Here is a 72,089-nt window from a genome sequence, read left to right on the forward strand (position 1 = left end):
CTGCCTTGTGCTCGTGCACTACGCCCTTGCTCATTGCATTCGTGCCGCACGGGCGACGAGCTCCCTTGCTCGTCGTCGCATGCCCGCATTATACAACACCCCTTAAGGGTAACACGAAGCGTCCATTGCTTCGTGCGTGCAAGTTTTATGAACGAATCGCATAAAATTTAAAATTTATATTTAAAATTAATGACAAATTAATAAATAATATTAATTTCATAATTTTAGGGCGAAAAATCGAAAATTTATTATCCAATTGATTTCCGATTGATATGGATTCAAGTCTAGGTCATAAAAATTTAAAATTTATCGTAAATTTACAATTTTTATGGTGGTTTTTAATCATAGGTTTCTAATTAAATTACAATTAATTATGAAAATCAAATTAATTCTAAATTATTCTAATTTTCAACAAATTAATCATAATTAATAATTAGATTGCATAATTAACAAGACTAGGCATTCAAACTTGTTAAACATATGCAGTAGGTCAATCAAAAATCAAGATTTATCAACAAGAATCGCAAATATTTAATTTAACATCTTAAATTTACGAAATTTTGCATTCGAAAAACTAAAACCTTCGAAAAGTCATAGTTAGGCTTCGAATTTGAGAATTCTGGGTTCGGCAGAAAAATACTATTTTTGTCAAAATTTTTAGAATGCCTTTTACATGCGGAATTGACACAAAAATCACTCAATTCGGATGAGTAACGAAGAAACTGCCGAAAAACTGCGTACGTATAATTAAATAAACGCAATTTGCAATTAATTAACAATTACGAAAATTAATCACCCCTTTTAATTCTTGCAAATTTATAATATTTAACCATGTTCATGCAATTTAGATTATGAAAATAATAAGGGGCTCGTGATACCACTGTTAGGTTATGATACATATGACAATTCATAAATCATGCGGAAAAACCATAAACCCAGGAATACATATTATTTACACATAATCATTTAGCATAGAATAGATGCATACTCTTTGTTGCGTGCCTTCCCTAGCTGCGCCCGAACCGAACAAGAACAAGTCTTTAGGACTCCAAGTGTCGTCCCTCCGTAGATAGTCCACAGCACGTCCGGATCCGCCTTAAGATTGACCAACTAGAATCGCCCTTAAGGTACTATTATTTTCGGCACTTTATAGGCAAATGTGTGACTGAATTTTTCTCTCAAAAACTCACTTTGAATACTTTGAAACTTGTGTTATAAATTGTGAGCCCTAGCCTCATATTTATAGCGGTATGGAAAGGGAATCGAAATCCTATTCAGATACAAATTAATCAAACCTAGAATCCTACAAGAACTCTAATTTAATTAATTTATCAAATAGAATTAGGAATTTAATCATTAACCGAACTCTGCATGTTTTAGGAAACGTGCACGAACACAAACACTTGCACACACACGCACGACAGCCACGATGGGCCTCATGCGTGCGCGCGAGCAGCAGCCCACTCAGCGCCCGCGCGCGCTGCGCGCTGTGCGCGCTGTGCGCGCTGCGCGCTGCGCGCAGCCTGCTGGGCCTGGCCTTGCTGTTTGTGCGGCGCGCTTGGCTTGCTGGGCGATGGCCTGGCTTCGTGCTGGGCCTCGTCCGGCAGGCCTCGTCCGATGCTTATTCGTACGATGCGCTTCCGATTAAATTTTCCGATTCCGGAATTCATTTCCGATACGAACAATATTTAATATTTCCGATTCCGGAATTAATTTCCGTTTCGAACAAATATTTAATATTTCCGTTTCCGGAATTATTTTCCGATTCCGGTAATATTTCCGATTCTGACAATATTTCCGTTTCCGGCAATATTTCCGATTCTGGCAATATTTCCATTTCCGATAATATTTTCCGATACGTACCATGTTTCCGTTTCCGGCAACATCTACGACTTGGATAATATTTATATTTCCGATACGATCCATATTTCCGTTTCCGGCAATATCATCGTTTCCGGAGTATTCATTTCTTGCCTGTGACGATCTTAGCTCCCACTGAAACCAAGATCCGTCGGTTCCGAATATTCATAGATAGAGTATCTAATGCCATTAGATACTTGATCCGTTTACGTACTATTTGTGTGACCCTACGGGTTCAGTCAAGAGTAAGCTGTGGATTAATATCATTAATTCCACTTGAACTGAAGCGGCCTCTAGCTAGGCATTCAGCTCACTTGATCTCACTGAATTATTAACTTGTCAATTAATACTGAACCGCATTTATTAGACTTAACATAGAATGCATACTTGGACCAAGGGCATTATTTCCTTCAATCCCTACTTACGCCATGCAATGCTTCAAAATACCGGAAGGGGTGATTAACACCATGAACGCGACCTGCCGTAGCTTCTGGTGGGGTCAACGTGGTAGTGAGAAAAAATTGGCACTGGTGAGCTTGAAGAGAATGTGTATGTCCAAAGAGGAAGGGGGTGTGGGCATGCGAGACCTAAGTGCATTTAATGATGCCCTTCTTGGAAAACAAGGGTGGAGGTTAGTATCTAACCCAAACTCTCTTGCTGCAACTGTACTCAAAGGTAAGTATTTCAGCCGCACGTCTTTCTGGGAAGCTAAAGTACCGCCTAATGCGAGCTATACGTGGAAATCGATCTTGTCAGCTCGCGAGCTATTACTACAGGGATCAAGGTGGGTAATTGGGGATGGCCGCTCAGTTAGATTCTGGAAGGACAAGTGGGTGCCTGGACTGCCTGGGGGTCGACTCATTACCCAACCACCAACCACTGAAATGGAGGAGAGTAAGGTCCGGGATTGGAGGTCTGATGATGGTAATACTTGGAGGCAAGAGGAACTGAGTCTAGCTATTTCCGAGGAGGAATGGAGGGCTGTTTTAGGAGTTAAAGTGGAGGAGATGGGACAACCTGATATGTTGACTTGGGAACTTACAAAAAATGGTGAGTACACAGTGAGAAGTGCCTACTACCTGGAGATGCAAAGGCGTACTGGCAGCGTGGGGGGGTCAATCCCTAACCCCAATACAGGATTGTGGAAGAAGCTTTGGAAAGCCAATGTACCGCAAAAGGTCAAGAACTTAGTGTGGAGAGCTGTGAGCAATGGTCTCCCTACCATGCTTGCACTAGCTAAAAGAGGCATTAATGTGGACCCGAGGTGTCCGAGATGTGGAGAGGAAGTGGAAATAATGAACCACCTTTTTTTACAGTGTAATGAAAGTAATTTCCTCTGGAAACTTTCCCCCGTTAGGAGAAGTGTAGAAGCGCAGGAGGAGGGGACGTTCAATGAGTGGTGTAGGGAGATGGCAAGACAATGCACTATGACTCGCTCGTGGGAAGTAGTGATGATGTTCATTTGGCAAGTCTGGAATGCCCGAAATCTGTGGACGTACGAAAAGAAGCGAATAGACCCACTATTGGCATACAACAGAACAATGAAGCTGCTAGGTGAGTATGAAGCAGCCATGACCCGCGAGCAACCTCCTGATAATCATGTGCTACTGGTGCAAACAAGCTGGCAGCCCCCCTCAGTCACACCGTTTAAGCTGAATACCGATGCAGCGATAAGGGACAACAAGATTGGCTTGGGAATGGTAGTTCGGGATAATGTTGGTGATGTACTTATGTCTGCAGGAATGTGTGCGACGAACCAGTGTGATGCATTACAAGCTGAGGCGGAAGCGACAAGGTTTGGCATAAAGTATGCATATGACGCAGGCATGCGTAGCCTAGAAGTGGAGTCAGATTGTGCCAATCTGGTGCAGATGCTGCAGGCAAAAACGAGAGAGAGAAACCGTGCACAGATGATAGTTGATGACATTCATGTTTTGGCCCGTAAGCTGGACAAGTGTGTTTTTAATTTTGCAAAAAGAACTTGTAATAAGGTGGCCCATGCTATAGCCAAATCCTCCTTGCTTCTCAATGAGGTGAAGGTATGGATGGAAGATCACCCTAGAGATGTTTTACCCCTTGTCATCAGTGACAAGGCTTTCCTTTGCAATTAATATACAAGCTCGTGTTTTCCCGTCAAAAAAAAAAAAAACAAGTTGGATTATTATCTCCTTTGTACTTTGGTTTTTAGTTTATTTGATTTTTGTTGGTGTTGTGTATCATTTTAAATGGACCGTCTTCTTATTAACCGAGTATGCAATTTGGATGGCTAAATTACTAGATTCTTATAAACAAATAAATTATGCCTTCTGTTTTTTTGATTTCCATACTTTTGTAGTTTCCATACATCAGGAATTTCCAGACTTCTTTTTTCTGTAAATTCAAAACTTCACTAATTTCCAGACTCTGTTTTATGTAATTTCCAGATTTCCATTTCCGAACTTCAGTAATTTTACATATTAGTATGTGTTGTTCTCATCTTCCTTCATTCAAGGCGTCTTAGGCTCCCGACAGTAATATACAGGGAGATATAAAGCCTTCAAATATACCATTAGATGACATTTTTGTGTGCAAGTTTGGTGATTTTGGTATATGTTGTGTAATTTCACATTGTAAAACCACACTAGAGAACTAAGCCCAAAGTTTGAAATATATTCTCGATTCTTGAAGGATTATATTCTAAAGGAAAATAGTGAGGGATTTTATCTACTAAGGAGTAAGGAGAACACTTGTGCTGGTATGATTAATTTGTTTTTATTCAATTAAATATATGAGTTTTGTTTTCTGCATTTGAGTTTTATGAGCCACTTTTTTATTATTTGATCTGCTTCAATTGGATCGATTTTTCATGTTCTATTGGCAGTTTGTTCATTTTCATAATTCTAAAATTAATTATGAAATGTTTCTTGCAACTGGTTTTAAAAATAACATTTGGATTTGTTCTAAAGAACAGTTTATCTAATTGCTATTTTTTCTTAACGACTCCAATTCTTTTTTTAAATGTTTTGTTACTGATATATCATTTTAATCTCGAAGTCAATAGAATTTTTATAATATACTCTACTAAAACCAACAATAATGAATAATTTGGCTGACATGGAGGTTGAATTTGCATCCAAGCACAGAAATGCACAATCATGTCCAAACAAGGTATTAGGGCGAGAATGCCAGTCTGGTATGGATATGGAGGAGATATATAAACCAAAAAGAAGACGCCAGTCTTTTAAAACGGTTCAGTAATGCAGCTTACCAAAACTAAGGGAGAGGAAATGCTGTAATATATTCCTTCCTGTCTGAGTTCTGAAGTCGCAACCGAAGTATGTCAGCAGCTCAGAAACCTATAGCAGAGCAAAAGGAAAAAGACAACATATGAAAATTTCATTACTCTTATCCAGGTCCAAAGTCCACAAATGAAGGGGTCAATGCGAGTTAACTTGGTTCTAATTTCTAAAATCCAGATCAAGGAACAGGCCATTGCTGATCTTGCCACAACATCAAAGGCAGTTTTGTTCAACAATTCTCGCCAGATTACAACTAATAAGCATCTACAGAAAATTCCCACCACTAAAATTTATATTACTCCGTATTTATAGATATCATTTATAGGTTTATACTTTATAGTAATTTCCTTTCTAACATAAGTGTAGAAATTCAAAACTAGTTAATTAAAATAACCCATAACATTCAAATAATCTAAAATAAGAGTATAATTAAATCTAAAAATATAAACAACTTACTAAAATACATGGATATATGCTTAAAGTATCAAGATACCCACATTTTATTTAATTAAAAAAAATACATTCTAAAATAATCTTAAAGTAATTATAAAAGCTTCATTCTAAAATATATTTAAATATTAACATTGATTATGTTTCAATAAAACAACATATTAATTTCAAGATATTCATAATTCAAAGTAAATAAGAACAATGAACTTTAAGTATTTCAATAGAATTCTATCACAGTTGAAATCAATAACTACTCATAATTCTAGACTTTGATTTCCAATTCAACTAATTAAAGTTAGATTATAAACTTTGAAACTAGGAAAAATCAGAAAATATAAATCCAATTGAATAGTTAGGGTTTGATGTTTAGGCAATTTACAATCATAATCTACCCAGAAAAAGGGAAAGGGGTTGCCGCCACCACCACCACCGGCGACCTGACGCCGCCGACAGCATCGATGGCCGCGCGACAGAATAGCAACAGTGGTTCTTTTTCTTTTCTTTTTTGTATTGAATTAAATAGAAAAGGGGAGAGAAAGAAGAGAGGAGGGGGCGGCTACCTGCAGCGGCGTGATGGCGGCGGTGAGTTAGCGACAGTGGGCCGGCGCGGCGGTAGAGTGAGGAAGAGAGGGAGGAGATCGAGTGAGAGAAGGAGGTGAGGAAGAGGGTCTCAGATACAGTGAGGAAGGTTCACTGAGTGGCGTGGGAGAAGAATCAACTGCCCCCGGCTGCTATCCAAGAAGAATCGGTAGAGGACATGTGGGACAAGAATTCTGGGTGGAAATATGAATTTTTCGTTGACTTCTAACCAGCTCATACACAAGAAATCGCAGTGCATGAGTTGTTGGAAGACGAGGAGGCAGTAGATGAATTCTTCTGGAACGATAGTCCCTCATATGGTTTCTCAATTGCTTTGGCTTTGAATATTATGAGGGATACGAATGATGCTAGTGTGCTGATGAGTAAGGGGTGGAAAGCTATTTGGGGGGCTGAAGTACCGCAACGGATTAGGATGTTTCTTGTGGTTGGCTGCATAAGATAGACTAATGACGAATGTTAATCGTTTCATTAGGAAAATCACCAATTAATGATCCTAGGTGTTTAGCTTGTGGGGATGGTGAGGAGACGGTAGAGCATATCTTACGGTTTTGTCCAGCTGCAAGAATGGTGTAGTGTAGGCTAGGTTGGGCTGATGCTGATATTGGACGTGGGTGTGAGCTGAGGGACTGGTTGATGTATACTGTTGATAAATATAATATGACCAGGGGTGATGATTGGGCTAGAATGTTCGCGGTTACGTGTTGGTGGTTGTAGAGGTGGAGGAATGCTCGTTGCTTTGACCGGGACGCTCAAATTCCGGTGGACCAAGTTGCATTTTTGTTTACTTGGGATGGAGAGATAACAAGGGCAATCTAGGGGCGCTCCCTCATTAATGGTGGAGGTAAGAGAGAGAGAGAGAGAGAGAGAGAGAGAGAGAGAGAGAGGGGTTCATTAGATTGGAATACCCACATGAAGGATGGGTTCGGTTGAATGTGGACAGAGCTTCCAAAAGGAATCTGGGGGCAGCAGACGCAAGAGGTCTGATACGGGGTTATATGGGAGAATTACATGAAGTTTTTTCTGTGAACTGCGGGGTCTTTACGTGTACAAAGGCAGATCTTCTAGGAGTTCTTCGTGGTTTGGCTATAGCTTGGAACGGTGGTCATCGACGAGTCCAATTCATTGTGGATTCGGAAGTGATAGTGCGTATGTTGGTGGAGGAAACGCCGCCTCATTCGCCTTATATTCATATTTTGCGCAAATGTAAGTCCCATTGCCGCCGCAAAGAATGGGAGGTGACTATTACTCACATCTACAGAGAAGCCAACAGAGCGGTCGATTGGCTGGCCAATTTCGGAGTTTTATATACGAGCGAAAATTGGTAGTTTTTTTGGGGCGGTCCCAATTGACCTTCAAACCATTTTATTGGAGGATCTAGGGGGATTGGCGAAGTCCAGGTTAGTGCATGTGGGAAGGTCTGCTGCTCGGTGAAGTTTGAGCTGGGTGTATAGCCAGAAAGTGGGATGCCGTAATTTAGTTTCTATTTCTTCTATTGGTTATGTTTTTATTTCTTTACAATACTGCTTTTATCTTTGTTAGGGCCTAGGCCCTCTCTTTCACCCAAAAAAATATAGTTGGGCCAACTGATCTGAATTTAAAACCCACTGTCTTAATAGATTCTTTTGAGGCCCATGTTTCACCCCAGTCCAATTGGATTAACGGTGGTAACAGTAGCAGCAACACTAGCTCAGAATATTGTTGCTTGTTTGATGGACCATGGGCTCCAACTTCTGTGGAACGGTTGTAGTTGGGCCAAATAATATGCATTTAAAGCTCAATGTGTTAACGAATACTTGTGAGACCCATGTTTTATCAGGGTCGGGTTTATCTGCGGATTTGGATCTTAATTGGGAGCAAGTTGATGAGTTTTTGTGGGAGATGACACAAAACAATGGGTATAGTATATTGTTCTGGACATGATCATGGGTAGGGTCCGTCGTAGCCCGAAAAATTCATGCCCGAAAATAGCGTACTTTCATGCTTTTTTGGTTTTGGACAAATTTTGGACTTGGCCAACAAAATACGAAAGGAATTAGACCAAATCGAAGCGAGTCCAAAATTCTGCTCAAATCAAAGATTTTTCATGGATACTCCAACTAAGGCTTGCACAATTGTGTTTTGCAACTGCTCTACATAGGAACTTGTTCAAAATTAACATTATTGTGTAATTATATTACGTAGAAATTGTTCAAAATAACACCACTTGTATAACTATATTAAGTATTTCGTACAAATGCAACGTGATTTACCTATTATTCCGGTGTTAAAACAATGGGATTCGTATGAAGGCCCTTTCTGTTTGTGTTGAAGATCTTGCTTGCTTGAATGAGTCATGTCCGAATTTACCTGCACAATGACAAAGTCACGGACTATACACCCCCTAGCCCAGCCTCTGGCTTAGCGGCATAGCCTCAGGGGTGTTTCCGAGAAAATCCCCTCCGATGCCTAAGTAAGAACGATGTTCGGATTCTAGAGAGAGTTCTCTAGAGAGTAGTCTTAAGGCAATAAATTGGGCGTACCTTGAGGTGTGAGCCTTGACGGCCTATTTATAGTGTTTGCATAATAAATGCCCATAGGTCTTTTATTGTAATTGGGCCTTGGGCCTTTGTTGGTGGCTGAAAAGCCATGTAGGTTATAAAGGGGATGGATGATGTTGTATTGAGTCATTGGGCTTTGAACTTAGCGGCCCAATTAATGTCTAATTGGGAGCCCAAACAACATGCCCCCCAGACCCGGTCCATTTAGAAATAAATGGGTGGGTTTCCAAGTTTCAGGAGTCCAAAAGTTCCCTCTCTTTTTTCAAAAAGGAGCATTTGAATCCGTGTCTTTGTGGGACAAGTGTCGAAAAAGGTTCTCGGAAGTGCCTTTGATCGAGTGGGTTGGAATAAAGTGGAAGTTGGGCGGTTTTTAGATCGTGGCCTATAAATACCGGACCCATTTCTCCGTTTCAAACTTTATTTGCTCAAATCTCTCAAAGTTTTCAAAGAGTTTCGGCGAATTTCTTGTGAGTTTTCTTCAGATCTTTGTAAACTCACTGAGAATCTGCTTCGGGATCTTACTCCATTCATTTCATCGGCGTTTTCTGCTTCAGGAAAGGTAATTTGTTTTCCGTTTTCGATTTCTTTTCTTGTTGCCTATTTTCGAGTTCTTCGGCGCTCTAGATTTTGGAGCTTTTCCATGGTTGGGGGAAGATGGAAAAAGAAATCCGGCGTGGTGTCTTCTTCTAGTGATGAGGAAGAAAATAGGGTTTCCTTGGGGAGGCCGAGGGAAGCTTCTCCCGAGGTTGATGCTGAAGAGCGCTCGGGGAAGGAGGCTCGTGCTGAATCTCGCTGAGGGGCTGGTGTTACTGGCCGTTTTCCGGTTCGACCTCTCTTTCCGAGGTAATGGGAGGAAGCTGGTCTAAATACGGAGGGAATAAGGCTCCGTTTGGTAAGGCGTAAAACGTTTTCATTGTAAAATGATTTTCCATGGAACACATTTTTCAAGGGAAAACACAATTCTAAACTAGTTTTCCTTTGTTTGGTACCTTAAAGGGAAATGGGAGAAGATGGTGAAGATTGAAGGGAAGAAATGAGAGGGAGGTAAGGAGGAAAGGAGGAAAGAAGGAAAAGTGGTTTCCCTCCCTTTCAAATGGAAAATGGTTTTCCACCTTTGAGGGAGTCATGGAAAATTGTTTTTCATCCCTTATCCAACCAAACAACGTAAAATGATTAAAATGGGGAAAATCATTTTCCATGAAAACGTTTTACGCCCTACCAAACAGAGCCTAAGTCAAACAAACAAACAAACAAAAATTAATACGAACATCATGTCAAACCAGTCAACAACGTGATAGCAAAACATCCAATTGTAAACATCATGGCCTACTCTTCACATGGAGTGATACACAATTAGGAATCCATCTCAAGTGTTGTGACAAGATGGTGGCCTTAATCTTTGTAGCGAAGTGCCTTACATCAACTTCCTTGCTACAATTACGTTTTCTAGAAGGAAAGATTTGTTCTACAATATATTCATAATTTTATTTCCCTAAAACTTTGAATTAATTTGATGAAGTAATTAATGGTAGGGGTGCAAATGAGCTAGGACGTTCGTGAACAACTCGCGAACAAGCTCGGTCAAAGCTCGGTCAAAGCTCGTTCATTAAGCAATTGAACGAGCTCGAGCAAATATTTAAGGCTCGTTTGTTAAACGAGCTTTACTCGAACAACATCCCGTTCGGCTCGTTATTGTTCACGAACAGCCCGTTTATATCTCTTTTGTAACTCGTTAGTAGCCCGTTTATAACTCCGTTATAGCTTGTAAAATATTTTAATAGAATAATACAAATTTAAATATAGAATATGTATTATTTTGTATAATGGTAAAGTCTAAATTTAATATGGTAAAAAGTAAACAAATTTTAGGAATTATATATCTAGAAACTCAATAGTCAATGCATATTTGCTTGAATTTTGTCAATTATACATTCATATTTCCTGCTTCCTCTTTTAGTCTTCTCAATCACGACAATCAACAAGAATTTTGCTGGACTTCCAAATTAGCTACTTCTTCATATTTCGTCAATCTTTATGGCCACTATAAGTACCCTTGAATTGAATAGGTTTTCGATCATTTACTAAAACCCGTTTAAAGCTCGTTAAGATTTGAGCTCGAGCTCGAAATACAAACGAGCAAGCTCAAGCCGAGCCCGAGAAAGTATTTTATTAAACGAGCCTGGCTCGAACAAAAAAAATTAAAGCTCGTTCAAGCTCGAGCCTGCTCGAATACCAATGTTCCTTAACAAGCTTAGCTCGATAAGGTTATTACTCGACTCGGCTCGGCTCATTTGCAGCCCTAATTAATGGTATAACAATCTTCCATTAAAACAAACACTTAGTGTCGTTTAATACAAACTTTTACATAAGACGGTCTTACACAAAAGACCATCTTGATATCATATAAGTTAAGCAATAAAATCAATTAATTAAGCACTTGAACTAATTAGTTAAACACTAAAAATAATTAGTTATGCAATGAAAATAATTAGTTAAAAACTAAAACTAATTAGTTAAAAAATTAAACTGATCTTTCCGATAAAGCAATCTTACAGAAAAGTTGCCGGTTATGTAAAGGTAAACATAAGAAATGAACCTATAAACATCCCTTGAAGAACAATCTTTGGTTGACAAACAATTTAATTTCGGATATTTCATAAAATACCCCCGGGGTTTAAGTTAATTCACCAGGTACCCTCGTTGTTTCAGTAATCTACCAGGTACCCCTCAGGTTTCATTTTCTCGCATGACTTAACCCCGCCGTTAAGTGGCCGTTAGAAACTTTTTTTCACCAGGTACCCTCGTAATTTATTTCACCAGGTACCCCTGAGGTTTTTTAGATTTTCACCAGGTGCCCTTGTGCTTTATGGTAATTTCACCAGATACCCCTGCTCACCAACGGCTAGTTTCCCCAGGTTTTGTTCTGTAACAGTTGCTGGGGGAGGGGAATATGAAGTGAAAGAGGGGGCTGTCAAATACCCTATTAAGTTTGATGCAAGGACTTGTGGTTGTGGAGTATGGCAAATATCTGGCATACCTTGCAGACATGGCCTTAGGGTTATTTACCACCAAAGACTTGAGGCTACTGATTTTGTGTCTCACTACTTCAAAGGGCAAGCATACAAGTTAACTTACTCAGAGCACATACACCCCGTGCCTGACCCAACCCAATGGCCTTCTTTTGACCTTCCTATTATCCTCCCACCACCCATGAAGAGAGCATCAGGTAGACCCCCCAAACTGAGAAAAAGAGGTAAACATGATCCAAAAAGGGGAAAGAGAAATAGCACTGTGAGGTGTGGTAAGTGCAAGGAGGTGGGACACAATGCAAGGACATGCAGAGGTGGGGCCACTGCAAAGCAAAAGAAGGATGTTGTTGCTGCTGCTGCTGCTGCTGGTGGTGCTTCTGGTTCTGCTGGTGCAGCTGGTGCAGCTGGTTCTGGTGCAGCTGGTTCACAGCAAGGGGGAGATCAAGGTGCTTCCAGTTCACAGCAACAACGTAATGCATCAAGTAAGGGAAAAAGGAAGCGTACTTGATTTTGTGATTTATGCATAACTTTTTGCTAAACTTATCATGTATATCTTTTGCCAATGGGAGCAAGTTTTTGTAGAGCTACACTTAAAGTTTTTGCGTGTCGGGGGCACACTTTTGTAAAGCTACTTAATTCGGAAATGAAATATCATATTATTGATGAAATGTCATCATTCACTTTCTCATTACAAATACTAGAATAAAAAACATTACAATGCCAATATTGATAGTTCCATGCATTAATTTCTTTTGCTGCTTGAGTTTCTTCTTCATTTGGTGAATTTCTTCATCCAAGCTTCTGTTTTCTTCAATTTCTCCTTCCTTTGTGCTACCTCTGTTGTTTCTGATTGGCAGTGGTTGCTCAATGCTTCCCTTGCACCACTTGAAGTTGTCACATAAGTCACACTTGTAATATAGTCTTTGAGGAGTTTTCATTGTTTCAGAACTTCTTATTGCAAATTTTTTCCCACATATGTTGCATGTTTTGTTTGGAACTACAACGTATGAGGATTCATACGTTGTAGAATAAGATTGGGATTGAGAATATGAGCTCATTTGAAGGTGAGTTGGGAATTAGGGAAAATATGAGTTGGTTAAGGGGAAGAACAGAAATTTGTAGTGAAGAGTTGCAGCGGCTCCCCCTTTAAATAGAGAAGGCTTACCAACGGCTAGTTTTTTTAAAAAAAACTAGCCGTTGGTGAGCAGGGGTATCTGGTGAAATTACCATAAAGCACAAGGGCACCTGGTGAAAATCTAAAAAACCTCAGGGGTACCTGGTGAAATAAATTACGAGGGTACCGGGTGAAAAAAAGTTTCTAACGGCCACTTAACGGCAGGGTTAAGTCATGCGAGAAAATGAAACCTGAGGGGTACCTGGTAGATTACTGAAACAACGAGGGTACCTGGTGAATTAACTTAAACCTCGGGGGTATTTCATGAAATATCCGATTTAATTTCTCTTGATAGATTCTCTGTAAAGCTAGCGTGTGCAATGAAATAAAAATCTAAAGCAAAGTTGACCTTTATTATGATCTATGCATGAAAGAGACTAAGAACAAATCAATTGTAATATAATAATATTCCTCTAATTTAATGGTTTAAGTTGTTAAATACGTCTTTTGTTAATATGTTTGATGATCATGTTTTTGGGAGGCCAACAAAGCCACAGTACTGATGTACGTGATACACTTTGAGTCCTTTACATTGACTTTAGAGAATGTGAACCAGTCGTGTTTTTGTGACCACAATCTCTATCTCATACAAGTATTTACTTTGTGGGTTGATTAATAACTTAGTTCATAAAGTTTGGTTTATAATTAGGCAAATTTGCTAAAAATGATCTTTTATTAACTCAAATTTTGCGAGAAATGACTTTATATAATTTTTTTTGTGAACCTCAATGTAAATTTTTTTTGCGAAAAAGGACCTTATATAATTTTTTTTTGTGAAACCACACCTTAATGTATATTTTTTTTTGCGAAAAACAACCAAAAGTAAGTTTCCGGCATTGACTTGCACGTGTGGCTTTATTTTGCTAACCACACTCAATTTTCCTCCAAAATTCTAAGCTTTAAAACCTAAAGTTGAAAAAAAAATCGAAAAAAAATCAAGTTTGAAAATTCAAGACTCGGAATAATCGGTGTCTTTAGCCAACTTAAGCCACACATGCTGCTCACGTGCAAGTCAATGGCTGGAAAAGCTCAGTCAATGCCGGAAACTTCCCTTAGGTTCTTTCTCGCAAAAAAAAATTTACATTAAGCTGTTATTTCACAAAAAAAAAATTATATAAAATCATTTATCGCAAAATTTGAGTTATAAAATGTCTTATTTGACGATTTTGCATTATAGTTATATCATTTTTTGGAAGGACAAGTTTATACCATTTGATTTTATCAAAAAATAATACGAAATCAATCCTCGGGTTTCACTACAAAAAAAGAGATCACAGAGGGCGGATATATTTGCACAACGAGGGTGAATCTAATTTTGCCTTTGTAGAAATAATCAAATAGGGCGAAAGCAAATCGTCCTATTAGTTCCAGCCAAATAGGGCGAGAAGGAAATTTCGCCGTCTTTGATACAAATAAGATGACGACTATTCTAAATTGTCTTCTTTGAACATAACCAAAACAATAAACCCCAAAATCCCTCATTTATTTTCGCCCTCTTTGATCTTATGTGTTGTAGTGTTTGCTCAAATAAAGCACAAAAAAAAGTTTCATTTGGCCCTCCATGGATCAATTATGACCCTTCGTGTGCCTTTATGATCAAAGATACTTGACCCGATTATCGAGGCAATAATTGAAAGGATGGAAATGGATATTATTTGAAGAAACACACTACCAAATTGTACGTAGTAATAATTTTATGTACACTTAATTAATAATGAATGGATAGATAGAGAAATGGAAGGAAAAGGAAGGGAAATAATTCAATAACATTCTCTTCTGTATATCAATTGCTTTCACAAGTGAACGCTTGACACAAAACTCCATTGGTTACAAGAAGTATGTGAAAATGACAACAATTAATTTAAAGCTTAAACTAATATAGAAGTATAATGGATAAGCTAATATTTTAAGATTTTTTGGAGCTTGATTTGCAATTATACTCCTACTTAACAAGTTATCCCAAAAAGTACTATGTGTTGCTGTAATCATACCCCCTCTCATCATCAATTATTTAAAAAATTTACGTTCAAATGTTATACGAAGTATATAACGGTACACTAAAGATATACGGAGTATTAATACTCCGTATACCTTTTGTCGATTATCTTTTATATCATCTTATACGGAGTGCTTTTCATCTTTTGGGTTGTTCTTAAATAAACAATTTTTTATTTAGTAAAACACATTTTTTAAACACTCTCCATCATATCATATCAACATTTTCTCTCTCTCTTATCATACTCATTTGGTTATCAATATTTAAGATGATGCACCAAGTATATAATAAATTTATTGTGAATCGGGTAATTTTTACTTAATTTTTAAAAACGTTTAACATATTTTAATTAACTTTTTATATTATGAAATAATTTTTGATGGATAATTATTTTTTTAAAAGGTTACATATTTACCTTTAACATTATGTGTAACTTTGAAATAATAGTATTTTTTTATTATTAAAAATAAATAATTTTTATATTTTACCAAGATAACTTTTTACGCAATTTATGGTAGCTTTACCTCCGCCGTACAAAATTTATTATACAATGAATGTCATTGAAAAATCCATCAACGAAAAAAAAAATCCTAAAATAGTATGGGCAGAAAGAGCCAAGAGGTTTGTGGCTATCTAAACATTATCATTGCTTACTATACTCGTTGAAGACTTAGCCTTCTAGAATAGAGGCACGTAATCATATGTAATAAAATAATTATTAGAATAATTAGTTATTGACTTAACAATATTAATCCAATAATTAAGTTAACAACTAGGGATTTTATAGTATAAAAAAGACTATAGTATAGAGAATATACGTACGAATGAAGTATAGTGGAGTCTTATGTTTTTTACGTAGTACGAAGTACAAGTGCACAACTTAACCATCTCATAAACACTTGGTTCAGATTATTAATTAAAATGCTTTCCTTTCCGTGTAAGGTTGCTCAAACTTTGACAACTCCCTTTCTAACCTAGAAATAGTATTGGATTATCTTAATTTTATAACTAACTAGTGTGTAGCCCGGGCGATGCCCCGATTGCTACTTTGAATAATTAAAATTCGATTTTTTTTTCAACTCAATATTTGACTAAGATGCATGTAGACCATAAAAGTGAAAAGATTCATTAAGTTCATCAACTACACATGTACATTACCTTCATCATGCAAAGTAATTTTTCTAATATTTTAATTGTTTAATTCACGGCTTTCCTAATATTGTAACTATTCTTTTTATTCTAATATAGTCCATACGAAATAAGAAGTAACATAAAAATTCAGTTGTTTTAGACTTCATGTTAACATGTATTATAAATTAACGTGCATGGATAAACAACAATTAGTGGTTGGTTAAGATGGTAATGAAACTTAACTTCTACACATGAGGTCTTGTGTTCAAATCTCATTGCATTAGTTTTGGTTGTCTATGACATGGCATAACACTTGGTGAGTGGATGATGTGGCGTAAAGGGGAGAGTGCTATGTGGCACATATACATTTTTCACAACGCCTTTTAATATATTATATAGATTGTTGTATTAATTAATACTTTCGTATAAATTAAAATTAATTAGACCTGTAGTATTCTCTTATCCAATTCGACCATAAAACGAAGACATTATATTACATTAACGGTCGAAACTGGGAATAAGTTTAGTACAATAGGGGCCGCTATACCAAAAAATCATCACCTCTTATCCAATCCGGTTTATTAAGAAGACACACACTTCATGTAGAATAAATGTATATGTAAACATTTTAATTATCAGTAGGGATCCATGAATTTGTCTTATGCATAAGACTACTAATGTCATCATTAAAAAAAACATAAACTTATGATGACAAAATATAATTATTAAAATAAATCAAAATTATAACTATATATTTGATTGGAAATGTAGTTAATAGAACATAACTATTTAATCTCAATATGTAACTATTTAATTTAAAAGTACAACTATTTGGTAATAAGTGGGTCTTATAATGTGTATTTTTCAATACCTAATTAATTGTGGTGTTCTAGTCTAAGTAATTTTAATTAGGTCTCAAATATTTCAATACCTAATTAAAAATTTAAAATTTATTTAGGGTGGGATTAAAGTTTAAAAGTAGAACGTTATAAAGAGAGTAAATTTAACGTAGAAGTGACGGAAGAAGCTTCCATTAATCAGTTTGTTATTTACGCCAAAAAGAAATTGTCATGTTCATCTCTCATGACTCATCATTTATTATTTATAGCATGATGCATGCCACATAATATGCGTGTGTACTTCCTTCTTAAGTACTCGTCCTTATTTGCAATTAATAACCAAAAAGTGAATGTTACATTATAAATTCATGAATATAAGAAGACAGTTAATTAGAATAGGAAATTACTGGTTGTAATTAAGATCGTCTCTAAGAAAAGTATGTTTCTTATGAAATCGTCATATGCGTAAGTTGTAAAACCGGCGGACGGCCAAATATTAACATTAAGAACAATAATTATTTAACTAGAAATTATAACTATTTGATTAGAAAGTACAATTATTTAATTGCAGAGTACGTATAACTATTTTAATATTTGATCATATTGAGTAAATATTTAATTAAAAAGTATAACTATTTGATAAAAAGTTGGTTTATACATAATATCGTCTTATATAAATTTTGAAAGTCCAAACTAACTAGACGAGTTGGCCCGGTAAAATTGACAATACTAGTAGTACGTTATCCAAACAATGATTTTTTTTGCCGTAACATGAATTTTAAATTTAATTTATAAAAATATTTATCATCATAATAGAAATACAGTTTCCCTTCAAATGTTATCCAAACAATTCAATCACTTTGATTTCCTCGTCTCACCTTTATCTATCCCTTCCTAGTTCCTACCAATAGCAAAATGGCAAGGTGCTCGATAATGAGAAATCACTATCAAACTAGCACTATCAAATTTTAACATCTTGGCCAAAAACATTGGAAAATTCATCCACAAATTAATAGAAATTAATTATGTAGAATTGGTTGTAGCTTGATCATGGTATCGCGTACAAACACTAATTTAAGGTCTATGTATGTACTTGTATCTTATTAGCACATAAGTTAAATAGTAGTCTTAGTTGTACCTTGAAAGATGAACCGATTAAGATGCTCTAAATTTGATGAATTTAACGGGCTCATTTTTGCGCTCGAGCTCGATAAACTTGAACCGTACGTGTCGGTGAATTGGAATTATATTATTAGGTTAATAAGATGATTGAGCTTGAACTCGAGTTGAATGCTAGATTTGTCGAGTGATCGAGTTCGGCTTAGTGTACAATTACTTGATCCGAACTAGAACTTTGAGCATACAAGATAAAATTTTAAAATAAGTACATGAATTAATGTAGGTAATATCAACAAAAATCAATAACATAATTGTTGAAACAATACGTGTGAAAGTCCCACATTGATAATAGAGTAGAGCTTTAATCACTTAATAAGGCCAAGGGGCTACTCCCCTTGTTGCCATATGGTTTTAAGGTGGAACCTTCTACGGTCTTATTAAGTGGGCTCTCTCTTGATGACGGGTGTGGCCCAGACCCGTATTTAACATGGTACCTAGAGTCTAGGAGATCCTAAGGACGGTCATGAACGAAATCGATTCTTTTTGAGATATCAAAATCGAAATCGGATAGGAATGTTTCATTTTTTGGTGAGAATCTAGACAGGGAACATTTGTGAGCTCCAAGTCTAAGAGCCTCTCCGGATTTCCGATGAAATCCATGGAGCAATTCTTAGATAGCAAGCACTATGAAGAAATGAAAATACAACAATTGCAGAAATACACAAAAAATATAATTTTATTGTGAATATAGCATTTCAATTCTCTCTAAGGCCATGTTCTGTTCACCTTATTTTCACTTATTTTTATTGTGAATATAGCATTTCAATTCTCTCTAAGGCCATGTTCTGTTCAGCTTATTTTCACTTATTTCAGGAAAAATAAGTTCAGATAAGTTCAGTTAAGTTCAGATAAGATAAGTTCAGGAAAAATAAGGGTTGGCCAAGTACAATTTATAACTAAAATAAATTTTGATAAGTTCAGATAAGTTCAGTTAAATTCAGTTAAGTTCAGATAAAATAAGTTCAAGAAAAATAAGTGTAAATCAGGTGAATAGAACGCAGCCTCATAGTTTTTCTTGTACATAGAGAATAGTCAGAATACGATATAGTCATATAAGAAGCTACCATTTGGCAAGACTGAATTAAATAAACAAGGAAAAGTTAGTCGATTGAAAACGACATGGATAAGTAACCAAAAATATGTTCCCGTCATAAGAAGAAGAAGAAAAGAGCAAGATTAACTAAAGGATCATACTTCGTATATATATTCATAGGCCATGTGATCAGATTCTGGGCTTATCTTTAAGAGCACATCCACGTACACACTACACACACACATATAAACTGTATGAATATCATTAATAAGATACAGTGAATCGTCTGTTTTAATTCCCAACTTCACATCTCATAATTGTACATGCTACAAACAAAATTTAATAATTATCTTCTTCACCACACGTGTCATGTAGATAGAGGCCAGTATTCTATAGCCTAAGCTCATCACTTAATTCAATCACCCAATTACTTACTTACATGTGGCAATAAATATCTGAATATGCACTAGCTAAGGCCTTGTTCTGTTAGTTTAGATAAGTTCAGATAAAATAAGTTCAGGAAAAAAAAGGGTTGACCTTATAACTAAAATAAGTTTAGATAAGTTCAGTTAAGTCCAGGTAAGTTCAGATAAGATAAGATCATAAAAAATAAGTGAAAATCAGGTGAATAGAACGCATTATGAGTTAGTAAGTCTTTAGATGGTACGTGGCAGAGGGATGTCAGTGGGGCGGGTTTTGCGGAAGACCCGCCCCGCATCCGCCCCAAGTAGGCGGGGATGGAGGTAGGTTTGACGGGTGATGGGGCGGGGATGAGTATAAAAATCGTACCCGTCATGGGTGATGGGTGGGTGTGGATTTTGTGTTGAACTCGCCCCATCCCCACTCGCCCCACCCCATCCCCACTCGCCCCACTTTATATCCGCCATGAGTGATGGGGTGAGTTTGAATTTATTTGCATCTTTAGGTGATAATATGAATTTAGGTGAGATTTTTAAGTTTTTTGTTTGGAATTTTTTGTTATGACGGGTATTATTTTCGATTATATATGTTACTTTAGTCATAAGGTATTTATTTTCAATAGTTAACTTTTATTACTCCGTATATATGGAAAATGTTTGCTAAATAAGAAAAAATAGGCGGGTATTAGCGCGTGTATGAAGCGGGGATAAGATAGGGATGGATACCCAGTTGGGTGGTGGGGATAGATTTTAGCTTACACCCGTTGTGGCGGGGATGGGGTTGAATTTTGTACCCACCGTGAGTGATGGAGCGGGGATAGGGATGAAAAGTTTAAGTGGGAATGGGGATGGATGAACCTACATCCGCATCTACCCCGCCTCATTGACATCCCTACGTGGTACTCAACATGAGATTGAATCTCGTCTATTTAGTGTCTTGCCCTTAAAATTTTCTCTACGTGCACACACTGACAAAAAAAATGTATATTTATATATTAAACCTTAAATGAATAGATGATGACTTCATACACTTATCCCTTTAATTTTGTGTTGTATAATTTCGTATCCTAAATTTAAATACCTGCACTTCATCAATTTTTGAACACTTGATCTTGATGTATGTTTTGGTTTGTTGCAAGAAGAATAAACCAATTGAACGAAGTACAAAGTATGTACAGAGTATAATTCAAAATACTAGATCACTTTTCATTAATCATGTAAGAATCAACTGTTGGAAGTTCTTGTTAGGAAATACAAAAGAAAAGAGTGTAAAAATGTGAATGTTGTTTTTGTCCCACATTGAAACTATAACTCATTTCCTCTTTGTTTATATATTGGGTTGAAGGTGTAACTCTTGTTTGAGAAAGTGTGAGAGTGGTATGGGTGGACACATAGCACACTCACGTGCGCGCGTGTCGGCTGGCCGGGTTGGGTCAGGCCATGGGCCTTGGGCTCTTGGGAATGTGATGCGCGGGCGTGGGGTGGGTTTTGTGGGCCTTACATATTCTTTTCGTACCGGGTTGTTTCGGTTAAAACATTGTTACGGGAATCTATATTGATTACGTAACCGTTGGTTTAATTAGCCTTAATGGCGGCCGTTACAATCTTTATTATTCTAGCCGTTTTTGGTCTCTTGCTTTTCCTAAAGTTTGATTATTTAATCAAACTTTGTACCTTCCAAAAAAGATATACGTAATACACAATTCCAGAAAAACCAAACACATGCTTTCTCTCCCAAATTGCTCTTGGTTTTGGGCATATGTTCTGACTCCATTCGGGTTTGTGCGTGCACACAAATTCGGAGTTGTGTTAATCCTGGAGGGCGACCGCTTTTGTTCTACTGCACCAGGAGGTAGTGCGGAATCGTCTTTTAGGACAGTGGTATCCCACGGCACAGCAATTGTTTGTTATATGTTTATCCGATTATTCGTATCTACCAGATAAGTATATTCTATCTACATTCTTATAGCAACATTATTATTATTATATTGTGCTAATTTGCAACAATCTAAAAGACGATTGATCAATGTTGCGTATGTTTTTTATGGTGTTGGTATAAATGTTGATTTCCTTAATTGGTCGGACCTTTAAGACGATCTGAAAATATACGAAATCGGAAATGACGAAAATGTTGTTGGTATTGCTTGGCCTTGCATCAGAGTGCTATTACTAAGGGAGTTTTCTAATTTCTACTCATATTAATGACACCGCATAATCTGTTGTTGGTATATGTGAAAGGAATTCGGTAATTAATTCGATCAAGTTTATTCTTGTTCCATTTTTTGGCATTTCGGAAACTGTGTTATGGAGCTTTTATGCATTTGTTATAAAATTGTTGTGCCTGGTTATGTATGATTCGTTATTGGATCTTTAATACGGAGTATTACGCATGTTAGTATTTTTTCGTTATTGCTACTAGAGCTGGCAATGGGTTGGGTTGGGTCGAAATCAGGTCGACCCATTTATAAACGGGTTGAGATTTTCCCAACCCAACCCGACCTGTTTAATTAAACGGGTTGAGATTTTCAACCCAACCCAACCCAACTATAAACGGGTTGACCTGAAGTTGACCCGTTTAATTTTTTTCCCACTTTTAATTGTAAATTGATTTGACTATAGAATTGCGAGGTGATTTTGTTATTGCATATCTCATTGCAAAAAGTAATTTTTCAATATGTATTTGACATGAATCAAAACGTCAAATAATTATTCAATGTTGAAGGGAAAATGAGAAATAAAATCTTTCAAATCACATTATACATATATATATTACATACTTGCTTGCACTTAAACGGGTTAGACGGGTTGTTTTCGGGTTGAAAATTTCAACCTGACCTAACCCATTTAATTAAACGGGTTGGGTTGGGTTGACCCATTTAATTAAACGGGTTGAAAATCTTGACCCGACCCTTTATTATTGGGTTGGGTTCGGGTTGGGTTGGTGGGTTGGGTCAATTTTTGCCAGCTCTAATTGCTACGGAGTATTGCTTCACTATTGTGGATTATTTATTTAGCATAAATGGGCTATATTAGAATTGTTTATAGTCTGTTTGTGGCCTTTGGAAATCACTTGGAATGTAAACCTGTCTGAACCAAATGTCACAACCTTGGATCGGGAGCTTTTTTTTTTCCGACTGAGATCATGTGATCAATATCATCAGAGCAATGCAATTTTACAATGATACGGTATACTCCGTATATGGTTATGCAAAGCGGTTCTCAGCATCTTGATAAGTCATACGTTTTGTATACTGCATTTATTTTCAGCCGGTTTGGTTTTTTGTTTGACTGGCATTTGGTTTTTATTAAGTTACCATTAATTTGGTCAATCATATATGATATATCGTGGTAGTCGTACATTGTGATTAGCTAAGTTTTAGCCTCAAATTACGTTAGTGTCTTTGTACATAAATGGTTCAAGGATCTTTTAATTTCTCATAACTCTTCGTGAATTATGCCGCCTTAATTACATTGGTTCTCCGTGAAACTCAAAGGACTTGTGTGTTGTGTTTATGGTGTTTTATGTAATTCTTGAGATAAGACGCCAAACAAGAGGAGTTTTATTTATTGCGGTTAGAGAAGTGTTCTCTGAATTCTTTCTCCTCGGACAAATAAATGTTGTTGTAATACTCATATAGTACTACCAGTATGTCCTACTCTTTCTGGTTCTTTGTCTAATGTAATACGAAGTAGGAGTACTTGTAGGAGTCATCCCCTTTTCTATTAAGTAGTCTTGATAGTTGGTTTTTTTTTTTTTTTTTTGTGTGTTCCTTGTTGGGGCATGAACTCCTCATCCCTCGAGATGGTTATCCTTCTTTATGGGCATAGCAATTAGCGACTCATATTGGGAGGCAGCAGCATGGATTAGACTTGTTGATGTTGTATGAGTTTTTTCAAATGCGTTATAAACTTATAATGTTACGGTCAACTAAATTTTTATTGTTGATTATTAATTTAGTTTTTCTTGTTTGACCTTTGTAACTATTTAATTCATTTTCCTCATACTTTTCTAAGTTAGAACTTGGGGGTAAGGATTGTTATTGTTATGGAATTAAAAGACAAACTTGACCAGCTAATGGAGTTCTTTGGTCTGGTTTTAAGAATCAGATGTCGTACTAATTACCTTTACTTTGGAGGTTTCGAAACGGTCGAGTGAATTTTTATTTATTGAGTGATATAGTTATTTCTCAATTTATTATCATTTTATAACTTATTTACATATTTTAGTTTATGTACCCTCTCATAGGCTCATGTTGGGTACTTTTTTGTTTTTTTTTTTTTAACTCTCTATCAGCTAGACTATGTGGGGGTTGGAGTTAAAATTTGAGCCCTAACGAGTAAGTAAGTTATGGTGCGAAATTGGTCGCTAGTAAGATTATAAGTGTGCTAAATGTACTCACAGTTGTCATGACTACTTTCCTGCGATGCTATCAATACTAATGAGGTTACTCATATTCTACTCGGCGAACAGGTGCAGTGATGGTAGCACACCCATCGAGCACGTTAGTAAGGAGGTCTTTAATCGCTTTCTAATATATGAATATTATTATATGTTTTACTTGTACCCCGTTTATGCATAATATTTATTTTGGTAAATAGTTTTGCAATGTGGGGGTAAGCTAGTATTTGAGACTAACTAATAAGTTAGTTGCAAACCTAGTTATGTTGAGTATGTTTGTAAACCTACGAAAGAATCGTTGCAACCACCTAAATACAAAAGTCATATGAGAAGTTTTATTCTTTTCTTGGGTTATAACGTTTGGGATTTATTGCATGTGTGTAGCCTAAATTTTAGCTTTGAGTGTGCCAATATGGATTGAGGTAATCATGTTGTTGGCTCTCACACGCTATAATGATGTTGGTGAGACTAATGTTTTTAATGTCTTAAGCCAAGATGAAGGTTCGCGGTAAATTATATGATACTTGATGGCTTGGTAAGGCAAATGAGTTGGTACATGTACATTTAATCTTATTCTCACCTCATGGAAAGTGTTTGGTAATCGTCAATTACCTAATGTACACTCGTTGTAGTTCTAGCATATTATTGTTAAATTTTGAGAAAGAACCCTCAAAATATTATGCTAAGATTGTTAGTAGTATTATGTTTCGTATGAACTACACTACGCTTGACATTGATTATTATGTGAGTGGTTTGAGCAGGTACAATCATAGCCCAAGTAATGATTATTGGGATGCTATAAGGTGATTGCTTCGGTACCATGTAGGTACCATGGATTGGAGTTTGCACTACTCCAAATTTCCAGGAGTGATTGGAGGGATCATGTGATTTCTATTTGGTATCTGTTAATTATAAAGTCCACTCCAATAGTCGTTGTTCTTCACCCTAGGGGGTGGAGCTGTATCTTGGAAATCTTGCAAGCAATCTTGTATAGACTGTTATGACTAATATGGAATATGAATTTATTGCTATTGATCGAATTGGCAGGTTATGAGGCAAAATGGTTGAGGAATGTGCTTGCAGATATTCCAGTGTGGGGGAAGCCAGCTCCTTGGCAATTGTTGTTGCAAAGAACCATGCCTATAATGGAAGATAGACACATTCGTTTGAGGTATAAAGCCGTCAAAGATATGTTGTCTATTGAGTAAATCTTTACTGTGTAAAGTCTGAAATGAATAAAGCGGATCCGTAAACGAAAAGGCCTATAATGAAAACTAGTTCTGGAAACATTGGAAGGGATGGACTTGAGGCCCATTGAATGAATTGTAAAATAATGAACTCCTACTCACAGAGTTCAAAGGACGACATTATGTTATAATTCGGAAGCACAAAATTTTATTTTTTGTCCATCCCCTAAATGTTATAATGTGCTTGCTACAATCGGAAAGAGGTTGAGCATACGGCTCTTAATGAACCCATACCATATGTTTGGTGGTGTGAATGTAGCTCACACTTGATGGGATTCACCTACGTAGGTGTGGAAGTGTGGCCGCTTCCTATGAGAATTGCGATATGGGCTATTCTCTAGAGCACCTATGAGCATATCCAGGTCGGACGTATGGCCAGTATAAGGCGTCACTTTATTCGCGGAGTTAGAATATCATACATATTCAGTTGTGTGCTTTGAGTGACGGGTTTCTAACCCCCTATCAAGTTCAATACGAAAGTCACTTGGTAGGAAAGACATCATAGCTCAAATGTCACTAAGTGTTAATTCAAGTCGAAAGACATTGGCACCTATTCAATTGGTATGTTTTGTCCAAAACCAATTCATTCTTTTCTTTCTTTTTCTCATCTTCGAACCTGTGGGGGATTGTTGGAAGTTCTTGTTAGGAAATACAAAAGAAAAGAGTGTAAAAATGTGAATGTTGTTTTTGTCCCACATTGAAACTATAACTCATTTCCTCTTTGTTTATATATTGGGTTGAAGGTGTAACTCTTGTTTGAGAAAGTGTGAGAGTGGTATGGGTGGACACATAGCACACTCACGTGCGCGCGTGTCGGCTGGCCGGGTTGGGTCAGGCCATGGGCCTTGGGCTCTTGGGAATGTGATGCGCGGGCGTGGGGTGGGTTTTGTGGGCCTTACATATTCTTTTCGTACCGGGTTGTTTCGGTTAAAACATTGTTACGGGAATCTATATTGATTACGTAACCGTTGGTTTAATTAGCCTTAATGGCGGCCGTTACAATCTTTATTATTCTAGCCGTTTTTGGTCTCTTGCTTTTCCTAAAGTTTGATTATTTAATCAAACTTTGTACCTTCCAAAAAAGATATACGTAATACACAATTCCAGAAAAACCAAACACATGCTTTCTCTCCCAAATTGCTCTTGGTTTTGGGCATATGTTCTGACTCCATTCGGGTTTGTGCGTGCACACAAATTCGGAGTTGTGTTAATCCTGGAGGGCGACCGCTTTTGTTCTACTGCACCAGGAGGTAGTGCGGAATCGTCTTTTAGGACAGTGGTATCCCACGGCACAGCAATTGTTTGTTATATGTTTATCCGATTATTCGCATCTACCAGATAAGTATATTCTATCTACATTCTTATAGCAACATTATTATTATTATATTGTGCTAATTTGCAACATCAACCATTAATCATTAAAATTCATAACCAATCAACTGTATTGATAACTATTGGTTTTCTGAAAAAAGATCTTTGTTTGCCTCTTCGATGTTGTAAAGGAGTTAAAGGTTATATTATCGTTTAGGCTATGTTCTATTTACCTTATTCCACTTATTTCAGGAAAAATAAGTTCAGTTAAGTTCAGATAACATAATCGAAAAAATAAGTGTTGACCAAGTATAATTTATAACTAAAATAAATTTTGATAAGTTCGGATAAGTTCAGGAAAAATAAGTAAAAATCAGGTGAATAGAAGGCACCCTTAACCATAATATAGGACGACGTAATTAACACTATGGTGTGTCAAAGTTGAGAAGAAATTAGGAAATTTACATGATGATTTGAAAATGATCTTGGCCAAAGCTATCCTAAAAGACAACATCTAGTAATTTAGGGTGACGTTTAGCCATTCATTTTTTCTCACTTTTTTTTTTTTGTATAATTGTACTATTATGATATGACAATATGACATCTAGTAAAGAGACATGACCCGTGAGATATCGATTCGAATCCTCAATCTGTCTATCCTATAATTGCATCTCATCTCCTATCCTATGCAATTAGAGTCGGGCTAACATGTGGGCTGCTCGAGCCCGACACGAAATTGACTCGACGCGGCATGAGGGGCACGATGATGGTCCATGGTCGTGCATGTAATTATTTTATAAACTTGGCACGAGTCCCACACGAGAATGACGGGTAGGTCTGCACATCGGCATGTTTGTTTTTTAAGAAATTAAAAAGAAATCTTAAAGTTAATAAAAGAGTCTGCTAGCATGGTACAACTCGACCAGGCACAACACATGGGATGGACCGTGCATGAGACTTATTTATGAAAAGAGGCACGAGCATGACACAATACGTCATGACTTTTCCTTGACACGTTCTAGGCATAGCTAGTTAGGATACGAAGCAGCGGAGCCAACATGTGGGCTCAAACTGTCGAACATGTGCCAAACTCTAGACGCAATTCACAACACGACTTTTTCTTAATCTGTTCTAAGCATAACCATTAGATGATGAAACACGTGGGGCTAATACGTGTGCAACACAACCAGACACATGCCCAACTCTAAAATCTAGATGTAATTATGTGCCAAGGAATCTTGACGCATGCAATCCACAACGTGACTTTTTCTTACCCCATTCTAGGCATAACCATTAGAATACGAGGCATGCAGGGCTGTTACGTGCGTCAACACAACCAGACACATGCCCAACTCTAGACGGTAAATATGGGCCAAAGGACTTATACTAGTACGACATGGAATAGATATATAGAATTATAGAACTATGGTGATTCAACATTTGAAATATTATTTAACCCTTGAGCAATAATTGTCTTTTTTTTTAAACAATAAATCACGTCAATCCGTTACTCAAAAACCCATCAAAATCTGACAAAACTGCCCGATATTTAAATTAGGTATTCTATATATTTCTATGGTCGCACCACAAATTCCTAGATATAGTCATATTTATTTGTCACCACCGCCTTTTTTACATCATCCATCTTCTTCTTTTTATTTCCTTCTAGAAACCTTTGCCCCCTCCTGTTCTTATCATCTTTTTTCTAGAATCTTTCTATCTATCCATCTATAAAAATACAAATCAAAATATCCCAATCATACCCATTAAATTAAATTCAAATTTTAAATTTATATTCTCCTATTCTTATATAAATACCACTAAAAATAGCTACTTCTATCTCACAAAACTTCTCTCAAAAGATTGTTATTAAGAAGAAAAAGAAAAAAAGGATATGGATTCAATAATTCCGGGTTTGATTGATGATTTGGGTCGGGAGTGTTTGATTCGGGTACCTTTTAATGAACTCCCGACTGTAGCCTCTGTTTGCAGGAATTGGAGTTATGAAATCAGTGTGCCGGAGTTTTTCCGCCACCGGAAGGCGGCCGGAGTTTCGCGGCCGATTATTGTGATAGCTCAAGCTCAAGTTGAAGCTCAGTCTGAGGTTCCAATTGAAAATTCGGACCCGGACCCGGTTGTTAAGGAGCATCCAGCAAGGCCGGCATACCGGCTTACAGTATCGGAACCGAAAGCCGGTATATGGGCACATCTGCCCCCGATTCCCGGGCTACCCGAAGGGTTACCCATGTTTTGCGGTTTGGTTGGGTCCGGGTCGGATCTTGTGGTCGTGGGCGGGTGGGATCCGGTTACGTGGAAGGCGTCACAAGCTGTGTATATTTACAGTTTTTTATACGGGAAGTGGCGAGAGGGCGCCGATATGCCAGGTGTACGGAGGTCCTTTTTCGGATGCGCCGCGTCCGATATTGATCGGACGGTTGTGGTTGCTGGGGGACATGATGAGGACAAGAACGCCTTGAGTTCAGCGATGATGTATTACGTGGAAGAAGATAAGTGGGTCACACTGCCCGACATGTGCAAGCCACGTGACGAGTGCAAAGTCGTTTTCCACCGTGGCAGGTTCCATGTCATCAGTGGTTACCCAACTGATATGCAAGGGTGCTTCGAGAGGACGGTGGAGGCGTTTGATTCGTCCACGTGGCAGTGGGGCCCTGTTGTCGAGGAGTTTCTAGAAGTCGGTTCGGGTCCGGGGTCGTGCGTGGTGGGTCCCGACGGGCGGATGTACTCGTGTATAGGAAGGCGGAGCAGTGACGTGGCGGTCCGGCAAGGTGACAAGTGGTTGGTGGTGGCCGAGGTTCCGGCCGACGTGCGAAGCTCCCATTGGACGGTTACTTATGGGGATAAACTAGTGGTGATTGGGTCTTCAAAATTGGGGGAACCTCATAGTGGTTATATGTTGGATTTGAAGAACTTTAAGTGGACTAAGTTAGAATTGCCTACTAAGTTTAATGGACATGTTCAATGTGGCTTTGTTTTAGAGATTTAAGGGTTGTAATTGTAATATATGGTACTTGTATTTGTTGCAAGTTTTAAATAGGGTTTAGTGTATGTGAATATGTAGTTAAAACAAAAAAAAAAATCGGAGAAACTAGTGTACATTTTGAGTGGTTAAGTTTATGTAATTCCACGTCATATATGTATGAAATTTTGGACACATTGTACAATATAATGCAATGAGTAAATATATGATCTCATAGCCATAGCTTGTTATATGTTTCTACTCCGTACAATACAATCTAATTGAGCCAACTTTGGCATTTTGTTCAGGAGCATTCAGTTCAGTTCAGGAGCATTCAGTTCAGTTCAGGAGCATTCAGTTCAGTTCAGCTCTAAAGAATAGGGCCTTAGTAGAAGTACTTAGTACTAGTAGTAGACTAGTAGTTAATTTTATAATATACTTACTCCGCTTCTTTTTAGTTGCAACACTTTACTATTCACGTTTGTCAATGCGTATCTTAAACAATTAATATATTTAATTACTGATAAGTAAAAATTATAAAATAAATATAATTTTCGCAAAAATTATAAAAAAAAACAAACAAAATAGATTATGTAAATAGTGCAAAAAATGAAAGTGTTGCAACTATTTTGAAACGAAGGAAGTATATTTTTCCGAAATTTTCCAGTCTCTAAAAGAGGGAACTTTTCGCAATGTTATACTCCCTCCGTTCCTAAATACGTGTCCAGTTCCCATTTATAGCGTTCCCTTTTATGTGTCCACTTTCCGTTTTTGGACATACACATTTCCCACTTTTCTATACACTTTTCCCACTTTTCCATACACTTTTCCCACTTTTGTATACATCATTATTACTTTTTCTTACACATTCTACACTTATCCCACTTTTCAATCACCACCTCCACTTTTATTTATACTTTATCAATAAACAATTATCTAGTTTTTCCTTTCCCAAAAAAAAAATCTCAATCATTACCTCTTACACACCATTCAATTATTTTAATTACCGTGTACATGTCCAAAGTAGACACGTATTTAGGAACGGAGGGAGTAATATTGATTATAAAAAGTTCTATTAGTGTATCAAATTATCAATTATATGCAGGGAATCGGAATCACAATCGTCCTAGATATTGTGTTTGTGATAAGTCATTCTTGAATCTTGACTAGCAGGGAAAAGTGGTAATTTATTGTGGAATAATCAAGTAAAGAAAAGTGGTTAAAGTTGCTTAGTTGCACACAAAAGTCATTGTTATACTTTGCCTGATTCCTTCGCATAGTTATACGAGTACTAGCCTTCTGTTTGACAAAGTTGCTTAGTTATCTCCAAGAATTACTAAGTGTCGCCGTCAAACTACCAATTTTTAAGGGTCTCCATCTTATCCGTCGGTGAAATTTTTTACCCTTGCACATCCTATTTCTTTGGGTGAGTTTATCCATAGTGCGGAGAGGAGTGTGGAAGTAGAGATAGTCGTGGGCTGGGTTAGATTTCGGGCCCATATATTGAGCCCACACTAGGCCCATTCTTTATCGTATCGGGTTGGGTCAAAAAGTTCAAGACAAGGCCCAGGCTCACGGGCCGTCGTGTCTAAGCCTAGTTTTATTAAATTTAGTGTGCTTTGTCATGCTGGGTCGAGTCGTGACATGACTTATCGTGCTTTCTCCAAAAAAAAAAGATGCAGCCCACGACCCACGACTTCGTGCTTATATTGGGCCGTGCTTTTTTCATGCTCGTGGCAGAAATTTTCTTGTCGGATCGGGCCTCGGCCCGGCCCGATCCACATCCATCTTTATGTGGAAGGGAGCCTGGAGCCGGATTCTTAAAATATTGTTGTAGAAAACTACAACAATTTTGGAGGTAAATTTGAAAATTCAAAACTGCACCTTTTATCTCCAACCAAATCAAATCATGTTACATTATCAAACTTTATCCTACTTAATTATCATTTTTTAGAGTTCAGGTGAGTCTGAATATTGAAATTGAGTCTAAGGAATAACTCTGCAAACTACACATGATTGAGTTAGTTAGCGGAGAAGGGGAAGGTCGGAGAGTATAAACTCAGTAAGTCAGTAACGACCTTACAATTAACACTCCGTAACATCTATTAGGAACTAAGAACAAGTTGTAAACTATATTTTTCCACATAAAACTATACAAGTAGTATCAAGTTGCAAAGTTAAACTATATTTTCCATATAAAACTATACAAGTAGTATAAAATTGCAAATGAAGTGTTTGGCTTGATTAAATTAAGTAGAATTGATAAGATCGAAGTTGGAATATTTGGCCGTAAAGTTTGGTCCAAGAGTTTAAGATAGACATTTAATTGTACAGCTCAGTCTATCACATTTACGTAAAACATGCAATTTATGGGAAAATGTATCTTATCCAGATTCCCATAACCCCAAGAACAAGAACAAGGCTATCAACAAAAACAAAACCAAGTTTCATAAGTAATCTACGAGTATTTAATGATTTTAGGCCCATGCTTACATATTCCACGTGTTATCGACTAAGTCGTCAGCTTCATCATTCAACCAATTCTACTCATCTACGTTCTGTTCTTATCATGGTGGTCCTGGATTCTTTACTCCATTATTTCTATGTTTAAGTAATGTTATGTTCCCTTCTCTTAGATCAGACCAGAAAAACAAAAACCACTCATAAAAAACACACAGATCAAACTAAAAATTAGAAAAATTAGCACCAATTCTTAAATAAATTTGGTCCACAATAAACATGCCTTAAAATAAAATCAACAACTTATTCCTAATTTATTTTGGCATTTTATTAGGATTATTATGAAAAAAATATCAAATTAGTATCGTTGATACATGTTGTGCTTGAATAATGTGATTTTAAGTCACAATTCGCTTGTAAAAAACATAAGGTTACTATACTTCAAAAAATAGTTATTATGTCTAAGAATTTTGGTGTTTAATTTATTATAGTTACTATATGAACAATAAATGTCACTATGAGTGGAAAAAAAGCGCTAGAGAAAACTATTAATTTTGGGTCTACACTAATATTATTGTAAACCAGGTCCACGCAAGAATAACCCAGATAAGACCAGGTGAAAGAGAACAAAGCCTAAGGGTATAAAACACACTAAACTAACAATAGAATCAAATCCCCAACCTCTTTATTAATTGGGAACGACCCACTAAAAAGAGGTTTTCATGTCGTTCCTATAACCCTACTGTATTATACTAGGAAAAAAACAAAAAACATTAAGACCAGACTAGGAAAAATCAGAACAGACTAAAAAAAATCCAAAAAGACAAGACCTAATCACACCAGAAACTAGAAAAATCGGACAAAACCAGGTGATTAAAACAATTAGGTCGTGATTTCTGTACAAGCAAACTCAAATGATCTAACATATGTAGTATTATACCATAGAGATCTTTTGGAGTATACAAAAATAGGATCTTTCCCAGTACAAGTGATTCTCTGATGATTTCCAAGCAATGGCATGATTATTATTTCTGATATTAACTGTAAAAACTCTAATTCATCAACAATATATAGCCAAAAAACATCCAATATCAAAATTTCTATTTGATTCTCATGCATTTGAATAAGACTTCGAAGAACAACTTGTACATGTGCCGCTTCAAGTACATCCTCTCTACCTTTTCCCTACCTCTTAATCCCATTTCCTGTCTAATTGACGGGTTTTTCAGTAAATACCTGAGATTTTCAGCTAGCACTTTCGTCCCCGGACGTCCCACGGGATGAAGAAGACCGGTTACATTTTGCTCAACTATTTCTTTTGTACCACCTGCATCTGTTCCAAGTACCTAATCCAAGAATTAAAGAATAATAACTCATCAATTCATCATACTCCATTCCAAGTAAATCAATTAGGGCAAAGGAAAAGACCTTACAGTGTGTTTGATAGATGGTTATGGTAATAGATTAATCCCTTGTTTTAAAACATAAGTTTCATGTCAATTATTGATCCATGGTAAAAATGCAACTCCATTTTCAAACAAATAAACATGTGTTGAAAAAAAATCACCACCACTCAATAGCCCTCTAAAATGGTACTCTACAACTCCCTCCGTTCCTAAATAAGTGTCATATTTCTATTTATAGCGTTCCCTAATAAGTGTCCACTTTCCATTTTTGGACATATACTTTTCCCCCTCTTTCATAAATTTTCCAACTTTTCCATTCCCACATCCACTTTTATTCGTACTTTAACCCGAAAAGGCTACATATACCCTTGGCCCCTGGTTGTGATTGGTCTAAAATTTCAAATTCAAATACCGTTTGATATTTTAGATTTAAATTTTAATCTCATGTGGAGTTGCTTATGTGAAAACAACCAATGAAAACCCAGGGTATGTTACTATTTGGTACCCTGAGGGCTGAGGGTACATGTAGGCATGTAACAGCTTCCACTTTATCCTTCCCCGAAAAAACAATCGCAATCATTGTTTTTCTTATACACTTTTAATTTTTCTTAATCCCCACGCATTCTTCCAAATAGGACACTTATTTAGGAACGGAGGGAGTAATGAATAGTTGAGAAATTTTAAGAAGGAATAAAATATACTTGTGAGGTGGACAAATTTACATATAAACTCATCATTGTTACTGTCATTTTATCACAGATTACCAAACGAGCTGTTATTACTTTGACAAGACCAAGTCTCATATAAGCTCATGACACTTATTAGAACAGTATCTCCAATTCGTAGACTTACGGCAACAAGGGGGATTCTAATAACAAGAGAATATACAATGAAAAACAAGATGACAATTTGAAAATGCATTCTAGAAGGTTAAAAATCAACTAATCACAAAAGAGGAAAAGATAAAATAAAGAATAAGAAACCAAATAAACAAGAAGTCAGTCAGAACTTACAGGCAGACCAAATCCCATAGCTTCAATTGTCACTCTTCCAAATGTCTCCCCGAGCCCCTGATGAAAGATACAGATTAGTATACTCCAAGAACAATAATCCCAGAAACACAAAAGTTTCATTTTTAGAAATAATAACTCATATCCTGTCACCAAAAGAACAGAAAAGAAAAGAAAGAACAGAAAAAAGGGGTTCAGCATGAACGCCATGAGTCTCGTGACGTATTAGACAACCAATGAATCTATGATCCCCCCTCAAAAATGACAGCTATGTCCTGCATCTGGTATTGCCAAGTAAAAGTAGACCCTCTGGTCAATCTTATGACAGTTGAGAAAGTTCCTGATTCTACATATGACATGATTGGTGGTCTTGACCAACAAATCACAAGATTAAAGAGGTTTTTCTTCTGTTTATTTTCAATGAATCATTACTCGTACTATTTAGGGATACGCTGTTTGTCTCGTTGAAATATCACACATGTTTTGTTCATAAATTGTTCAGGTGATTGAGCTACCAATAAAACATCCAGAATAGTTTGAGAGTCTTGGAATTGCTCAACCAAAGGTATCGTAGAATGTTATATGCACTGTGCTTATTGTATAAGTTATGATCTTTAAAGTGCATTAGTGTAAGGTCACTCAAACTAAGGCTACATTTCTCTTTTATAATGTTATGCTCCTACAGAAACACAAAACCCTCTTCATTTACAACTGCTCACTGCCCAGAATATAGCTAGTTGATATCAGAGTTAGATAGATAAAATCTTGGGAAGCTAAAAGTAATAAGTCAAAACAACTCAATGGAGTTACATGAATATCTAAAGGAGTACCAACCATGGAAGATGGCATCAGATTAGCCTCAGGGAATACTGATATAAAGATGCCATACCAAATTACTAATAGTAATATGAATTCATCAATGTCAACTTTTACATATCAGCTATATTATGATGCAGGGTCAATAACGATAGAATCAAGAAGTACCTGGACGTTTAAGAAATTATTTACCTGGGAATTAGTGACATATACATCTGCAGCGGAATAAAGTGAAGCAACACGTGTTGTTGTTGGACTCCACAGGATGGATTTTGACAAGTTCGAATGCTTTGACAAAAATTCAAGTATTTCTTTCACATATGTCACCTTGTTGCTCTTTGATCCAACTGAACCAATAAGAATCTTCAGTTTTTGTTCAGAAACTTCACGAAATCGTGGAATTTCCTGGGAAGTATCATCAGATCTTGAGGGATCTGTGCCATTCACTGACAGGCCATCAGATATGCTGCTCCGGGAAGAATCACTGTTGTTATTCGGCTTCAAAGATAGACCTCTTAAATGAAACTTCTTAGCCAATTTGGATGTTTTTTGCTCTGTATCCGTTGAAGTCTTTAACCTGATTTCACTTTGAGTAGGTTGTTCATCAATTACCAAATATGCTGATTCAACAAGGAGGAGCTGACCTTTGGGAGAATTTATGCTACCCAGAGAAATGACTAGCATATCATGATCTGTCAATCCCATTTCTTGCCTTACAGCATGTCGTAGCATCTGACGCTTCTGTGACATTCTCTCCGGATTTGATAAAGGAGTATTAAGTGAGCAGGGGATGCCTGCTACGAAGGCCAATTCGTCGTTGACAGAGAGGGGAATCAATGCTGTTTGAGTTGTTAATGTAATGTTGTCTTCTTTAGACCAGTCAAGCCACTGCTTAGATTGTAATTCGGAAAGGAATACCAGCATTTTTACTCGGTTGAGCATGAATTTTGAGCGGTCAAAGTACTCACGGCGATTCTCCATGATCCACCAGGCGATTTGATTCGAGCCAGCCTTGAAATATGTAAGATATCTCTCTGCAGAGGAAACAACAGAGCATCAAATAGATATCTTCATGTATTCTAATAACAAGTCGAATCAAATCTGTAATTGTTACTATATAAAAAAAAATACTCCCTCCGTTCCTAAATAAGTGTCATTTTTCCATTTTTGGCGTTCCCTTATAAGTGTCACATTTCTATTTTTGAACATGTACTTTTCCCACTTTTCCATACACTTTTCACACTTTTCCATACACTTTTCCCACTTTTCTATAAATCATAATTACTTTTACTTACACATTCTACACTTTTCCACTTTTCAATCCCCACATACACTTTATTTGTACTTTATTCAATTAAACAATTATCTATTTTATCATTTCTCCAAAAAAAAACATTCTCAATCATTAACTCTTACACACTTTACAATTTTCTTAAGCACCGTGCCGAGGCCCAAAAGTGGCACTTATTTAGGAACGAAGGGAATAGGGAGCAAGGCTTGAGGTATAAAGTAACATTATAAGATGGGAGGGAGGAGGCTTATAGAGCATAGAAAACTTATGCTGCAAATATAACGTTTTAAGAACAGTATATAAGAACAGTATAGAGTTCAAAGATCCACACAAACTGAAAAACAAGTGGGTACAATCAATGAAGTTAATAGGAAGTCTTTAAACTTCCATACTCCCAAAATTATCGCCATATGATCTGAAACATGCAAGAGAAAACAAACTAACAAATCTAGACACTTTGTTTAAGGATGTGATAATATGGTAACCAGAACATTTAGACACTGATAAAATAACACATCATTACATGTCCAATATGGTACAAACTTGCTTCTGTAGCAGTGTCCATTAAATATTGATCGCTCAAATATCTCTACATGTACAACAAATTGCAGTAAAATACTTTTCACAGCTCATAGCACCATTAAGCCTCCAATGATGCAAGACGACATGGGTAAGCTGATACCCACTTCTTGAGCTTAATATTCGCTAAATAGGTCATCATAGACTTTTGACACAGTACATGCATCTAAAAAATAGAGTCGTCTATGTAGGTGATCAGAAACTCCTTACGAAAATTCGTTGCTTCCAATTCCGTCTAAACAACATAAGCAATTCTCGCAGTTGTTTGAATCTTGATGTTTGGTATTTCTCAACTAATAGAGGGTGAATACTGAATACACATCGAAGGAAAAAAAACATAACTAGAATTAAGTACTAAGCCAGATATGGAGTATCACCAATATTAGAAGCAATCAATGTCTTGTTGGATTAAGGAAACACATTTATGTACTCATTATAATATTTTTGCAAATCAATAGAATTTACAAGCTAGATTTCTCTTTTCATGTATATGATGCAATTTCTTTACTTGGATTAGCATAAGGTAAAGTCAAGTCATTGTCCAAGCATCCCACAGCAAGCTGAGAAAATAAAATCTGAAGAATTTCCAAGAATGAGATCATACCTATCCACTGTGCACAAACTGCTGATCCAGCAATGACAAGATCAGCTTTCATGGCAGCCTTGAAGCTGTGCTCTGCCTTGTCATCAACTATCTTGATCCTTCTCTTTGTTAGCTCAGCCAATAAACCACCCCGTCTGCTTAGAACTACGGCATGAACTGTGGCCCCACAACTCAGGAGCTCTGTTGCCAGCTCCAGCATCGAAAGGGGAGCTCCAGTCATTGACAGCTCGTGGAATACCAATACAAAGTTTCTAGACCAAACCAGACGTGCAAAGAGCTCATTCCTATCACATGTTCCTATTCGTTTCTCGGGACTCCACTCAAGAATCCTATCCTCGGTAGAGACAAATGGACCAACGAGCAACCGGTAGGAAGAATTACTCATTGGAATCTCCTCTTCCACCACCTCCTCCAAGTCTCTCGTTCTAGATTCTTGTTCAATCTTTAGTTTCCCACGTGTTTTACTTGGTGAACCGCGCCTTCCTTTCTTACTCCTCTTTTTGGAAGGTACAACTACAGCCCGAGGTGGTCTAATTCTAGGAGGTAAAATAACATTCGCTTCTTCAGTCAAGGATGTATCTATGCTATTGTTTAACTTGATCTCATTTCCTACCACACTATGGTTAGACCTATTCTTCACATTAACAAAGTTATCATCTGATATCAATTCACGGCGTTGACTCTGATTCTGCCCTGAATCGACATACTCATTCCTGGAATTACTCCCAAACCCAACTTGAGTACCTTCATTATCCCCATGAGCCCACCTTGACTGGATGTAGAACCCACCATAAGTCCATAGAGTAATCAGAAGTAACCAGTAAACCACCCGACTATTCCTAAACCACTGAAATTTACCCCCACCAGATCTACCCTCTCGCCTAGGTGTTCGAGTAGAAGGAAGCCTCCGAAATGTGGGAGAAGACTTCGGGGTTGATCTTCCTGACAATGTAGTCTTTATGGTTCTCAACGCCGATGGCCTAATCACATTTCCCAGCAAATCTTCATCGTTATAGTTATCCTCCATTACAACTATCCACACTAACTATCCTATTAGATCATTATCTCACAAAATCAGGAGAATGTATCATGTAAAACTAGCTGTAGAGCATTTAGATATCAAAAAAGCCCAAACCAAAATACATCACAACACACCCTTGTACAGCTTCTTAATCTCAGATTCTGCAAATTACAATGGCATAAGTTAAAACAAAATAATCTATTGAATTCAAGAAATTAGTTCAAAGTGAACACATTCTCCAAAACAAATTTTCACAACAACTTCCTACTCTGATTCACAGGTATAAACTACAGCATCCAAATTCCCAAATCTGGTGTTTGCATAGTTAATAACAAAAATAATACCTAAAAAATTAAAGGCCATCGAACAGAACCAATTGCTTAAATTACTTAAATAAAGAGAAATTCACCACAATGTAAGTTTCTTTTGTCAATTAAATTCAATAAGAAAAAAAACCCACAAAAATTACAATCCTCACTCTACTCATTCCTACATTCATAAGAAACTAATTATCTTGCATAAACATTCAACAACAATTCCAGTTCATTTACTATTTTTATATTTTGGAATTTTACACACAAATAAATATAACTCATAAACTACGAATAATTTCCTTCAATAGAAAAAACCCGGAAATAGATCACATCAATACTACATTTTAAAATTAAAATAATCGCAAACAAAAAAGAAAAGCGACGAGAAAATCATCACCATTGTATGACGCCAATAGCTTTCCTTTTGGGGGATATTTTCAGGAAGATTATGAGATTCAGAGAAGCTTAAAGCTGAATAGTAGATGTAGTAGCAGCAGCACAAAATGAGCTCACTATTCAGCTGCTGGCCTGCTGCTGCTTATTTTATTTTTTTCCTAATTATTTTTTAATCCAAGTGAAGAAGAAGAAGAAGAAGAAGAAGAAGAAGAAGAAGAAGAAGAAGAAGAAGAAATTCAGGAGAATTGATGAGACTGTCGGAGGAGAGAGAAAGTATCTGACTTAGTCTTTCTCATTTACGGATTACGGAGTACGAGTACGAGTACGGAGTATTATATTACGGAGTACGGAGTACGGAGTATTATATTACGGAGTAGTATTGTGGGATTGACCACGGCACGTGTATTTGGGATTGACCGGACCACAAACAAATTCTTATACGCAGTATGCATGATGCAGAACTAAAGATGGTTGTGACTTGTGAGTCGAATCAGGCCCATGGGTCATGGGCTGGACAGGCAGACCCACGCCAAACCCACTTTGCATCCGGTCGGGCTGTGTTAGGCTGAAATTTTCAAAATAGGGACCTTGTCCAGCCCAAACACGTGGACCCCGTGTGGGACCCGCCGAGTCTTCGTGTTAAGCTTAAAATTTTACTAAGCCTCCATTTTATTGGATTGAACTTAATCTGAACTTACCTGAACTTATTTTATCTGAAAAAAAAACTTATTTTGTCTGAAACAAACTTATTTGTGTGAGAAAATGTCTAAGAAAACTTATTTTTGCTGAACTTGTATTGTCTGAACTAAACTAAACTTACTTTGTTTGAAATAAATCAAAATAATTCGAACAGAACAATGCCTAAATTTAGCGTGTCATGTCGGGCTTATTCAAAAAAAAATATGACCTACACGGCTACACCCAGCCCATGGCCCACGACTTCTTGCTCGTGTTAGGCCGTGCTTTTTCCCATCCGCGTGCAGGGTTGGGTTAGGTCGGGCCAGCCCACTACTATCTTTAATGATACATCAGATATATTACCAGGTTTATGTTTATTTTTGTTTTTATTTCAAAGTTTGCTAAAATTAGAAGGATTATCTTAAGCTATTGTGTTTTAACCTATGAGAAGTGTATGTCTACCTCTTCGCTGAAACTTTTTGTGCAGGCTTCAAAGCCATATTTCTACTAATTTTGCTGTCAGTACGTTAACGCACATATTACATGCAAATAGGACTTAGTTTCATGTATGTCAACATTACTCTAACTTAATTAACCTTTTAAAATAATAACATGATATTATATTTTCTAAAATAAGACAATGTGAAGAGTATGGAGCTCTACACTAAATTGCAACAAAATGGGAGCCTATATAAGGACTGAAGAAATATTAAACACTTATATTCCCCATTCTCCAAGCCATAGACATTACATATGTGAAGTTGCAACAAAATGCAAGAGAAATACACAGTTATAAGGACCTAGCAGTGATTACACATTAGAGTCGAGGCTAAAGAAGGCTGTGGGTCGGCCGACCCGAAGCCCAACCCGGTACGAAAAAGCCAAACCTGAGCATGAAAAAAACACGGCCCAGCACAAAGTCGTGGGCCTGGCCTGTGCCTCAATCTTTAGTCAAGGCAAGGCTGAATGTTAATTCAAATGCAATTTACGTTGACAAAAAAACATTGAATATAAGACGGAAAACCATACTTCTCCTTTGGTCCTTTACAAAATGAAAGCTTGATATAGTCCGGTAATGAGTCAAATGTTCATTCATACACGAATAAAATAAAGTTATGCAAGCGCTCATTTACCCAAGCAAGTCCTCAGAAAAACATTGATTATCTCCTCAATCACATTAAAACTGGAAGACATGAATAAAATAAAATAGAATAAAAAGATCAACATGAGCCGAAAAGCCAATTTGACAACATAAACCAAAAATAAATAAATTTAGACACTTATATAGCAAAAGCAAATGCATAATATTGCACATCAGGTCTGGCTTTTTGAACATCTTCTGCAAAACACTTCCTCAAAAAAGCCATATATACTGAACGAGCTTCATGAAAACCAAGCCACCAGAAAACCTAAAAACCATAGAAGAAGCACGGAACACCAACACGCTTATATATTGCTATTATCAGCCCAAGGCAACAAGTCCAATCAATAGAGAAAAGATTAATTTGGTCCATGATCCATACCGCATTATCCATCCGAAAGCTACAAACCAACCCCATTTGACCGCAATAAATCTTCCTAAACTGAAAAACAGCTTGAGCAGATGAATACCATATAAACTGCAAGCCGTTAAAAAGACAAATTAGAGCCTCGTAAATGACCGTAGTCACAACTGAAACTTGAAAGTAACCAAGGTATGTAAAATATGAACTGCATGAATTCCGGCTCCGTTTGGTGTAAAACATTTTCATTGCAAAATGATTTTCCATGGAAAACATTTTTCACGGGAAACATAATTTCAAACTAGTTTTCCTTTGTTTGGTTCCTTAAAAGAAAATGGGAGAAGACGGTGGAGATCGAGGGAAGAAAGGAGAGGGAGGTATAGAGGAAAAATGGTTTCCCTCCCTTTCAAATGGAAAAGGTTTTTCCACCTTTGAGGGAATTGTGAAAATTGTTTTTCATCCCTTGCCCAACCAAACAACAAAAGTTCCTGAAGGGAAAATCGTTTTCCATGAAAATATTTTACACCTTACCAAACGGAGCCTTCATGGCAATCACTAGGAAAATTGCTTACCTAAGATATCTCTGAGACATAGAAGGTCCAATGTGGTCTAGCACAAGAGCACGAGAACACAAAGGGTGTCAGAAAAGGAGCCCTATGATGAGAATAAACCCGAGTTCTTAAGCCAACCACGACCTATCTTCAATTTCAAGGAAACAACTTTCATATCTTATTTGAATAGCAGGCAGAAGCTTCAATATGTACTTCACTGACTAAAATTCATCTTTGAGTATCTGCAAAACCGGAAAAAGGGACAGCTATCATTAAGAAGACAGCTGGAAAAAAATAATATATATTATATAACGATTTTTTTTAAAAGAGAGTTCTACCCACCTGCGAGGCTTATTTTGTCTCTGATTGAACTCATCATTTGCTACATCTGCAGAAATGCAGAATCAGATCAAAATAAAGACGAAATAGTGACTAAAATTACCATCTAAAAGCTATAATAGTTGTAATTTTTACCAGATCTTTGTGGAGCTTTTAATTCATTGCCAGGTTTACTGAGATTATTATTATTATTATCCTTGCTGCAACAGAAAGAAGAATGTTAAGCTCTAAGCTAATAATACCCCATAGGGCAGCAATATTGCCAACACAATAACATTTGAGCTTCTGAATTAAGTTGTCCAGTTAATGCGTAATAACAAGCAAAGAAGCATAGGCTTATATTGCGAAGGTTACTTGCACTTTCAACTACTTTAATAACAAAAGATCAGTTATTGCGCAAGCATTACATGTAAATATAGTTTTCAAAGCTGAGTTGGAAACACAGAATATTTTTTCAGGATTAGTTTTTAACCAGATAAATCAACATTTTCACCTAAGCAAGAACTGACTCAGATGAGTGCAAATAGTTCAATAATATTATTATCAAAGGCAATGACACTACAATCAGCAAAAATGAGCTTTTTCTTGGGAGCCTGAAGGCTATTCTGCCTATTCATACAAACTTAGTTTCTAACCGACTTGGAGTACTGAATTGATTCTGCTGAGATAACTATCAGTAAATGATCAACAAAGTTGTGCATACATTTCTTATGATCAGAACAGACACAAAAGGCAAGATTTACTCTGATCTAACATCCTTGATACAACTTTTACGACTCGACATACTAACTAGCATCAGTTTTGATAAAAAAAAATCTACTGAGTATTAAGTTTTCAAAAGTATGATTTTTCAATCCAATTGGCATGGTCACGTCAGTCAGAAAATACAACAGAAAATAATGGCAGAAAAAAAGGCATCAACATTTTCAGAAAGGAATACATGTAAAATATATTGCAAGCCTGGTCGTCCTACAGTGATGTAGGAGTACAAAATTGAAAGCCTTCCTAATAGGCTTAACTATATCAAAGTGCAGACATCTTGAATGAGCTCCGCTCATGTTATATTCAATACCTTTCCCCAAAAAACAGAGTAAATTGCAAACTTTTATTAATAAACAACAAAGTGTTGAATTAAAATACAGACCTAGGGGCAGGCAAGGCAGATGGTTGCCCTGTTGGCCGGGGATTATATGAACCATCAACAGAAATATAAGGCGAACAATATGAGGCTCCCAAAGCACCTGCAGCACTTGCTAGTACAGGTAACCTGTATATATTCAAAAGGAAACACTCATAAGTTTAAAGCCCATAAAATGATAATGACGAGGTGAATCAGACTTCACAAAAAAACTACGGAGCACATAGCAAACAACTGTGACTCAAAACATATATAGCTTACAGATACTCAAGTTGTTTAACAGCATGAGCACCAGGAAACTGGATATAAATGTAATTTCATTCACAAGTCCCATCAAGAAACAGATTATGAGGCTTCCAGATTTTTCTTATTTTCTAAAAGAAATTATTCAAATCAAAGAAGGCTTTTACACATGAAAGTGGATGGGGAACCCTCCCACAGCAATGAATCAACAGAAAAACTCTACAAATTACTTCACGTGGTAACTGATAAAGACAAAACTGAAACCCAAAAAGTGAAGAAGATCCATGACAGATTCACAGCTAATTATCCATTAATCAAAAACAGAATTTCAACCATGGATTTAAAACCAGAAACACACAAACCAAATATGAAAGCACAGATTTTCAACTGCAACAAATAGAACTACATTACTGCAGGTAGCAGTACATTATCGATATAAAAAAAGACACACTGATCAATCAGGTAACTTGACTGAACTGATGATAAAACCGTGGTTAGCATAATACATATTAACACAAACATGAAAAGTAAAGCATCCTCTATAGCCATAATGGAAATATACAATGAATTCCTAAAAGAAGAAAGCTTTGTCAAGATCTAAGCCAAACAAATCAATTAGTTCATAACGTTTGAAATGTTTACTAACACAAACATTGCTCAATCTATTTAAGAATATGAACAAATTTGAAGGAGGTGTTATTATTAAAATGGTAGTTGAAACTAACGAGTGTTGGATTGATATTTTGAAATGTCAAATAATATCACATTATTATTTATCTAAGACACCTTTTAAGAAGAAAAAATTCAACGAACAAGAGCACATACCATGTCATTTCAGAATTTCCAAGACCATTAGGCTGACCAACATATCCAGGAAACGCCATTCCAACAGCAGGGACTCCAATTCCACCCGGATGCTGGCCTCCAAATTGCATAACTACATAAAGCCAAACAATAGATATTTCACAAGCAAAAGGGAAAGGCAAAAACAAATACGGGTACATTTTAAATTTAAATCTCATGACATAATGGGAAAAGGATAGTTTAAAAAATGAAACAAAATTTTGATGTTATATGATAGCTTTTTAAATCAAATATTGGATATAATTTCAAAAAACATTTCACACTAATGAATAATTTTGCCAAGTTTCTTACTATCTCAAACAAAATATCTCCTAACAAGAGTTGTACAAGAAATATAACAAATGGCTTCCCTTGTGTGTGACAGTCACTGATCTATTGGCAAGTCAACACTTGTATGAATGCCAAAATAAATATATTTGTTCAAATGCACTAGCCACATAACTTTTGACAAACAAGTCACACAAGAATTGCCTTGATTGAACTGGATCAAGTAGCCCATAAAACAGATGGGCTTCCTCTAAAAGAAAATATTTACTTGAAACAGGACACAATCAACTAGAAAAAACATAAAAGGATCAAACCACAACAACTGATTGTCCAATAACTCAAATTTCACCAAAACAGACGGATAAATTCAATTAGACTCGACCAATGTTGGTTCACTGCACTTGATAACATGAATTTTCAGAAGGTGAAACACGTTAAAAAAAAAAATTCAACTCCTTCAAGAAAAGGAACAATATATTACCTGGGAAGAAAGCTGGAACGTTTGGATCACCAGAACCCATGTTTCCACCGGGCCCACCACCATATACAAGCGCACCCCTTCCAGTTCCCTGTGTACTTCCTTTTCCAGCCACAACAATCTTAGAATTACCAGATTCTAGAGGTGACTCAAAGTTTCCAGGCTCATATGTTTTTGTCACCAGGCCTGCTTTTGGAGGAGAACTCTGAGGACCACCAGGAGGCCGTTGGACCGGTTGCTGACCTGGAGTCTGCAGAGAAGTTTGACCTCGGCTTGGAACAGGCATCCGCTGGGAAGCTTGACCTGCTGATAGAGAAACTTTGTTAACCTGGTTATTTGTTTGAGGAGGCTGAAATACGGGAGGCCCAGATGGTGCTACACTTCTTCCCTGTGCCCTAGACTGAGTCATCTGAGAAGCCCCCACTGATGAAGCATTATTCAATGGCTTGCCACGGGCTGGAGAAACAGAATTGTTAATGTGCAACTTGTCCATGTCCATAGAATCAATAACATTCTTCCCTCGCAATGAAGAAGTTGAATGTGACATAGATACATTATGGTTCACAGCAGAAGGGTGAATATTCCTATTATGATTTCCAGCTTGTGCTTCCTTTTTCTGTGTCAATGGAACATCTTTACTAGATGAAGCTGATGGATAAAAAGGAGGAGAAGCGGAATTTAGGTTGGATGCAACTTTCTTAGCACCAGATGGTTCATGATCCACATTAGGACTATCCGTTGAAGCAGAAACTCTACCAGAACCAGTATGTGATTTTTTGTCCAGAGACTTGGCCAATCTGAAAAGCAACAGGTCACATTTAGAAATTTATCTTTCAAAAAAGAAGTGCACAACACGGAAGGAATTCAGAGTCCTCACTGTTTGTTATGTGGTGGGATTGTTTCACTCCTATTCTTCATTGAAGGTTGATATCTTCTAGGCCCTCTTCCTCTCACATCCTTAGGTGGAGTTTGGTCGCTGTTACCAGCATATTCTCTCGTCTTGCCCCCGCGAGCATACCCACGATCTGGACCTCTAGCTTTCCCACGACCTCGATTAAATCCTCTAGAAGGCCTTCTCCCCTGATGAAACTCGCATATAATCAGTAACAAAAATTAATGAAAAAAACAGTTTTTTCAAACTCAATAGACTTCCATTGAGCTAAAACAGCAGCCACAAAAACAATTAACAGTTAAATAAAAAGGTAGATAATTATTTTGTATTCGTGCTTGAGCTAATCTGATTTTGCACATGGAATGAAAAGGAAGCACAAGAAAACAGTGAAAGATCAATAAACAACATTACCTCTTCATGACGCCTGTCGTTCGTGTTCATTTCCTCAAATTTATCATGCCCCCATTTCCTCTCATCTTTAGATTCCCACAACTTTCTACCACCAAAAGTTCGCCTAATAAAAGAAAACAGTTGAAATGATTAATTAAGAAGCAAAAATAACATCTTTAAACCAGTGATGCAAGCCATCGAGAACCAAGCATTGAGAAAAGGCCAACTGTACAAAAGCTAACACAAGAGCTGCTAATAATTTTTTACCATAAGTAAAAAACTGAGTACAGGGTAGATAATAAGAAAACCACAATAAGTGGTGGTAAAGTCAACACAGAAAACTGGGCAAAACTAAGTGAAATCCTAAGCATCTTCATAAACTCTAAGAAAACTTCTTCCAGAATACCAAGGCATGGTACCCTTTTCCCACCTCCCCCAAGAAAATAAAGGAAAAAGAACATCACCAAGAGGTATAATCAACCCTCCTTTCCCAGTAATTATATTTCACGTAGCAAGGTTTCGCTACAATTGCACTAGCGAGAAATTATGAACACTTACTGTGAGAACCAAGTTGTAATTTTCATTCCTATAATTTCTGATGATTGACACTAGCACTAGAAGCAAAAGAACCAAGTTATAATTTTCATTCCTATAATTTCTGATGATTGACAAGGAAGGTGACCCGTGAAAGTGTCACAGGAGAGTATGATACGGTGCCAAGAGCAGAATATCTTTTTATTCACAACCATTCTAATGTGCTAGAAGGGATATTGTATATCTTCAAGAAGGAAAGAGTAAAAGACGATAATCTTTCAGTATAAATGAAGAAATGAAGAATCTGCAATCGACATCAATCAAATCCTCCATAAACAATAGATAACATTTGTCTGATCAAGTATCCAGAAGATAATATCTCGGTGCCCAATTCTCTAGGGAATAAGGCTTTGGGTATTGTTGTAGTTGTGGTGTACTAACTTTACTCTCATAAAACTAATTCTTCTAACCCCTTCGCAAGCCTGTACATAGATCAAGAACATTTGAAGTCTTGCTAAGGCAAACATACATATCCTACAGGATACTGAAATGCAGATGTTCGACATACCTCACCAATGAGTTCTGAACTTCTCATTAGTTATATATATTACTCTTCAAGAAATTGAGCTCAAAAACATTAACTTTAACAAACTAAAAGAGAACTCGAAAAACAAGCTGTAAGAAACAGACTAAAAATAACTCAATAAGTCCCATTTTCATATTGTTATTGCCTACTTATTCCTGTAGATTCGAATGAATGGAGAGTAGCTCATGTGACATCTTTTGCATTTGAAATGATGAGAATTGACATATAAGTGGAGCTTATGAAAGAAGATGAGAATGAGATAGCTTCAAACATAACACAAGTGAACATCAGTTCACTTATTATTCGACTGAATACTTGCCATCCATATGCTATACGAAGTTACAAACCCGCATCACTAAGATTTGAACATCACTTTAACAAGCTTTTTTTTCATCTGATCCTACTTTATCCATCTTCACACATAAATCTTTCATGGAAGGGATGTCAAACTAAAAAGACACCAAATCACAAGAATCAACGTCAATCATCCAGATTTCACACTATACACCCTATACTTTTGTGTCCACACTACAATTCAGTTATCCAATAGTGCTCCAATTGTCCCCTAGAAACAATCCACTTAATGCAATACACCCATTTTTCCATAACAAAACGAAAGCAGAAATACAGTATATCGTAGAAGCAATACCTGTGTCTACCAGCACTATTATCTTTGAAACGATCATCATGCATATAAAAAGCTCCAGAAGTAGGTACAGAAAATGGTTCAACTTCCTTCTTCTCACCTTCTTCACCTTGACCACCCTCACCTTCTACACCTTCGCCACCGTCGGCCGTCTTCCCGCCCTCGTCGGTTTCTCCCACTGCCTTCGCCTTCGCAACCTCACCTTCCGCACCCTCAGTTTGCCCACCAGCTTCTCTCCCATCATACTCATCAAAGATAACTGCTCCCTCCTCCTCATACTCTTCCTGCTCATCGTAATACTCCTCTCCTTCCTCCTCTTCCTCCTCCTCATCATCATAGTCCGCCGCAGCACCCTGCCCATCAGATTCACTCTCGGAATCAACGATCCCCGACCTCGGAGGCGGCGCCTCCCTCCTCCTATCCACCTCTCTTTCTCTCTCCTCCTCCTCCTCATCATCATCATCACCGCCATCTTCGTCGTCGCTGGCTTCTCTCCTTCGCATCTTCAACGACATCTTCGCTTCTTCTGGATCACTCTCGTACTCCGTCTCTTCTTCGCCTTCTCCCGCCATCTTCTCCATTCTAAAACCCTAATTTTCCCCCTAAATTTCTACCAAATCGATGCAATTTGTGATGAATTTCTCCCGCAATCGAAACCCTAGATTTTCCGGAGAGAGAGATGATGAAGATATTTTGGTTTTTGGGGAAGTTTAATTGGGGGAAGTTTGGTCAACAATAAAATCGAAAGGAAAGAGAAGACTTTATACAAATCGGGTAAAGGAATTGGGTCGTCTTTCTTGTGTTTGAGAGAGAATTGGGAGTTTTGAGAAGGTTTTTGATTGGAGAGGAAGAAGAACACCACGGGGTTTATCTTTATTATTGTACGGGGGCTTTTTGAAGAGAGTTAATATAATCTATAAACTATTCAATTTTATTTACACTTGCATTTTCATCAAAGAATAAGAAAAAAGAAAAGAGTTTATGTGAAAGTAAAGTGATATGTCCATTACGAAGTTGTCTAAATATAGTAAGTTAAAAAATAAACAAATTATAAAAACGGAGAAAGTGTAATACTCTATGGTTGGCACTAAAAAAAATGCATCGACAGTAACTTAAAAGAACAACTTTGAATGTATGATGTCATGTGTATTGTTTTAGAAATGAGAAGGTGGATGAGATTATTGATTGATTTGTGTATGAGTATGATGTCCTATTTTATTTTTATATATGAGAAACATATAAGAAATTCAAGTCTAAAACTAATTAAGGCGGGAAGTGGGGAGTAGGAGCTAAAGCGCATCTACAACTACTTTATATATGCGCTAAATCATGAGCCAGTTGCACTTGATCGTGCTCTAGCTACTTTGGTAACAAGACAACGACTAAAATATTTCTCTTTCTGCATGATAGAGACGATATTACGATAGTTCATAACTGTTAAACATTTGTAGTAGAGGCAAGCTGAAGTATTGTAGGAAGTTTTAGAGTTATGATAATGTATAGTATGAAATTTTGTAAAAAAAATTATGTAAATGAAACAAGGGTGTGTTATCTTCAAGTGGAAATTACTAAACTTATTGAATCTCGTTGGACCAAATGTAACTTATTGGAATCGATCATACCTGTGAGTTGTTGTACACAATACCTCATTCTTAACCACTAGGCCAAAACTTCATTGGTGCTATATTATATTCATTTTTAGGCAATTAGGTTCTTTATGGCTCAACTTTAGAACCATAATGGGAATAAGTAAAATCCAACATTGTGTGTCAGCGCGCGTTTTTTTTAAAACATCGGAAACTTTTGTGTTAGAAATTGGAAAATTGAACGGGCTCCTCTGGATCAAATACTTGCATATATTCCACTTTGCTTAGTTTATCCAACTCAGAATCTCCCTAACTTAGCATTATCCTTCAAAGAATCTCGGGACCTAATTTGCAACATAACTTAATCAATAGGAAAATTTGTAATTATTAATCCAACCTTTGCCCGATTTTCTTTAATTAAGCCTACTTATGCGATATTTCTAAATAATCCAACCTTTATGACCCAACTACTATTATTAAGCTTGGATGACCGGTTACCTGCTACAAAGTCAAGGAATTTTTGTAATTATTAATCCAACATTTGCCCGATTTTCTTTAATTAAGCCTACCTATGCGATATTTCTAAATAATCCAACCTTTATGATCCAACTACTATTATTAAGCCTGGATGACCGGTTACCTGCTACAAAGTCAACGTTAAAAACGTTGACAACCTAAAGTTGGTTTCCCTGCTAAAATATTGGACACGTCATCATCACTTGCCACCTAAACAAGGATTTCATTTTTTTTTTCTTCAAAAAACCCTTAACCCTTCTCTTCTCTGTACCGTGTTTCAATTCCTCTCTCCTCCATTACTGCTGCTTCAACCACAATTGTACTGGTTCATGACATCATCAACGATTTTCTTGTGGAAATAGGTGACTTCATCCACGCGCATTCAAATTTCGTCTCCAAAATCGTACAATTGAAGGTGAACTTACGAACCTTAGCGTTTTTGTTCCTGTTTTGGTAAATTTTGAATTTTGGGCTTCCTTGATGGTCAGTTCGTAAAAACCCGAGCTGTTGCAATAATATAGTTTTTTTTTTATGTTGTGGGATGTTGGTTATTGTGGTCTTGTTGAAAATTTAGAAAGAAAAAAAATCCTTGAATTTGAAGAAGATCCAGATCCAACAGGCAATTGTTTTACCCCAGCCATAGCAATTGTTGATTATTTTTGATTAACTTCGAATGGAGAGGTATGAGGGATCGACAATGCTGGAGAAGAGGTAGAAGATAAATAATGGAAAGGAGTTCAGAGATGAAGCAGAAAATCGCAGATGAGAGAGAAAATAAAATTAAAATAGCAATTAAAGAAAATAAGGGGAAAAAATTATAATTGTTATATGCCACGTGAGGGTGAATACCGCCTATAGCAGGTTAGTAAGTTGTTAGGCTTAATAATAGTAGTTGGGTCATAAATGTTGGATTATTTAGAAATATCGCATAGGTAGGCTTAATTAAAGAAAATCGGACAAATGTTGGATTAATAATTATAAATTTTCCTAATCAATAATCAGGAGTTTGATTTGTCATCATCAAAACATTAGGGTCAACATTTACCTTGTTGTTATCATGCTTAGACATAATCATAATTAGCATGTTTATAGTATAGGTTTATTTCGTCAATTAAGTCGTGATAGATTAATAGGAGCACTACTTACATCAATACACCTAGAAGTTGTGGAACGTGTATGATCGACATTAGTGTCTTATTAATAGACCCAGTAATGTGATATACATATACGTAGTACTGCCAATTGTTTGTTGGTTTAGTGGTAATTGGGGCTGAACTTGGTAGGGAGGACTCGTGTTCGATCCCCTCAACAACAATTGGGAGGGGACTGAAACCTATCTACGTAGTACTTGTTTATGATAAGAAGAGGATTATGGGTTTGAGTTAAATGGTCAAGTTGTGATTTAGAGTTTATGTTATCTTATGGATTTATGTCCAGTTTTCATCGGTTCCTTCGTGAGTTGCTGCTACAAATTAGAGTATTTTGTGTGTGAAACTTGTTAAAAAAAACTTAGTATCATGTTAGGGTTAATGGGTAAATAATGGATTAAATTGTAATGATGAATTGATTAATTTTTGGAGCATGTACATAAACCATTAAAGTACAATTTTGAACTTAATTTTGATGTTCAATTTGCTTAGATAACATTGTTATGGTAATTGTATGGACATGTTTAGTAGTTAAGTCCATGCCTAGCTAGGTTTTATTTTATTTTTGGCTTAAGAATCTAGTAAACAATTGCCACTTACTGGTGGTGTGAATATGATTGTTTGGCCGATTAATCTAATTTTCGAGCTTAGTAGATTGGTCTGACCGTTTAGCTTAATAAACTGGTTTGATTGTTTAGCTTATTAATCTGATTATTTAATTTTGGTACATTATTTTATTTTAAAGAGTTTGGTTTATTAATACTAAGCTAACTTATTGATAAGGTTAGATATATGTGATTTAATTATGTAATTGTGAGAGAATTCGAAACGTGTTCAATAAGTTGTTTGTTAAACATAATCTATACCTATTTAATAAAGGTATAGATTATTAATTCATTTGCCTTTAATAAATCTAGACCTTTAGTGAATAGGTATAGATTATGTTTTTGAAGTGATTTTTGAGAAATTTTAAAGTTTAAATTTTAAAGTGAGATTGGAGGTATTTGAATCAAGGGTTGATATATGATCCCTATATGATTCTGCAATTGTTGTTTTTTGGATTGATGGTCCCTAAATGTATTTTGATGATTAAATAAGTATATTTTCAAAGTTTTTATGTTTTGTGAGAGTAAGACAATCATTGGGCTGCGAGATTCAATGATTGGAACATGCCAACTACATGGGATGCGGGATTCAGGTAGTATTTACACAATTTAATTGTTGTTGTCTGGAACTGCTTGGGCTGCGGGATTTGAGTAGAACCAGGAGTTTGGCCATTCTTAGACACGGACGGTTGCGGGATCGTCTGGAGGTTCATCCTGACAAACCTTGTGAGGCGGGCTGCGGGATTCACTGACGTTCATATTCTAGCTATATTCTTCCTCACAAGTCTTTTCAAAAGATCCTATGATTTTACAATATTTTTCGTTTATGAATATTAATGTTTTATTTAGTCTTTAAAGTTTAAGGTTTAGTATTGGGTTAATTATTGAAGAATAATCTAAGTTAAAGAATGAGTTAAGGATGGGAGGATAGAATTTAATTAGTTAATTGACCTATGTTATGCTTTATTAGATTCATGTTTATTTTCATGAGTATGTTACTTTATATTTTCTATTTGTATTGATTATGATGTATCATGCTTTACAAGATTTACTTATGTATGTGTATCATGTTTTCTGCTACCTGTTATACATGTTGTATGTACTAGCTCTTTTCCTACTTCTATGCGTAGTATTGTGTTTCTATAGTTCTAGGAGAACTACTAGTTACTTTCCACTGACTGTGGAAATTTAAATGTTTCTTGCAGGTGAAGATTAGTTTTCCAGTTAAGTTCTGGGAAGTTCTGGGATGAGAGAGTCCTAGAATTAGTTTTTTTAAGTAGCATTTCTTGGGATTGTTGGATTTTATAAGGTTGTAATGCCTCATTTTCGATTGTTTGTTTATTTTGGGATTAGTTTAGTTTAACTTTTTTATGTCATCATTTTCTATTATATTTTGTTAAGTTTGAGTGACCGTTAGAGTAACATTATCCGTCTTGACGTTATTTTCGCTAACGTCTCATGTCTGTATTAGACGGGGTGTTACAATTGGGGTTTGGATCTTATAAATTCGGGTTTGTAGTAGTTAATTTCGGGTTTCGGGTTAAGTTCGGATAGGATAATTTTCGGGCCGGTTAAAATGCAAGCCGAGATCGAATCAATATCTAATTTAGTAATCTCAAAATATTCAAGTGTAAAATATTTAATCCACAGTTTGAGTCAGTAACCAGGCTCGGGTCTGGGAATAGGCCAGGAGTGCGGCCGCCTAGGGCCCAGGGCCGGGAGGAGCCCAAATTATTGAGTATCCACGAATCATTTTGTAAACATATTGCAAACCTCACAATTTTGAAAAATAGGAGACACACTTGACCGGACACGTGTATTAAGGAAAATAGCTGAATGAAATAAAATAATAAAGCAAGTGGGGTTGGAGTAAATATTTTAATCAAGTAAATAAGTGAGACTATTAAATTTTGGAGGGGCGTGGGCTGGGGGTTTATGAAATCAATTGTTTAACGTGGTAGTGAATGATAGGGTAAATTAAATATATTATTTAATTAGATGGTGGGGATAAAAAGTTACTAAAAATGGATAGTGTATTTCCTATTTAAATACGAAGGGAGTATTAATGTTTTTGAGGGAATCGTACTTCCTATTATCATAATACGAAATTTTTCATTAAAAAATAAATTAATATTTAACAAAATTCACTTCGCTAGCAATGAATTCTTGCTCCCCCCCCCCCCCCCCAAAAATGAATTCTTGCTAAACGGTTTTATTCAAAAATCATTTGGCACATATCAATCATTAGCATTTATTGTTCAGAAATAACTTAATCTCGTTATCTTGAAATTAAAACATCTGTCGACAAGGAATCATTTCCTTTACAGCTCATTAGCAGGTACATGCTTTGGCGGGACCTTTCTGTAATACCTCGTATATTTCTGAAATTATAAATATATTTTATTATATTTATAAAGTATTTTTGGAATTTTAAGAAATTAAATTACATTTAATGCTAATTCTCATTACCATCTTAACCAACCACCAATTGTGGTTTATATCTTCACATTAATTTATAAATAAATGTTTACATGAAATCTAAAACAAATAAATTTTTATGTGACTTTTTAATTTCCATGGACTAATTTGAAAAGGAAAAAAAATTAAAGTATTATGACAACCATGAAGAAACCTGATGTTATAAGTCTACATAAGAATCAACTATAGGATTTCCTTATATAGCTGTATATATATCTAATTTGGTGTTTATTAATTTGGCGCACTTAGTTCCACGAGAAAATAAATTATACAAATTATAAGATGATATGATTGAAAACTTACTTGCCATAATAAATGACTTAGCGTGCCTGTGTAGTTGACGAACTTAACGAATATTTTTCATTCTAGAATACAAGTATTTAGGTCAAATATTGAGCTCAAGAAAAATCTAAAACTTTTTGATATTCAATGTAGCAACCGGGGCATCATTCGAACCACACACTAGTTATTAGATAATTAGCGTTGAAGCTCTACAAAAGATGATCGGGTGTAACCTCAAAAACTTGTAACTTGATAACTACATAACTCCTACAACTTTCCTATTACAAACCCAAAAGAAAACTATCCAAAAGATAAAAGGCCTAGCTAATAGAACCCAAAAGATTTCCCCCACGTAAAACAATTGGCCCACTAAGTAAATCAGCTGAAAGGAACTGGGTAGAAGGGCAAACCACGTAAAACAAAGAAGAATAAAAGGGTATTATAGCCATTTAACCGATAGAGGAATAGTAAATCAAGCGCTTATGATTTTCATTTTTTCCCTTCGTCCTCATCAGTCACTCATCACACTTCGTAGTTGCGCCATTTTCTCTCTGTTTTCCAGTTCCTGAGTTTCAGTCTCTGCTTACTCTCTCATCCTCAGGTGTTCTCTCTCTTCTTTCTCCTTCGCAATTTTGATCTTAATCTATTTTGTGGCGTTTGTCGTAGTTGTTTTTGTATTTAAAATTTCATTAAAAAAATCTCGATTTCCAGATTTTTTTGTGTGTGGTGATTTTCGATTAAAGTTTGTTTGGTTTCTGTAATTTAAGAAACAATGGGTAAAGGGAGCACGAAGAGGTGGAAGATTGCACAAGCTAACAAAAGCGAGTGCCCGACAGCTGCATGTTAGTAAGGTGAGAGGTTTTTAAATTTCAGGCCCTAATTTTATTTGGATTACCTAAATTATTTTGGGACTAAAGCTTTGTTGTTGTTTGTTTCAGACTCACACCACTGACTTCTTGTGTGAGTTTTGTGGGAGGGTGGTTCCAAAAAATCCGACAAAACTCATGGCAAGGGGCACTGTGATGGCTCGAAGGGGTCTGCATCTGATACCGATGGCGAGGACTCGGAGGCATCAGGTTGAGTGGTGAGTGAAGTATGCTTTTTATGCATTTAATTTGCCGTAATTGGTTCACTGGAGTCATTTTCTGAGCTTAATTTTGTTGTTTTCGTAATTAATTTGCTGTATTATGTTCATCGGAGCCGTTTTCCATGCTTGATTTGATTTCTCATCGTTGGTTTTCGCAATTAATTTGATTTCTGCGTTTTAATGTTTTACTAGTACTTCAATTTCTGCGTTTCCGACCATTTGTAGCAACCGATTACTGAATTCAATTTTGGAATTAGACGAAATTTGTTGGTTTTCTAGGTTTTGGAGTATCCAAAATCTTCAGTGTAGTTTGTTGAACAAGTTCTGTAAGTGTTCGATCATTTTTTTTATTCTTGATTTTAATTGTTCACAAAGCATTGAAAGAATTGGAGGGAGACATATCAGAAAGATAACCATAGTTGGTAAGGATTAATGAATTTCTGTAGTCCCCCAGGAAACATTGCAGTATTTGAAGGGATTCTTTTAACCAGTTCCCACTTCCCAGGTACTCTTGTAGTCTTGTTAGGCTTGTTAGGCTATGAGCTTTTCAAAGAAAGATTTGAGAGTAAACTTATACAGAGTATGCTTAGCAATTTGGCAATCATTCATCCAACTTTGTGTGTGTTGGTATGCTGATTTTGGTTCATGTTATCTTTTAGGCTTGTGCTTAATAACTTGTTTTGCAATGCCATACAACAGTCTGTCATTTTTTCGTAGGAAATAGGGACATCAGAAAGAAAATCATATTCTAAAATTACGAATACCATGTTTCTCTGACTAAGCCACCCTTGGTGATCAAGTTTGATGTAGAAAAACTACAACCCCATCAGCATTCCTGAAAACCCTTTTTATTCTCCGAAAAGCTGCTTGAATGTACTTTCTTTTGCAGCTTCTCGATCTTTTAATTTTGAAGAAACCTGTGTGCGCTATACTGTACCCTTTTTTATGGCCTTTCTGTATCAAATGCAAAGATTGCTCACTCCCGGAGTTTTATTTGGAGGTGCATACCTTCATCCGTGTTTTTGGAGGGGTGAGGAAGGATAAGGATACTTGAGACTGATGCCTGCTCCAAATTTTACGTATCCAAAATAAGTTAAGCAAGAGAAAGTGAAGGAGGATGGGGGGAGGGGGGAGCAAAGGGTGAGAAGGGGAGCTGGTGTTTGAGCTTTGAAGAGGGAGATTCAATTTTATGGCGTAGTCTTTAAAGTGATGAAATCTATCTCTTTCTGCTCTCTTGCTTTCACTCCTCTCGCCTTTCAAATAATAGTTGTGGAACATCGTAGACCTCATGATTATCAAAATTTCTGATACCTTGGCTTTCTTTCTGGGTTTGTGAGAATGTGAGGTACTGATTGAGATGGCTGAATTGCATATACTTCGTATAATAACTTAAGAGTATTTGTAGGAAGACAACTTAACAATGGGTTGACAACAATCTTGACATGTTAGGGGTGAATTCTAATGTATGCAATCTCTCAGTTGTTCAATTTTCATTAGCATCTTTTCAGTGAACCTGAACTGGAGTTTTGATCTACTTACACAGTGGAGAATGAGAATTGAAAATTGTTCAATTGAGTCTGGTATTTTAAACTAATGTCAATCCAAGACATCAACATTTCTAGTTGTCTTGTTGAAGGAATTCTATACAAGTGTACAACTATGCTTTTGCATTATTGTCAAACACTACACGTTTTAACATTTTCTTTCTTGGCAGGAGTGGGAGAGACCCAAGCCAGGGAGAAGACCCGATATATGTAATGTAGTATGGAGTCTTGCTGAGGCAGTTATCATATTATGCAGCTGTAAGTTTTTCAGGAGTTCCATAACAATGGATTGACAACAATCTTGACATGTTAAGGGTGAATTCAAATGGATGCAATATCTCATTTGTTAATTGTACCAACTATGCAACTTTGAGAATAATTGATATGCAACTTTGAGAATAATTGCTATGCCTGGGTTTTTATCTTTAGAGTATCATAGAATTTACTCACCAATCTCATTTGGAAAGAAATATGATCCAAATGGTGATTTTATCAGGCATTTTCTTCCAGTATTGAAAGGTATCGTTGAGTTTATTAACAATGGAAAAAAACATGATCCAATGTTAGTAGTTAAGTACTAAAACAGTTCCCATACCTCCAGGCAGTGGCGGATCTTGACCACTTTCCTTAAGGGGGACGAATTACCATATAAAATAGTACTTTCTTTGATTTTTTTTTTACACATTTATTTTATCATGTTTGTCAATATAATATTTCTATCATTTATATCTTTAACTATCAACGGGTAAAAATTATAAAAATATAATATTATAAATTTATACAATTAGATGATTATAACAAGACCCACATGACTATAAAGTACGGAGTATATTTTTCTTAAGTATAATAACAATTGATGTTCAAATTAAAGTAAATTATATGAATAGTGTCAACTAAAAAAAAACGAATAAACATAAAATTCAAGCCAAAGCCAATGAATTTTTTTAATGCCCGGTATATCATGACCGTGTTACATAAATGACTATAGATATTACTCCGTACAAACTATGGTTAGTATATCATCATAGTTTCATTGATCTTCTATACAATAAGTAATTAACCTATTTATATAAAAAAAAAAAAAAATTAAAAAAACTAGCGCAACAATGAAAATTACGCGAGTCGAGTCATGTGCTAACACCAATAGCCGTACCGGTAAAAATGCAAAAACTTCATCGAGCTTCATTTTTCTATCTTTTAATATCTTAACGTGGCTTTTTATTCTTTTTTTTTTTTTTTTTTTTTTTTTTTTTAAACGCAGAAACGGAGATGGCTTATATTACATTAGCAAGATTTCCAAGAGTACATAAAGTTTTTGAACAAAAGGGCAAAAGCAAAGTGCAGCTATGGACCCGATCAGACCAAAAACCTTCAAATCTAACCATAGCTAGCAGGTTTAACTACGCAAAAGATTAGATGGCAGCCTATAATACAACACACCATGCCATTAACATACCTTAACCGATTAGGAATTTCACTAGTAGTAAGCATTAGATTAGATATCATACAACAAAATACTTCTGAGTTAATTCGTGGATGAAAGGTCAAAGGTGGGGTTAGGTTTCTCCTGGTGAAGGGATCTCCTGGAGATAAGTCTGCAAAACCTTCTTTGGTGGTTGGAAGTGATAAGTACGTTCTCCATCCATGGTGCGTCCAATATCAACAAGTTCATGTGCCACCCCATTAATGTCTCTCTTAACATGTAATATTGTCACATTCCACTCTCTTTTGAGCAAAGCACTTACGTCCACCAGAATTGCACCAAGCTGATGGTCATGGTAGTCTTCTGGTTTCTCAGGCATCTTCTTCAGAATCTCTGCATCAATTTCAAGTTCCAGATTTGTTATATTCCTTCCCCAAGCAATAAGAAGACCTTCTTTGATTGCCAGAAGTTCAGCTAAGGCTGGTCCTATGGTCTTGAATTTCAGAGAAAAGCCAATTTCCCATTTTCCTTTTTCACACCCGATGACACCACCACCACCTGCATTGTTGGTAAAGGATCAAGGCGACAAACAGCGTAATTGTAAACGGAGGAGTTTTGATACTTGAGTTTCGGAGGTTATTAATAAAAGGATGTTTTTGTCTTTTTTTTTGTTTTGAAGTCATAAAACAATTCTGTATCTAACGATTTTTGTTTTGCATTTAGTACTTGCGATTAAAAACACTGACAATTGTCCCCCAAATTGTTTTGCAATTAAAAACACTGCTGTTCCAAACAAATCACAGTGTACATGGTGTGGGCCAAGTCTAGGAGGGACAAGACTATATTGCTTGGGCTGTTTTTACTACTTTTGCTGGACAGTTTTGGTTGGGCCGAAAATATAAAATTTTTTTAATTTTTAATAACACGTAGTAACTAGAGATATTAATGATGTAAAATGCGCATTGACATATGTGCCAAGAAAACATTTAGAAATAGAAGGAGTAGTAAATAAGAATTAGAATAATATAAGTACTCGTAGTTGATTTAAAATATCGATTCAAATTTAGCACTGATAGTTTTCTAATTAATCTTTGTCCTAAAAATAATACTCTTAATTACCACTCCGTAGTAAATAAGAAGTAGAATATTGATTTAAAATATCAAATTTAGGGAACTTGAGCTCTGGAAACATCTATACATAATATTTAAAAAGGATAACCATACATGATTAGATGACATGTGTCGCCTCCTTTTTTCATCCATGATTTTTTGTATTAGATGACACGTGCCACCTCCTTCTTTCATCCATGGATTTTTTTTAAATTTTTTTTTTTCAATTTCATGTTGTTGTTTGTTATACGAAGCATTTCACAACTTCAACATATCTTACACAAATAATTTTTAACGGGAAAAATTTGCACCGAAAAATAACACGTGTCTTTCCTAGTATTTGTTTTAGTATAAAGTAATCGATTTTTGAGATTAAATTGACATTTCAACGTTCAAATGGTAATAGTAGATTAGGTGGGGAACGTATTGTAGGTACTCCCTCCGTCCCGGAATACTCGCAACGTTTTGACCGGACACGCTTGCCAATGCACAACTTTGACCACCAATATCTTTAACTACATATTATAAAAACTTATAAAATATTAATATTTTGAAAATATATATTAAGATGAATTCAACAATATATTATACACTAACATTTATTTTCATATACTTGAAATAAAATAGGGTCAAAGTGAATTATGTGAATAGTGCAAAAAGTCAAAGCGTTTCGAGTATTCCGGGACGGAGGGAGTAATAGTATAGAAGTATAGTAGTAGACCAGTAGTTACTAGCTTCAGTGCTTCACCTTTACGTGTGTAACCAAAGCCCAAAGAAAAGAGGGTGACATAGTACACTTTAAAGATTTTGTTTATTAAATGGGCTTTTGGGCCTCTTATTGTATTGTTTTTTTTTTCCTGAAAATATGATAGGGGCCTGGCCTCTTTGGGCCCCTTAATAGCTTCGTCCCTCTGTAGGACAAAAGTTTATGATGTAACAGGTCGATAAGTAATTAATGTTCATTTCACCATGATTCTACAATGTTCTTCGCATTTTCTGAGGAGGTGTGAAGCAATCACTTGATGTGGGATTAACTACTGAGTTTGTATGGAAAATAAATGTTGTTCCGGTGTTGAAGTGGATGAAATAATGGGCTTCGAATTAAGGCCCTTTTGTGTGTGTTGAAGATCTTGCTAGCTCGAATGTATTGTGTCCAAATCAACCTGCACAATAAACAAGTTACTAGCATCGGGGGTGTTTCCGAGGAAAGCCCCTCCGATGCCTAAGTAAGAACAATGCTCGGATTCTAGATAGAGAAGTTCCCTAGAAGAGTAGTCTTAAGGCGTGAAATGGACGTACCTTGGTAAGTGAGCCATGACGGCTTATTTATAGTGTTTGTACAATAAATGCCCTTAGGTTATTTATTGCAAGTGGGCCTTGGGCCTTGATTGGCGGCTGAATAGCCTTTGGACTGTAGCGCTTGTGGGTTTGATGCTGCTATATTGAGCCCTTGGGCTTTGGACTTAGTGGCCCAATTGATAGTCAATTGGGAGCCCAAACAACATGCCCCCCAGACCCGGCCCATTTAGGAACAAATGGGCGGGTTTCCTGTATCAGAAGTTGGAAAGTTTTCCCTCTTTTTTTTCAAAAAGGGGCATTGGAACCATGCATCAGTGGGGCAGGTGTCACATGGATGTTTTTCGAATGGCGTTGATCGAACGGCTTAGGATAAAGTGGGAGTTGGGCGGTTTCTCGAGCCAAGGCTTATAAATACTCGACCCAAACGATCATTCAAAACTTTATTCTCCAAAATTCTCGAACTTTTCCTAGAATTTCGCCGATTTCTCTGTGAGTTTTCTTCAGATCTTCGTGAATTCGCCGAGAATTAGCCTCGGATCTTGGTTCCCTTTGATTCGCCGGCGATTTCCGCTTCGAGCAAGGTAATTTGTTTCTCGTTTTCTCTTTCTGTCTTTCAGTTCTTAGCACTTCGGCACTCTATTTTCTTTGGAGTTTTTGCCATGGCTGGGGGAAGATGGAAAAAGAAATCTGGTGTGGTGTCTTCGTCTAGTGGTTCCGAAGATAGACCAACGAAAACTTCCTCCGAGGCTGAAGAGCGCTCGGGGAGTGGAGCTCATGCCGGGCCAAGTCCCGGAACTGGTGCTACTGGCCGCTTTCCTATTCGCCCTTTCTTCCCGAGGCGGTGGGAGGAGGCGGACCCTGAAGGTAGACTTGCGGCTCTCTTCGATGATCCGAGCGAGATCGCTGGTCCTGACGGCACGGCCGTCGAGGGGGAGTGGTTAGTTGAAGCTCGTCGTGGTCGTTACCATCGTCTCGCCGAGGATCTTTATGGCATTCAGTATGCCTTGGGTTACTGGTGTGAGCTTCCGCTTCAGAGGCATGCTCGGGTGACGAGGCCGCCTCCAGGTTTTATTGCTGTATACCTCCATCATTTTGACTATGAGCTTCGGTTTCCCTTGGATCCGTTCGTTTCTCGCGTGTTGGAGGAGTATAACATTTCTTTGGCCCAACTGACGCCGAAGTCTATGCGTCACATAATCTCCTACCGCTGGACGTGTGATTTTCTCGGTTACCCCCCGTCGCTAGAAGTTTTCAAGGAGATGCACGAGCTCGGGAGGAACCAGAATGCCCAACATGGTTGGTGGACCATCACCAACAAACGTCTTCGGAAGGGCGAATCGCAGTATTTGACTGCGTTTCCTTATGTTTCTTCTGTCCATAATTGGAAGAAGCAGTGGCTCCTAGTGCGGGTGCCTGTCGATCCGAAGCATCCACACTACTATGCACCGCCGAAGTGGTTTGTGAGGGTGGATCCGGAGATGTCTAGGGTTGGCCCTGTTGATCCGAGCAATTCGGATCATGTTGCTCTGCTTGAGTGGTTCCGAGCGAAATCGATTAGGGAGCCTTTGTACTGGCTTCCTAATTTCCACTATATCACTCAAGAGGCTCTCCTCGCTGCTGCCGGTCTCAGTAGGATTCATGATAGGGGTGAGCTTTCTTGTGCTGAGATCGCGCTTCGGCTGAGGTGCTTGCCTCTAGCTTTGTTTGTATCTAACTCATTTATTTTTCCTTGTGCAGCGTTCGGTGAGGCTGCTATTGACCATGAGGTGTTGGGGTATAAATTGGAGGGTAGTAGGATTCTCGAAAGCTGTCCTCCTTACGATTTTAAGTCTTCCAACCCTCGGCAGCCGAGGCTAGAGAATCATCGATTCTCCGTCCACGCTTTGGCTCACATCGACGATATCCGAGCTGATCCTTGGTCTGCTGATAACCCTGGAGAAGCGGTTCCCAGACAGAGTGTTCTGCCTGAATTGGTAACTATTTCTGATCTGGTAACCTCCTTGTTCTGCTTGTTCGGATGCGAAGTGCTTAGCGTTTTCTGATGTGGGGCTCATCTTATTTTGCTTTTGTACAGGGTCCCGAAGTGACGGTTGCTGTACCGGTTACCTCGTCTGCTTCATCTCCTCCCTCTTTCGCTATTCCCGAGGTAAGTATTCTTTATTTTCTCGTGTTTTCTGGAGGTTTCTACTTGTATTCTTACTTTCCTGCGTCTTCCAGGAATCGCGGAGGTTGCAGAAGCGGAAGTTTTTGGAGGACGAAGCTTCTCGGAAGGGGAAGTCGGTTGCTAAGGAGAGGTCTCCGAAGAAGAAGAAGACGTATTCGTCTTCGGCCGAGGTAACCCCTTCACCCGAGGTTCTTGAGTTCTTGGGCCGTCGACCTTTTCTGACTGAGGAGAGGATTCAGCAGGTTGTTGCTGAAGATCCGAGCCTTGCTGAAGCAGGAAAACTCTACCTTGCTCGTCATTAGAAGGAGATGGGGCCTCCGCCGCACTTGCGCCGCTTTATCCCCAAACCTGGCCAGAAGTTAAAGAGCGTCGCGGTGCTGGTATCAAACGAGCTTGTCGACCAACCTTTGGATCAGGAGGCCGATGTTCCCTCTCCGTTGAAGCCTTTGACTCCAACGGAAGTGTTCGTTGAGGATATCACCCATGAGGTGGAGAAAGCTGAGGCAGACATTCCTATGTTCGCCACCGAGGACCCCGCAACGAATGAGTTTGTTTGCGGCTTCGGCTTGGCCGTTGCTTTGAGGATGGCACACTGCTGAGTAGGCGAGGTGGATACCGAACTGTTTGCACCATCTTTGCAGTGGTGTGTTGTCGAACTGCTTCCCATGGTCGAAGACCACTAGCCTCGGTATTCCGAACCTTGTGATGATATTCTGCCAAATGAACTTGCGGACCTGCTGATCCGTGATGGAGGAGACTGCCTCTGCCTCGATCCACTTACTGAAGTAGTCGACCCCTACAATTAACCACTTCTTCTGATTCACAGCCGAGGGGAATGGACCAATGATATCCAAACCCCATTGTGCAAATGGTAAGGGGTAGAGTGTTGCTTGCAGGTTTTGGGCTGGCTGGTGGATTGCAGGTGCGAACTTTTGGCACTTCTCGCATTTTCTTGTCAGCGCCTTTGCTTCGGAAATCATGGTGGGCCACCAAAATCCGGCCCTTAGTGCCTTGTGTGCCAGTGCCCTGCCTCCAATATGATTTCCACATATGCCGAGGTGGATTTCCCTTAGGATATAATCGGCATCGGTTGGGCCTACACATTTCAGCAGTGGGGCTGAGAATGACTTTCTCATGAGCTCTCCGTTGGCGTCAATGATGAACCACCGGTTGAACCTTTTCAGCTTCCTTGCTTGCAGCTTGTCTTCGGGAAGTTCTCCCCTCTCTTTGTATGCAATGACTGCGTCCATCCAACTTGCCTCGGGACGTACATTGCAGACTGTGGGGGGTGGCATGTCGATGCTCCTTTCTTGGTGTACTTCCACATGGACTGACCTGTTTAGGTCAGAGAGCGTTGAACTTGCAAGTTTGGACAGCGCATCTGCTTGTGCGTTTTGACCTCGGGGAATGAGTATGACTTTGAAGGATCTCAACTTTGCCGTTAAGGATTTGATTTTTGCTAGCTAAGCTGTCATGCTTGGCCATTTGGCCTCGTACTCCCCTCGGATCTGGTTGGCTACGAGCTGAGAATCAGTCTTGAGACAAACATGTTCGGCTTCAAGAGATAAGCACAACTCTATCCCTGCGATTGCTGCCTCGTATTCGGCCTCATTGTTGGTTGCTTTGAAACCGAACTTTAGGGCGTACTCTATGCTTTTTCCCACTGAGGGTATCAGCACTACTCCGGCTCCCGAGCCGTTCACTGTGGAAGATCCGTCAGTGTAGACCTCCCATGTTCTCTTGGTGTCATCTAGCACCTCTTGATATGAGCATTCGGCCAAGAAGTCTGCGAGTGCTTGTGCCTTGATGGTCGTCCTCGGCTGATACTTGATTCCGAACTCAGACAACTCGAAAGCCCAAGAAGCCAATCTTCCCGACCTTTCTATCTTGTCTAGCACTTTCTCCAGTGGCTGGTCAGTTAGCACCACTATTTGATGGGAGTCAAAATAGGGCCTTAATTTCCGAGCTGCTACTACCACTGCGTATGCTACCTTCTCAATGAGTGGATACCGAGTTTCGGCATCCGTCAGGGTTCGGCTGGTAAAGTAGATTGGCTGTTGCTTCTTTTCTTCTTCTCGGAGGAGCACTGCGCTTACGGTCCCGGGGCTGATTGCGACGTATAAGTACAGAGTTTCCCCCTCTTTGGGCCTGGCTAGCGTCGGTAGTTGAGCTAGGTGAGCCCTGAGCTGTTGGAATGCGTCTCTTTGCTCTTGTTCCCATGTCAGCTCGGGGTCAACTTTCCTCGGGACGCCTTTCTTTTTGATGAATTCTGCTTCTCCTCCTGGGAGGGTCTTGGGTTTGAGAGCTTTGAAGAAGGGTGCCCCTTTATCCAAAGCTTTCGATATGAATCTTGACAGTGCGGCTGTTAGCCTTTGCACGTCCCTTTTTGTCTTCGGTTCGGGTAGATCTAGCGCAGCCTGGACCTTGTCCGGGTTCGCGTCTATTCCCCTTTCGCTCACCATGAATCCGAGGAACTTCCCTGACTTTACCCCGAAGACACACTTCTTCGGGTTCAGTTTCATGTTGTATTTCCTCAGGTTGGCGAAGGTTTCGGCCAGGTCTTTGATGTGATCCTCTTCCTTCACTCTTTTTACTATGGAATCGTCCACATAAACCTCGACGTTCCTTCCCTTTTGATCGGCGAAGACGTGATCAACTAGTCTTTGGTAGGTGGCTCCGGCATTTTTCAATCCGAAGGGCATCATTCTGTAGTTGAACACTCCCACGCTCGTGATGAAGGCGGTCTTCGCTCTATCGTCGGGGTGCATGAATACTTGATGGTATCCTGAAAAGGCGTCCATGAAGCTCAGCAATGCATGGCCACTGGTAGAGTCTACCAGCTGATCTATCATCGGGAGGGGATAGCAATCTTTTGGGCAGGCTCGGTTCAGATCTGTGAAATCGACGCACATGCGCCATGAGCCATTGGCTTTCTTGACCATGATCACATTGGCCAACCACTTGGGGTACATGCATGGCTCGATGAAGCCTGCCTCTTGTAGCTTCTTCACCTCTTCGGCGATGGCTTTGTTTTTCTCCGAGGAGTAGTTCCTTTTCTTCTGTTTGATTGGCCGAGCCTCGGGACTGACATCCAGCTTGTGACAGATCATCTTCGGATCTATCCCTGGCATGTCAGCCGCCGACCATGTGAAGATGTCTTTGTGATCCCTTAGCAACTGGGTCAACTCTATTCGAAGTCCCGAACTTAGGCCTTTGCCTATTCGGACACCTCTGTCCGACTCATCCTCTAGGGGAATGTCTTTCATCTCTTGGTCTGATTCGGGGGAAAGGGTTTCTGGTCGAGCGTCAACTTCTGCGGGCTTTACTAGGCTGCTCGGCCCCGCTTTCCTCCTCTTGGCATCCTTTTCTCCACCTGGGGGAGAGCTCTTCTCATCTTCGTCCTCGGGACTATCTCCTAGCCTCGGCTTTCGGATGGCCGTGTGACAAGTCGACCTTGCCACCTCTTGGTCGCCCTTTATCCGCTCGGCGAAGCCAGCATCTGAGACATACATCATCCTCTGATGGTATGTGGATGGAACTGCTTGTATTTTGTGGATCATGGTTCGTCCCATGATGACGTTATACACTGAGTCGCAGTCCATCACCAAGAATTCCTCTCGGATGTTTCTCGCTGCCAGGCCTTGACCGATTGTGACGGGTAGGGTGATTTTTCCTCGGGGGATAGCTGCGGATCCGTTGAATCCGATCAATGGGTAACTAACCTTGGTCAGTGACTCTTCTCCCTCTTCGAGGATGAGCTGTTCGAAACAGTTCCTGAAGATAATATTGACAGCGCTCCCTCCATCGACTAGTACTCTATGGACGTTGTGGTTGTTGAGATCCATTTCGATCACCAACGGGTCGTCATGTTTGTACTGGGTCCCGAGGCAATCATCAGCGGTGAAAGTCATGTTCGAGGGGGTAGGCTGATTCTCCCCTACATTGCTGAAGTTGACTCGGTGGGAGAGGGCCCTTAAGTGCTTCTTGTTGGCCTTGTTGGATCTTTGTCCTCCGAATACCACGAGGATTGGTTTTTTCTTTTGCCCTTTGGTCTCATGGACCCTTTTCTGGGCTTGCTCTTGCAGCTTACCAAATTTTGCTTTTTCTTTTTCTTCTCTTTCCGCCCTATGGTCAAGCAGGTAACCCTTGAGGTAGCCTCGTCGGATGAGGTCTTCGATGTTATCCTTCAACGAGTTACACTCCTCAGTGGTATGACCGAAGTCATCGTGGAATTCACACCACTTGTTCTTGTTGCGGTGGCGGGGGTTTGACCTGAGCTTGTCTGGAAGCTTCCACTTTTCATCGTCCTTGTGGAGGTTGAAGATTTCTCTTCGGGGTATGGTGAGTGGGGTGTAGTTGGTGTACTTGGGTTGAAATTCACCCTTCTTCCCATCTCTCTTGGGACTCGCTTCTCTCGCACCCACCTTCTCTCTCCCCTTTCTTGAGTTGCCCTCGGGCTTACTCTGATTTGTCCTGTTATCTTTCGGATCTGAGGAACCTCTTAGCCTTGCTGCTGCCTTGTTGAACTCTTCGGTTCTGATGAACGCATCTGCCATTTGGAGCACGTCCGCTATCTTGGAGGGGTTTTTCATTGTCAGTTTGTCTCGGAATTTCCCCTCCCGTAGCGCGTGCTTCAAGGCGAAGATTGCTACGTCTGGCTGCAGGTTCGAAATGTTGGTGGATTCCTTCATGAATCTGGCCATGAAGTCTCGCAGGCTCTCGTCTCTTTCTTGCTGTATAGAGGTTAGCTCGGCAGTGGTTCGTTCTGGGCGATTGTTGCTCACGAACTGTACACAAAACCTCTTCTTCAGCTTCTTCCAACTTTTGATCGACCCCTTCGGCAGCGATCTGAACCATTCCCCAGTAACTCCTGTCAGCGTGGTTGGGAAGTATTTGCACCAGCAGGCTTCGGAGTAGGGACTCAGAAACATCTGCTGTTCGTAAGAGATGACATGATCCCTCGGATCTGTGATTCCGCTGTACGTCAGGTGCGCTGGTAGTCTCACCTTGGGAATGGTCTCCATGACAATATCATCCGAGAATGGGGAAGATGCCGGAGTCATGATTCTCTTTCTTAGCCTCGCCCTGATACCCTCGCTCCCCGAGTTTCCTCTAAGGGACTGTTCGGGGGCGTGTAGGGGGCTAGGAGTTCGGTCACTTCTCCTTCTCCTTCTCGACTGGCCACTGGGGGAGGGTTGTCTACTGGACCCACAGGGGCTACCCAGCCTATCATGAACTGAAGGTCGCAGTCTGCTATGGACCGAGCTTCGGATCCGAGTTCGATCACTGGCCCCACTTTGGAGAGCTTGGGGTGTTGGAGACGGTGTTGCGAACCATTCTGGTTGCTGTGCAGCTCTCTGTTGCGTATCCCACGTGCTCTCTCTCCACCTTGTCATTAGGTGCGTTCCTGACATTGTGGAGAGATCTTGCTCGGGCCTCACATTTTCCTCGTCAGTCGAGGGCATGTTCAGCAATACCTGTCGCCTGGCTCTCCTCGCTTCTCGCCGTGCTGCTGCCTGGGCTTGTTCTTTCTCGTTGAAGAGGAAGTTCTGCATGATGGTCATGGCTGCAGCGAGTTCTTCTCGAGAAGGGAGTGGTCTGCTGGTCGTGGCGGTGGCCCTTGTTGGCTGCGACCTCGCAACTGAGTGCAGCTGTTCACCTCCATCGGATTCCGAATCCGTTTGGACAAGGACATCTCCCACCTGGTTGTCATTGTTGGGCATTTCCATTTTTTACGTGGAAAGTGGAGTGTTTTTTCGGAGCTTTCAAGTTTACTTCCCCACAGACGGCGCCAAATCGTTCCGGTGTTGAAGTGGGTGAAACAATGGGCTTCGAATGAAGGCCCTTTTGTGTGTGTTGAAGATCTTGCTAGCTCGAATGTATTGTGTCCAAATCAACCTGCACAATAAACAAGTTACTAGCCTCGGGGGTGTTTCCGAGGAAAGCCCCTCCGATGCCTAAGTAAGAACAATGCTCGGATTCTAGAGAGAGAAGTTCCCTAGAAGAGTAGTCTTAAGGCGTGAAATGGACGTACCTTGGTAAGTGAGCCATGACGGCTTATTTATAGTGTTTGTACAATAAATGCCCTTAGGTTATTTATTGCAAGTGGGCCTTGGGCCTTGATTGGCGGCTGAATAGCCTTTGGACTGTAGCGCTTGTGGGTTTGATGCTGCTATATTGAGCCCTTGGGCTTTGGACTTAGTGGCCCAATTGCTGCCCACACGCGACTGCCTTGGCTCGCCCTTCGCCCATGCCCATTCGTTCATTGCTCGTGGCGCACGACACAAGGCAGGGCTGCTGCCTTGTGCTCGTGCACTACGCCCTTGCTCATTGCATTCGTGCCGCACGGGCGACGAGCTCCCTTGCTCGTCGTCGCATGCCCGCATTATGCAACACCCCTTAAGGGTAACACGAAGCGTCCATTGCTTCGTGCGTGCAAGTTATTTGAACGAATCGCATAAAAATTTAAAATTTATATTTAAAATTAATGACAAATTAATAAATATTATTAATTTCATAATTTTAGGGCGAAAAATCGAAAAATTATTATCCAATTGATTTCCGATTGATATGGATTCAAGTCTAGGTCATAAAATTTTAAAATTTATCGTAAATTTACAATTTTTATGGTGGTTTTTAATCATAGGTTTCTAATTAAATTACAATTAATTATGAAAATCAAATTAATTCTAAATTATTCTAATTTTCAACAAATTAATCATAATTACAAATTAGATTGCATAATTAACAAGACTAGGCATTCAAACTTGTTAAACATATGCAGTAGGTCAATCAAAAATTCAAGATTTATCAACAGGAATCGCAAATATTTAATTTAACATCTTAAATTTACGAAATTTTGCATTCGAAAAACTAAAACCTTCGAAAAGTCATAGTTAGGCTTCGAATTTGAGAATTCTGGGTTCGGCAGAAAAATACTATTTTTGTCAAAATTTTAGAATGCCTTTTACATGCGGAATTGACACAAAAATCACTCAATTCGGATGAGTAACGAAGAAACTGCCGAAAAACTGCGTACGTATAATTAAATAAACGCAATTTGCAATTAATTAACAATTACGAAAATTAATCACCCCTTTTAATTCTTGCAAATTTGTAATATTTAACCATGTTTATGCAATTTAGGTTATGAAAATAATAAGGGGCTCGTGATACCACTGTTAGGTTATGATACATATGACAATTTACATAGATCATGCGGAAACAACCATTAACCCAGGAAACATATTATTTACACATAATCATATAGCATAATTTAGATGCATACTCTTTGTTGCGTGCCTTCCCTAGCTGCGCCCGAACCGAACAAGAACAAGTCTTTTAGGACTCCAAATGTCGTCCCTCCGTAGATAGTCCACAGCACGTCCGGATCCGCCTTAAGATTGACCAACTAGAACCGCCCTTAAGGTACTAGAAAATTCGGCACTTTTATGAGCAAGATGTGTTTTAATTTTCTCAAAAAACTCACTTTTGAATACTTTGAAACTTGTATATAAATTATGACCCCTAGGCCTTTATTTATAGAGTTATGGAAAAGGAATCGTAATCCTAGTAGGATGCGAATTAATTGGAATTAGAATCCTACATGAATTCTATTTAATTAATTTATCCAATTAGGAATAGTAATTTAATCATACACTGACTCTTGCAGATTCAGGAATCACGCATGAGCACAAACTCACACACACACGGCAGCCACAAGGGCTGCCCATGCGCGTGCGAGCAGCAGCCCGCGTAGTACGGCCCACGCAGCCGTGGCCCTTGGCGCGCGCTGGGCCTGCCTTGCGGTAGGCCTGGCCGCTGCCTTGGCTGGGCTTGTGGCGCGCATGCTTGCTGGGCGATGGCCCCGGCTTCGTGCTGGGCCTTCGTCCGGCAGGCCTCGTCCGATGCTAATTCGTACGATACGCTTCCGATTAAATTTCCATTTCCGGAATCTATTTCCGATACGAACAATATTTAATATTTCCGATTCCGGAATTAATTTCCGTTTCGAACAAATATTTAATATTTCCGTTTCCGGAATTATTTTCCGATTCCGGCAATATTTCCGATTCTGACAATATTTCCGTTTCCGGTAATATTTCCGATTCTGGTAATATTTCCATTTCCAATAATATTTTCCGATACGTACCATGTTTCCGTTTCCGGCAACATCTACGACTTGGATAATATTCATATTTCCGATACGATCCATATTTCCGTTTCCGGCAATATCATCGTTTCCGGAGTATTCATTTCTTGCCTGTGACGATCTTAGCTCCCACTGAAACCAAGATCCGTCGGTTCCGAATATTCATAGATGGAGTATTTAATGCCATTAAATACTTGATCCGTTTACGTACTATTTGTGTGACCCTACGGG

At 38.1% G+C, this 72,089-nt stretch overlaps 3 protein-coding genes and 2 long non-coding RNA genes across 6 annotated transcripts; 3 read left to right on the forward strand and 2 right to left on the reverse strand.

Annotated features, from left to right (window-relative positions):
• Positions 1 to 28,083: 28,083 nt before the first annotated feature.
• Positions 28,084 to 29,696, forward strand: LOC110787779 (F-box/kelch-repeat protein At1g80440). The gene has a single exon (XM_021992423.2). The coding sequence runs from the start codon at positions 28,377 to 28,379 to the stop codon at positions 29,484 to 29,486; it is 1,110 nt and encodes a 369-aa protein (XP_021848115.1). The 5' UTR covers positions 28,084 to 28,376; the 3' UTR covers positions 29,487 to 29,696.
• A 3,138-nt stretch (positions 29,697 to 32,834) lies between these two features.
• LOC110787777 (uncharacterized) lies at positions 32,835 to 39,663 on the reverse strand. Its single transcript, XM_021992422.2, has 5 exons — positions 39,358 to 39,663; positions 37,626 to 38,807; positions 35,344 to 36,185; positions 34,339 to 34,395; positions 32,835 to 33,265 (listed from the first exon to the last, which is right to left on the reverse strand). The coding sequence occupies exons 2-5, from the start codon at positions 38,650 to 38,652 to the stop codon at positions 33,020 to 33,022; spliced, it is 2,172 nt and encodes a 723-aa protein (XP_021848114.1). The 5' UTR covers positions 38,653 to 38,807; positions 39,358 to 39,663; the 3' UTR covers positions 32,835 to 33,019.
• LOC110787778 (uncharacterized) lies at positions 34,402 to 35,486 on the forward strand. Its single transcript, XR_002533170.2, has 3 exons — positions 34,402 to 34,733; positions 34,838 to 34,900; positions 35,292 to 35,486. It is a non-coding gene; the product is annotated as an uncharacterized lncRNA (long non-coding RNA).
• Positions 39,664 to 41,099: 1,436 nt separating the features above from the next.
• LOC110787776 (protein MLN51 homolog) lies at positions 41,100 to 49,361 on the reverse strand. Of its 2 annotated transcripts, XM_021992421.2 has the most exons (11): positions 48,468 to 49,361; positions 46,720 to 46,822; positions 46,294 to 46,496; positions 45,420 to 46,213; positions 44,633 to 44,744; positions 43,571 to 43,693; positions 42,562 to 42,626; positions 42,430 to 42,475; positions 42,109 to 42,329; positions 41,558 to 41,653; positions 41,100 to 41,443 (listed from the first exon to the last, which is right to left on the reverse strand). In XM_021992421.2, the coding sequence occupies exons 1-9, from the start codon at positions 49,043 to 49,045 to the stop codon at positions 42,302 to 42,304; spliced, it is 2,052 nt and encodes a 683-aa protein (XP_021848113.1). In that variant the 5' UTR covers positions 49,046 to 49,361; the 3' UTR covers positions 41,100 to 41,443; positions 41,558 to 41,653; positions 42,109 to 42,301. The 2 variants fall into 2 exon arrangements, with proteins under 2 accessions (XP_021848113.1, XP_056698838.1); XM_056842860.1 differs by having other exon boundaries at positions 41,100 to 41,653.
• A 6,172-nt stretch (positions 49,362 to 55,533) lies between these two features.
• On the forward strand, positions 55,534 to 58,112 carry LOC110787751 (uncharacterized). The gene is made up of 4 exons (XR_002533166.2): positions 55,534 to 55,680; positions 55,847 to 55,930; positions 56,018 to 56,163; positions 57,881 to 58,112. It is a non-coding gene; the product is annotated as an uncharacterized lncRNA (long non-coding RNA).
• Positions 58,113 to 72,089: the final 13,977 nt, after the last annotated feature.

This window comes from Spinacia oleracea, chromosome 4 (genome assembly GCF_020520425.1).
Source record: "Spinacia oleracea cultivar Varoflay chromosome 4, BTI_SOV_V1, whole genome shotgun sequence".
NCBI classification, from domain to species: domain Eukaryota; kingdom Viridiplantae; phylum Streptophyta; class Magnoliopsida; order Caryophyllales; family Amaranthaceae; genus Spinacia; species Spinacia oleracea.

Coding starts and splice junctions, on each gene's coding strand:
- LOC110787779 (XM_021992423.2), top strand. CDS start 28,377: ATGGATTCAATAATTCCGGGTTTGATTGATGATTTGGGTCGGGAGTGT.
- LOC110787777 (XM_021992422.2), bottom strand. CDS start 38,652: ATGGAGGATAACTATAACGATGAAGATTTGCTGGGAAATGTGATTAGG. Junction 34,396..35,343: donor TATATGTCACTAATTCCCAG/GTAAATAATTTC, acceptor ATCTTTCATCAG/GGGCTCGGGGAGACATTTGG. Junction 33,266..34,338: donor CTATGGGATTTGGTCTGCCT/GTAAGTTCTGAC, acceptor TTCTTGGATTAG/GTACTTGGAACAGATGCAGG.
- LOC110787776 (XM_021992421.2), bottom strand. CDS start 49,045: ATGGAGAAGATGGCGGGAGAAGGCGAAGAAGAGACGGAGTACGAGAGT. Junction 43,694..44,632: donor GGAAATTCTGAAATGACATG/GTATGTGCTCTT, acceptor GAATATATACAG/GTTACCTGTACTAGCAAGTG. Junction 42,476..42,561: donor AAAAGCTCCACAAAGATCTG/GTAAAAATTACA, acceptor GCATTTCTGCAG/ATGTAGCAAATGATGAGTTC.